At 39.1% G+C, this 64,810-nt stretch overlaps 2 protein-coding genes across 3 annotated transcripts; both read right to left on the reverse strand.

Moving 5' to 3' along the window:
• Positions 1–13,397: 13,397 nt before the first annotated feature.
• Positions 13,398–38,968, reverse strand: LOC137344454 (uro-adherence factor A-like). 2 transcript variants are annotated; one of them, XM_068007432.1, is made up of 9 exons: positions 37,769–38,968; positions 31,039–31,079; positions 29,270–29,345; positions 27,067–27,143; positions 25,173–25,252; positions 22,670–22,815; positions 17,612–17,713; positions 16,580–16,682; positions 13,398–15,639 (listed from the first exon to the last, which is right to left on the reverse strand). In XM_068007432.1, exons 1-9 carry the CDS (start codon positions 38,898–38,900, stop codon positions 15,492–15,494), a joined length of 1,905 nt encoding a protein of 634 aa, XP_067863533.1. In that variant the 5' UTR covers positions 38,901–38,968; the 3' UTR covers positions 13,398–15,491. The 2 variants fall into 2 exon arrangements, with proteins under 2 accessions (XP_067863533.1, XP_067863534.1); XM_068007433.1 differs by lacking the exons at positions 13,398–15,639; positions 16,580–16,682; positions 17,612–17,713 and adding an exon at positions 18,154–18,860.
• Positions 38,969–42,313: 3,345 nt separating this feature from the next.
• On the reverse strand, positions 42,314–46,869 carry LOC137344637 (promotilin-like). Its single transcript, XM_068007762.1, has 4 exons — positions 46,753–46,869; positions 46,402–46,515; positions 43,636–43,744; positions 42,314–42,321 (listed from the first exon to the last, which is right to left on the reverse strand). Exons 1-4 carry the CDS (start codon positions 46,867–46,869, stop codon positions 42,314–42,316), a joined length of 348 nt encoding a protein of 115 aa, XP_067863863.1.
• Between the last annotated feature and the right edge of the window lie 17,941 nt (positions 46,870–64,810).

Genomic DNA, 64,810 nt, shown 5'->3' on the forward strand with positions numbered 1-64,810 from the left:
CTTTCTTACCAACCTCCACCTTTGATGCCCTTATCACAGCAAAACCTTGGTGAGGCCCTCCCATCTCCATTCCTTCAAGTCCACTTGAGTGTATCTGGTGCACAACTGATTTAGTCATCCATCGTCAGATCTGGCTGAAACACATCGAGCTGTACCGGCACTCTTTCTCCTCTGCCGAAACCACCAACTACTCCAGGATCATCCTGGTGAGCCGAGATAGCACCCAATTTCTTTTTTCCACTACTGTCACCTTAAACCCCGTTCCCCTGCCACCTCCGACTTTAGCTCTAACAAAAGTACAAGGAGCTCATGGACTTTTTCATCAAGATAAGGATCATCTGCTTAGCTGCGTCTGCTGTTTCCCACAATTCCCCTTGCCCACCAAGTTAACCCTCTCCCAATCCCTTCTCTGCTCTAGCTCTAAATCCTTGCCTCTCTCTAGTTTATTTCCCATTTACCCCCATGAACTCTCCGACCTACCTCCTGCTCCCTTGACCCATTCCCAATAAATTGCTGACCCACCCAACCTCCCTGTGCTAGCTGAGATTTTAAATGGTTCCCTCTCCTGAGGCACTGTCCCCCTTCCAGTCAAAACTAATCATCACCCCCTCCTCAAAAAACCCTTGACTCCTCCGACCTTGTAAACTACCACCACATTTCCAACTTGCCTTCCCTCTCCAAAGTCCATCAACATGTTGTCGCCTCCCAAATCTGTGCCCATCTCCCTCACAACTCCCTGTTTGAATCTCTTCAATCAGGTTTCTGCCCCTTCCCCAGCACTGAAATGGCCCTAACCAAAGCCATGAATAATATTCTCTGTGACTGTGACCCTGGTGCATTATTCCTCTTTGCCCTCATTGACCTCTCTGCAGCCATTGACCTCTCTGCAGATGAGGAGTTAACCACTCTATTGAGGGTGGCAGCATCATAAAAGAGAGCAATGACACTTCTGGTGACATAAACCAGGATGAAGATGAATATGAGAAACAGAGCAGGGCCAAGCACAAATCGCTGAGGGACTCCTGTGTGGGTGGTGTGATAAGACTTTGATTTTTTAGCCTGTCCTCTTAATGTTTGTTTTTTTTTACTCCATCATCCCTCTTCATTTCTAAAGCAATCACTTTTTTCAACTTAACATCATAAATAGGTTTTTGTAGCTTTCCTGTGTTCAAAATGTTTCTGTATTCCATGCTGAGTGTATCCAGCATTTTCTGTTTTTGTTTCTGTATTCCATTTTATTTCTTATGATCTCTCTTATTGTCTTCTACTTTCCCATCCTTTCCACTTTCTCTCAGGATTAACTGCTCTTTTCAAGTTCTCATTGACGTTAAATTGCAATGTCTAATGTGATGGAAAGCTGTTGATGGACTCAGGATACAATAAATTCAGGCATTTGGAAAATAGGATTCCAGTGAGTTAATTGCTTCAACAACCAATTATTATTTATAGTTCCATTGTTGCAATATTCCTGTTATAAAATCAAGGTATTTTTCCAGGGTGAGATGAATGTTTGGAAAGAACACCAAACGACCACATGCGACTTCAAATATTTTAAATTATGTTGTTAATATTTTCATTCAGAATGCATTCTTATCTTTATTACAGTCTTTAAAATTGATTTTCATTTGACAATGGGTCTTTTGATTGCTTTTGCAACAATTTGGATCAGTTTCCCATAATATCATATATTTTTCTCTGAAACCTACATCACAGATCTATTTCTGGCCTTGTACAATGTATCTGTTTCAGTACTGGGTCTTCCCTCTATTACCTGTTCTGCCAAGACTAAGATGCTGTAAATACCTCTCTTTCCATGCTTTTATGCTAATGTTCTCTGGAAACTCATTCAACTTATGAGCCTCTATAACCATTAGCTCCAGATTTTCACCCTTGGATTTGGACCTATATGTTCCAGAATAAAGCAGGCTGTTTAATAAACTGAGCCATTGAGTCTCTTCCCGATCTTTTTAACCAATATAGGGTCGGACATTTAGGACTGAGATGAGGAGAAATTTCTTCACTCAGAGGGGTGGTGAATCTTTGGAATTCTCCACCCCAGAGGGCTGTGGATGCTCAGTCATTGAGTATATTCAAGACTGAGATCAATAGATTTTTGGACTCTATAGGAATCAAGGGTTATGGGAATTGGGCAGGAAAATGGAGTTGAGGTCAAAGATCAGCCATGATCTTATTGAATGGTGGAGCAGGCTCGAGGGACCATATGGCCTACTCCTGCTCCTACTTCTTATGTTAATATGTAATGGACTACCCTACCAAAGAATTCTCTTCAGATTGAAGGCTGGTGCATAAGGGAGTTGTCTCTTTGGAGTTACCTCTGTAGTGTTTCTTATTTAAATTTTCAATGTGTTGAAAAGCAAAAAAAAGGATACTTTGAACCTTTTGAAGCAACAGAGAAAATGAAGAATTAGGAACATGGGAACAGGCCGTCGAGACTACTCTGCCATTTTGTTAGCCATGAGAGCTCCATCTCTTTAATTCCAATTTCCTGCCCTCACTTCTGTAATATCTTTACTTCCCAGGTAAACTTTACTTCCCAGGTAAGTATCTATCTTCCTTTTAAATCTTTCAAATCTACATCTATAGCTTTCTGGGGCTGTGTATTCTACATTCTCACCACTGTTTGTGTGATGACATTTTTCCTCTATTTACTTTAACCAACTTAGTTCTAATGAACAGAATCAACTTTAGGATGACTTAAGATTTCAATGTACCTTTTAAATGCATTCACCACCAAAGGCTCCATTTGACATACTGTGGGTCCAAGTCCCTGCAAGGTGCCATTTGGCTGTTGCTGGTGTGCAGAGTGGAGGGATGCGAGCTGTAGCAAGTAACATTAGAATGACAATGTGTAGCAAATAAAGTAAATAAACATTTTTCCAGTGTATGAATTTTTTTAGAGTATAATTTACAAATTGTAGTTTACATAGAAAGCTGTATTTGAAGAAACCAAAGTCACAGAAATATAGTTTCGAATCACCATCTTTCGTTTGTCAAATGTAGCAAAAAATAGCATTGATTTTCACTGCACTATATTTTATCAGTAATTAGTAACAGTATCTAATTTTTCCCTTTAATACAACATTTATTATTATACCTAAAGAATAATGAGTATGATAGTTACAAGTGTGCATTTTATACTTCACACTCTGGAACTGTGTAATCATTTGGATCATAGATTTTGATTATTCTGGCAAAGTATCCGATGATCTATTTTGAATGTGGGGCAAGAGCAAATGTAGCTCCTTCTTAGCTCTTTGTTATACAGGTGGACATTCTCTCCCATGCATAATTCACCTAGTTCCATCTTTTATCTTCTGAAAAAATTTCAATGAGATTATTCAGCCCAAAAATATATCTTCTTTCAGGTTCATCACGAGCTTCATAATAATACTGAGAACCCTTGCATGTTGTACGAGCAAAATCTATCATAGGACTGTCAATCTTTGATGAACCACTTAAACAGGCCTGCAGTGAGTGGGTGGAAGAAAAATAGTTACCACAATCTTGGTACCACAATGTTCATACAATCATAGAAAGGTTACAGCAGGAAGGAGGCCATTTGGCCCATCTAGTCCACGCCAGCTCTATGCAAGAGCAATCTAGCTCGTCCCACTCCCCCGCCCTATCCCCGTAGCCCTACAATTTTTTTCCTTTCAAGTACTTATCCAGTTCCCTTTTGAAGGCCATGATTGAATCTGCCTCCACCACCCCCTCGGGCAGTGCATTCCAGATCCTACTACTCGCTGTGTAAAAAAGTTTTTCATCATGTCACCTTTGGTTCTTTTGCCAATCACCTTAAATCTATGTCCTCTGGTTCTTGACCCTTCTGCCAATGGGAACAGTTTCTCTCTATCTACTCTGTCTAGACCCTTCATGATTTCAAATCTCCCCTCAACCTTCCCTGTTCCAAGGAGAACAACCCCAGCTTCTCCAGTCCATCCATGTAACTAAAGTCCCTCATCCTTGGGAATCATTCTAGTAAATCTCTTCTGCACCCCCTCTAAGGACTTCAGATCTTTCCTACAGTGTGGTGCCTAGAACTGGACACAATACACCAGCTATGGCTGAACCAGTGTTTCATAACGGTTCATCATGACTTCCTTGCTTTTGTACTTTATGCCTCTATTTATAAAGCCCAGGATCCCGTATGCTTTTTTAACCACTTTCTCAACCTGCCCTGCCACCTTCAACGATTTGTGCATATATATCCCCAGATCTCTCTGTTCCTGTACCCCTTTTAGAATTGTGCTCTTTAGTTTATATTGCCTCTCCTCATTCTTCCTACCAAATTGTATCACCTCGCATTTTTCTGCATTAAATTTCATCTTCCACGTGTCTGCCCATGCCATCAGCCTGTCTATATCCTCTTGAAGTCTACCACTATCCTCCTCACTATTCACTACACTTCCAAGTTTTGTGCCATCTGCAAATTTGGAAATTGTGCCCTGTACACCCAAGTCCAAGTCATTAACATATATCAAGAAAAGCAGTGGTCCTAGTACCGACCCCTGGGGAACACCACTGTACATCTCCCTCCAGTCTGAAAAACAACCGTTCGCAAATAGTCTCTGTTTCCTGTCCCTCAGCCAATTCTGTATCCAGGCTGCTACTGCCCCTTTTATGCCATGGGCTTCAATCTTTATGACAAGCCTACCATGCAGCACTTTATCAAATGCTTTTTGAAAGTCCATATACATTACATCAACTGCATTGCCCTCATCAACCCTCTCTGTCACCTTATCAAAAAACTCAATCAAGTTAGTAAAACATGATTTGCCTTTAACAAATCCATGCTGGCTTTCCCTAATCAATCCACACTTTTCCAAGTGACTGCTAATTCTGTCTGGATTATCGTTTCTAAAGGTTTCCCCACCACCGAGGTTAAACTGACTGGCCTATAGTTGCTGGGTTTGAACAAGGGTGTAACATTTACAATTCTCCAGTCCTCTGGCACTACCCCCATATCTAAGGATGTTTGGAAGATTTTGGCCAGTACCTCCACAATTTCCACCCTTACTTCCCTCAGCAACCTAGGGTACATCCCATCTGGACCGGGTGACTTCTCTACTTTAAGTACAGCGAGCCTTTCTGGTACCTCCTCTTTATCAATTTTTAGCCCACCCAGTATCTCAACTACATCTTCATTTACTGAGACATTGGCAGCATCTTCTTCCTTGGTAAAGACATGGTAAAGACAGATGCATCTGTCTTTACCAAGGAAGAAGATGCTGCCAATGTCTCAGTAAATGAAGATGTATTCATTTCGGCCATGCCCTCTGCCTCCATGAGTAGATCTCCTTTTTGGTCCCTAATCGGCCCCGCCCCTCCTCTTACTACCCGCTTACTGTTTACATGCCTATGGAAGACTTTTGGATTTCCTTTTAAGTTGGCTGCCAGTCTATTCTCATACTCCCTTTTTGCCCCTCTTATTTCCTTTTTCATTTCCCCTCTGAACTTTCTATATTCAGCCTGGTTCTCACTTGTGTTATCAACCTGACATCTGTCATACGCCCCATTTTTCTGCTTCATCTTACTCTCTACCTCTTTTGTCATCCAGGGAGCTCTGGCTTTAGTTGCCCTACCTTTCTCCCTCGTGGGAATGTATATAGACTGTACCCGAACCATCTCCTCTATAAAGGCCACCCATTCTTCAATTACAGTTCTGCCTGCCAATCTTTGATTCCAATTTACCCGGGCCAGATCTGTTCCCATCCCTCCTCCAATTGAGTATTTTTACTTTAGAGTGGTCCATGTCCTTTTCCATAGCTATTCTAAATCTTGCGATATTATGTTCGCTGTTCCCTAAGTGTTCCCCCACTGACACTTGCTCCACTTGGCCCACCCCATTATCCAGAACCACGTCCAGCAATGCCTTCTTCCTCATTGTTGTTCCTTTTCCGTCCAGCTTTTGGTTCCTTTCTATCATAAATGATGACAAGTGAACTAGAGTAGAATCTGTACGAGCTCTGCTTTCCAATAACTGATTTGAGAGCTTTGACTGAAGCACGGGAGGTTCAATCAAATCCTTCCTGAGGTACTTGTGTAGGAAGTGGTAAAGGGATTCTTTGAAGCCTCAGTGGAAAAGGATCATCTGTAATATTTGTTCCTAAGCAGGAAGTGGCCACTGTCAGCTTGGTAAATCTGGAATAAATAAATAATAATAAAAAATAATATCACTTTTAAAATTATTAATTTGTAAATAACGTACTCTGTTAAATATTGTTTTGTAATAGTTGCACTGGAAAAAAGTTCCTTTAATTCATTTGCCACGCATTGTCATTATAATGTTACTTCCAGAACTCGCATCTCTCCACCCTGAACACAGACTAGGAAGGTTGCAAGTTCAATTGTCCATCTATGCTGAGTTGACTGATCTCACTGGGAGTAAGAGCACTGCCTGGGGACTGGAAGGGGAAAATTGGCCAGGCTTTCCACACCTGATCAGTAAATTTTAGTATTTTTGCCATAAAGTTTGGTGAAAAGGGCTAAAATACAATATAATACATACTTGAGTCATAATTTCATAGTAAGCCATGGCAGTAATGATATCACAAACATGAATCTTATAGAATGAGCCTCCTGTATTAAGCACAAGCAGCATGCTGATAGATAGTGCATGGATGGATGGAGGCTGCCAGTATAGAAAGTGACAACAGTAAAACTGCCATAAAAATCAGGACTGATGAAATTTAAATAATATTACTCAGTCTTCCTCTTTGGCTCAGGGTTACACATATCACCTGGTCATAGTGACCAGGAAGGTCCAAAGTTAGGTCCATGCTGAGTTAACTGATCTCAACTGACACAATGGTGGTGCTCTAACTGATCTCAGCATTCCTGGGCAAGGGAGGTGATAATTAATTCGAACTCACATTCCTGTCTGCAGTGACCCCTGTACTTCTGTGTGGATGCAGGTTGAGGATGTGATGTCTCTGCAATGAAATAACCTGTTGACATTAATCATCTGGGCTCACAAATGAAGAATGCCCAGGTGTACAAGGTACTGAAGAGCTGCTATGACCCGTGGTACTGTATCCCAGCACAAGTCCAAATGTTTACAACAACAACAACTTGCACTTATATAGCGCCTTTAACATAGTAAAACATCTCAAGAGAGGAGCACATCACTTCTAATTCAAAACCTATGAGGGATGGAAATCGCTCCAACAATATATCTTAAAATTACTATTTCTGCTCCAGTTTGGATCTGAATAGTTATATGAAAAGTAGAAGATATTTGCCAATAAAATTGAAACAATTGTAATTATATTTTGAGTAGCAAAGTTTTCACTAACAATGCATGTGATCAAATTATATTGCCCACCCAGAATACCATAAAAATGTTATGTATTGGTCTTGGCTGCGCAGATATTTGTGAACCATTCAAAACAGTGTCCCCAGGTGGTAATATTCTGGTACTGCAGGACACCAACAATAGTGACAAAGTAGAGGGTCAGGCTAGTTATTGAATGGGATTTTTGATTTTGTAGCACAACTTTCCTCACATTTCACTAACTTCATTGATCCCCATATTTTTCATTTTTCTTAATAAAGTGGGATGAAAATTAAACACCATTGTTTATGTTTAATTTTAATTTTAAAGACACAATATCTCCTGGAATTTCTACTAGTGAGAGCAGAGACTCCTCAGGTAAATGTGGAGCTGTGGATCCCTGATGAGGAATTAGATCTCAAAGTGAACAATATTTTGTGAGATCAGCTTACTGGCTAAACAGGAGTCAGCTGCATTCACAAGTCATTGTGATCTCAGTAATAAAATTGATTTAGATAGTTAATTGAAAAATATTTACTCTCCTTTATCCAGTTGATGCTCATAATTTCAACATGTAATGATAAGGCAAAGAACACAACAGTTATTAGATGTTAGTAAAGTTAAACATTTTGATTCCGCTGGTGATACAGTTTAAATAAACAACACTGAAAATTCATTTAACTAGACGTGACTTCAGACCTGATTCTTTTCTTGATAAATTGGTTTAATTTTGAAATTCAGGAAGTGAAAAACAGATTTTTTCAAATTTAAATAAGTTGTAAATTGGATGAATTATTCAGCACCTGTCATCTTTTGTTGGAAGATTGTTTGTTGTCAAGCAAAATGCAGATAAAATGTAATGATGAAAGTTTTCATTTTTGTAACAGTTTAGAATTGTGTAACTATTTCAATGACTTTAAAGGAGCAATGTTGTCCTGCTGAACTGATTTGTGAGGCAATAGCCAGCTGAGCAGCAGAGTGATGAGCTGTGGGGTTATGGCCATGATTTCTTACACGGTGAATTCTTGGCCTTGGTGTAGGAATTCATGGCCATCCACATAGATTGACATAATGTTTAGTTACCAAGCAGAGTGGATAACTGACTGGAAGCACGACTGCCCTCTCAGGCAGCAATGATACATGGCAGATAGCTGTGTAAATAGTGATAAAAATAGTGCATATCTTTATTTCATTTTGCAAGGCAATTTATAGAATCTACTATCTAGTTTACGGGCTGATGTTATTGCATCATCATCTTATAAATCTTTCCAATTCTGATGAAGAATCTACATTTCATTTCAAATGCTGAGGAACCTGCAGTGTATTTCCAACATCTTCTGCTTTTATTTCAGATTTCCAGTGGTTTTAGTAATAATAGTTTAAAAATAGGTTGCCAAAATGATTGCACTTAAATAGATAAAATAGTTCAATGTTAGCAGATTCTACGTTAATGTGTGTAATGAAGGAACATGGAGACTATTGGAACAGGCTGTTCAAGGAAATGTCGTTATCCCCAAAATTTCTGCGCCATTATGTTCATTTTAATGTACAAATATCAAATTTTATTAGATTTGAACAAAGTGTTTTTGAAATTTAGCCAATAAATCTTTCTGTTAAACATCCTTCATATACAATTTATGTAACAAAATGAGATTATTTTTACCTCAGTACAATTCCCACCCCAGCCGTACATTGTAGCACCTTATAAGGAAATGTGTAATTGTTGTAAAGGATACTGTATAACGTCTTCTCCTTGGACTGAACACATATGACTGAGCTGCTCTCTGTGACACTGGAAACTCCAATGGTTGAAGCTGTTCTTCTCTGAGCAGGTGGCCTGGTTCCCATCCATCATCTGAAACAGGGTGTCTGAGTAGATACGCACTGTCGGTCTCAAAATCCTAGATGGACAACACCTGCCATATCATTTCTGTTATATTAAGAATATATTCCTAATTGCAAAACAGGGTCTGGAATAATATCTTGTTATGCAACTGTTTGTTTTTTTTAATTGCTGATACGAAGCAATACATACCATTGCAATTTCAAAACACAAAAACACAGTGTCCGCTTTAAATGAAATCTGCCACCTATTTGATTATTGCACACACTTGCTCCTAATTTCCATCCCATTATCTTGAAAAATATATTACATGGCAAAAATCCCATTTCTAATTCTTTATTGCCCAATATTCAAAAGTTCCAATTAAATAATCAGAAACTTTCTCACTTTTTGAGTGAACAAGGTATTTTATTATGTGGTGTACAAATTTATAATCTATTATATACTAAGCTTGTTATATGCAGAGCGGCATTCTATTTAAAAATGCGTTGAAAAGTCCTATGTCAACCTCTATGGTAAATCTCATTATAAAAGTGTCCACATTTACCTGCAAAACCTATTATGCTTGTAGGTGATGCTGTGGTAGGTGTTTGCGATGTTCAAGATGTCACTCTTGCTATTTTATAGTGAGAGTATATAGAGTTAAAATAACCTGTATTCAATCTGCAAACAGTTTGGTCACTGGATGCTGCTACAGAGCAATTCTTGACTTTTGAAGAACTTTGTCCAGATGATCATATTACATATTAAATATAAATAATCAGAGTTTCTGGCTGTTTCTCTGTGTGCCATGGTGGTGAGGGTGAAAGAAGGAGGAGGATGTTATTTTTACAGCAGTTCAGCTTTAGGCCACAACCCTGGTTCTTGATGTAGCCAATATATTGCATCTGCACACCCATCTTGTCTTTGCCTTCACTGGTTCCAATATCCACTGGAGCTTGGGCTGATTATCATGCACCACATTGCCCCTACTCTGCGCTGCTAATGGTACATTTATTGTCTCCATACAACTAAAAGTGTATTGAAACATTGGAAAAAGTAAAGAAAAGATTTAAAAGGATATTAGCAGAATTGAGAGGATGCAACTATCAGGAAAGATTTAGCAGGCTGGGGCTTTTTTCTCTGGTAAAGATAAAACTAAGAGGAAACCTGATAGAGATCTTTAAAATTATGGAGGGGTTCGATACGGTAGACACGAAGAAAATGTTTCTACTGTAGGTGAGTCCAGAACAATGAGACATAAATATAAGATAGCAACTAATAGATCAAATAAATAAGATAGGAGGAATTTCTTTACACAGAGAGTGGTGAGAATGTGGAACTCGTTGCCACATGGAATGATTGAAGCAGATAGCACTGACACATTGAAAGGGAGACTTGATGCATATATGAGCGAGAAGGGAATAGAGCGATATAGGGGCAGGATGGGAGAAGGTAATTACAGTGGAAGGAAGCTTGTGTGTAGTATAAACACCAGCATAGACGAGTTGGGCTGAATGGCCTGTTTCTGTGCTGTAATTCCGTATAACAACTCAGGAATCAGTTTTGAACATGAATTGAGGAGAGTCATGGGGTTCGATTTTCGGATGGCCGAGCGGGTGCGTTCGTGGCGGCGGGGGCTGCTAAAATTTGGGATTCCCGGGGCGGGTCCGGAGCCCGGCTCCAACCCGCCCACTTCCGAGTTCCCCAGTGACGTGCTTAGATGCGCGCACAGTCCCCGCATGCGGGACTCCCACCGGCAATTAAAGCCGGTGATACCCACTTAAACCAATTAATTACATAGTTCAGGTCGTTTGCAGACCTGTTTGGGAGGATAATTTAGAAGGGGTGGGATTTTCATCTCAACTGAGCGTGTTTCCCGTACTGGGGGAAACACTCCCAGTTGAAACAGACGTGTTGCAGCCACCAGCCTGTGGCAGCTGCAAAGGTGGGGGGGGGGGATGGTGGTGGAGGCCCTCACTCATTGCAGGAGGCCACTCTGTCACTTTGGACAAAGTTTGGCCTGCACTACCCTCCTCCTAACACAAAAATTCACAAACTTGGAACCTTAACTCCGGTGTTCAGACACATTTACCTATCTTGCGGACCCCCTCAAACGTACATCTTCCAGATGTCCGCTGCCATAGCTGCAGTCATGACCTCATCGGAGGACGAACAGCATCACCAGCCTCGCCGGCCACACTGTCCACCTCTGTCATGTGGAGCTCCACAACACAGTGCTGTGACACATCCACCTGCACAGCAGGAGGGAGAACAACCGCAGAGAGAGATGCGTGGCAGAAGGCACTACCCTCAACACAGGGTCTACAGACCGAGGCTCAGCTTCCTGGACCTCTCTGAAGAGCAGTGCCGAGCATTATGTTCTTACCTGTCGCTGTCAAAGTCACCACTGCCCTCAACAACTTCTCCTCCGCATCCTTCCAGGGTGCCACCGGGGACATCGCCGGCGTCTGTCAATCGTCTGCACAAAAGAGCCCTGCAAATTCACCTACACCCACTCTGCAGTGACACAATGGATGGCATCAGGTGTGGGTCTTCATGGTGATCCTCAGGAAAGGGAATTATTGCACAAACCAGACAAGATTTGCAAAGATGTGGCAGTAGTGGTGATAACAAATTTTAATGTGCTTGGCAAAACAAACAAAACTAAATGAAAAACATACTCATTCTGTCATACACCCTTGTGCATCCCCTTTGTGCTCACAAAACCTTAGCCTTATGTTTACGGGAACCCCTATGCGGTGCTACCCTTGTGGCTTCAGCAGAGGTAGTGGCAGGTTGCTCTTGTCCATGCCGACCAATGAGATGGTTTGCGCGGACGCCCTCTGGGTTTCGGTGCCCGTGAGGGCCCCTCTAAAGACTGCTCCACCTGCACCAGTGCAGGGGCAGACTCAGCCACCTGGAGAGGAGGCAACATTGCGGGTACTGGTTTAGAGGGGGGCAATGGGTGAGACGTGGGAGCGCTTTGAGTGGTGTCCCCACTTCCATGTCCCCTTTTCGCCATCATCCCTCTCCTGAGCCTTCTGGCATCTCTTCTCCTATCAAGGCAAAACACAGAGAGGTGTGATTGAGTGATGGTTGCATAGTGACCCGCTGCATGCATTGGTGTGGGTGAGGGTGACCGTGAGGGAGGGTGCTTGTGAGACATAGCCATGAGATTGTATGAGGATTGGGTTGCGTGGTAGTGTTTGAATGGGAACTGAGGCAGTGAGTAAGTGCAGGCAAGGTGAGGATGATGGTTGAGTGGATGTGAGGAGTGATGCGAGAGCGTTGTGGTAGCAGTGCAGGAGTTGTGCGGTGTTGGAGGTGATGTGGAAGACAGAGTGTGGGAGAATGCGTAAGTATGCTCATTTTGGCTGACCTGGTTAGGTCATTAAAGCGTGTCCTGCACTGGACCCAGGTTCGGGAGATGTCACTGCTGCTGCTGACCTCCTCTGCCACCTCGAGCCAGACCTTCTTGGTGGAAGAGGCAGGCCACTTCCTCCCGTCCGCTGGGAAAAATGTTTCCCTCCTCCTCCTGCCCCATCGAGCAGCACCTGGAGTGAGGAGTCTGAGAAACTTGCAGCAGCATTGCCTCTGGGCTGCTCCATGCTGCCAATTTGATTCTTTGCTGCAGGAGGACTGCCCCTTTAAATAGGGCTCCTCCTACTGACAGCCTGTGATGCAGGTGCGCAGTGTGCCCGCTGCGCAGGTCTGCAATGGGAAACCCGGAAGCACACGTAAGTACCTTCAATTAAGCTGTGATCGCGTGCAGAGCACACAGATTTCACACCGTTCACCTGAGGAAGGAGGAAGCCTCCGAAAGCTTGTGGAATTTAAAATAAATTTGTTGGGACTATAACTTGGTGTTGTAAAATTGTTTACAATTGTCAACCCCAGTCCATCACCGGCATCTCCACATCAAAGTATGGTGAGACAGAGAGATAGATAACTATTTTCAAGAAATTCTAAATCCACTATATTATAAAAATAAATGTATTTAGTGTAGGTTACAAATCAATGGCCAGACAATGAACTGCAGGCATGTATGCCACTCATTCACATTCTCGCTGAAAAACATCTTTTAGAATGCTTATCATTTATCCTGCCTTCCATCATTATTCATTTAACATTGTGATTTTTAATCATTAGCTAGTCATATATTCAATAAATTCACAAGCATTGTTTTAATATTTTATTAAACTCTTGAGATTTTCCTTCTCTGAAAAAAATGGGAAATTCAATACAAAAAGGATTAAAAACCGGTGCTCACTCATGAAAAACTGTATTGAATATTTAATCAGTCCTTTAATATTTTAAATATTAATATTTGAAAGCAATACAATGAGTCATTTCTCTCTTTTCCAACTAAAGCCTCCATTCTGATATCAGTAAAGGAAATTGAGCTAAATTGGCCTGTGAAACCAGTAAAAACATGCACATCTAAAAATAATACACTTCAATTACTGTTTTCGATTGCAAGCAGTCTAATTTCTCTACTGTGAGCCTTTTGGCACATTGTGAGCACAATCCTCTAAGTTATACACAAAATATAAACAATGCAAAGGTTCATTTATATACCGATTCAATGAGACATTGTGTAATATGAAATATTTTACTTAATAAGGGATTTGTTTTTAGTTCATGCACTAGTATGTTTTAAGATATGTATCTTCTAATTTAACTACTTATTTCTTCATGCAAAATAAAAAGTGTTATAAAATAAATCTCATTTTCAAAGCAGATTTGTCATTATGAAAAAAACTCACTGCCAGCGTCATTTTAGTTACCAAATAGTTATCCTAAAAACTGCTTCCAAATAGATCTTTAATATGTTATACTTTATATATGCAAGTTAAGAGTTTGTTAATAGGTGTTTCTGTCAAGTCATGAAATCGTAGCTCAGCCATCAGTTTTGATTAGTTATTACATAATTATCCTATTTGCAAAGCTGCTTTTATCTTTTAAAGTAAGAAAGAACTTGCATTTTAAGAATGAAAACCAAACAAAACTGACCTTATGGAAGAAAATGCATTTACAAATATTCTACAGTCTACTTAACTTTTAACTTTAGAGATGTACTTTATATAATTTCTGCTGATAGCTCAAAAACAGAAACAGGGCAGAATGTGGGGTAAAGAAGGGTAGGTTAGATAAGCAGATATAATAGATTTCAACATATCTGGTTCAGTTGAGAAGAATCAACAGTGTTGCAATTTCAATCAAATTTGTACACAGCTTAAAGAGAAAACTTGGGTGGTGGGGGGGGGGGGGGGGGGCGCGCGAAGATATCCTTGGTACATTGTGTACTGAAATTGTTTAAAAAGAATAGGTTTTGTTACATACCACAAAAGGAAATCTATGTAAATCTGTGTAAAATATTTTAAGCAAATGTAGTACCCTATATACAAGAGACAAAGTTTCTGACATAACCAGGTATTTGTTTTTACAAAGTCAGTTATGAAGCAAAATGAAAGACGATATAGTATTAAATCTGAATTTGAACAAGTGTTTAAAAACCATGACAACCATAATTAAAGACCCCTTAAATAGAAGGACTAGTTCAAAGCTATACACCATTTTATTGTCGTCAGTTTTAAAGTCTTCCCCTGCCTCTTTCAGATGTCCTTGTACTATACACATCCCCTTGCTGTGGGAAGAGGCAAATTACCTGCTTCTATATCTCTACCAATTTTAATAAATACAGGTATGGAGACACAGTGGTTATGCTACTGGACTAGTAATCCAGAGGCCTGGACTAATAATCCAAGTCAAATCTCACCATGAGAATTTGAATTCAGTTTAAACTGGAAATAAAAATCTGTTGGATTGTTATTAGTGTCTTTTAGGGAAGGAAACCTGCCAACTTTACCAAGTCTGGCCTATATGTAACTCCAGCACCACAACAGCGTAGTTGACTCTTACCTGCCCTCTGCAGTGGCCTAGCAAGCCACTCCATTGTATTAGGGATGGGCAATAAATGCTGGCCTTGCTACTGATGCCCATGTCCCAAGACTGAATAATAATAATTTAAAAATCTGTAAACAGGCACTACAAGCTGCCCCAGGGTATCCACTGATTTTATTTCCCTTCTCATGGGGTAGCGTTTGTTACTTTCCCCCAAATGAGCCAGTCAAGATCAATTGCTGTGTGGGGAACTCCAAGCACAAACACATATTTGAACACTGCATGGCGCAGAGTGCTGGTACGCCAACACACTGCATCACCAGGTTGGCTCCTAACTTCCCTTCGCACCTTACATCAACTTTCCTGTTTACATACTCCTGAGCCATTCTCTTTCTCTTCATTTTCCAGTCACCTCAATGACTCAGCATTAAACACGGCTGAGGGCAACTGAGGCCATCAAGTTATTTATCACAATGAGTCACAGAGGGCTGAAGGCTGCGTCCACCTCCAAACCAAGAAATCCTCTCCATTTATTCTCTGATTCTCTGTACGAATTCGGGACTCATTTGTTTCAAGAAACCGAACAGCCTTCTGCCAGATCTTCTTCATCTTTTTCCTGAAGCAAAAAAAAGTTAAAAAAGAAAAGTTTTAAAAATCCAATATTAAAATTCCTGTTTCAAAGGAAACACGCTAGAAAAAATAATGAAATGTGTGTCTTGGACAAATCTCGTTCAGGCAAAATTAATTTAGAATTGTAGGGCTTGGCATACTCTCTACTCTTAGACACTGGTTTCAATGAACCACTTCTAGCAAGATTTTTCCTTCTCCTCACTTGGGTAATGCCATGTTACTGCTTTGGTATTTTTATGACTAATTGAATGATGGATATGCAGTCAGTGATCAACTTGAGACAAGTTAAACTATCTCAAAGTGAGAGAGAAATTCCTGTACACAAAACATAGACCTTGAGTGTGATTTTCTAGTCGACAGTAGTAGGCAGCAAATATCACCAGTAGTAGAAAGGAAGGGACAGGGAAGTTTGGTTGCCAAAGTACCAGCAGGTTTTTACTTCCTTGACCAGATAAGGTCAAAGGAAAAGTTGGTCTTTTATCTGCTGCAAAAACAGTAAACTATACAGTAATTAATATTCTACTGTTTTCTAGTGGTAGTTGACAAAAATAGAAAATCTGTAGCATGGAAACTCTGTTTGCAATAATATTAACATAAATTAAATTGTCACTTACTACCAAAAAAATACTTAATTTTTGGACGGTAACATGAGTATTTGTGATAATCTTTTCATTTTGTTGCAGAAATACTGCTGCATTGCTGATGAGGTTAACCAGCTTGAAGCAATGAAAGATAAGACCTTAATGACATTTAGTCGATTTAAATATTGTAAAGCACGTTTAAAATAATAAAAATTTCCTATGAGGAAATAGTACAAGTTGGAGTTGCAAAAGTATTGAGAGCTGTTTGTGTGTGGAGGCTCAGAAAGAAAGGCTCTTCACCAGTCATACAGAACTCTTTCTTGTAACTTTTACACCAGGACATACCTGTCCTTAGGATGAATTAGCGTGTCACGGACATGGGGGACGGGTACATAAGGGAAGAGTTCCAAATCCTTTTCCCAATCTTGATTGTGAGCACGAATGACAGCTGTTTTAAAAAATAAAATAAAAATAGACCATGTTTATTTTTGTGAACCCAACAATCTGATAACCATAGACTGGGATTTATGTGTACATATTCGTAAGACAGAGAGCCCAATTAAATTTATCCTGCTTTATTAGCTGAGAGACACAATTTGTTCTTTTGGCACTGACTATTTGATGGAATAAAGTCCCATGTTTGTTGGTTAACCTTGAATACTGACCTAAGTGGTCATTTTGCAGGTGAAACTCTTGATAGTGGATGTCAGCAAGGTATTCAACTCTGCAGGAATCAAAGCCAAGCCCAATCCTATCCTTATTGGATGTCATAAACCCCTTTGAGGGATCCCTTGGATGGTGATAAGAAGCGGGAACCCTAGCAGATTCTCCTCCATCCCAACTTAGAAGCACAGAATCCAAATGTAGTGCCCCTCCTGCTGCCTGGCTGAGATTGACCTGGTATTGAACCTAGGGCTTTCCTGCTCTGTATGGCTGATTGGATAAGCTCACAGTTATCAGAGCAGCTTTCCATAATGGTTTTAACATGTTAGAAATATCATTTGATTTGAATGTTCAGTTTCACCACTATATTGAGAGGAACATATAACTCAATACCCTAATTTGCTGTCAGCTACTGAACAAATATAAACTTTTCTCTTCCCACTTTAACGCTGTACAATAACCCAGAAGTGTGACATTACTGCTGTAAAAGAGTCTACAGATTTTAAATGAAAGACAAAAAGCATGAGAGAAAGAACATGGGTGCATGTCCACCAGTCATGAAAGTAACACAACGCCTGATAAATTTCATGTTGCATAGCATTTATCTGAACACTTGCACACATGCAATAACTCAAACCCAAACACTGATCATTTTAGCAACATGTCATACAGATTATATCAATAAATAAATAGAACTTGCAACAATCATAATACCTAGGATTTTGTTCACCATTTCATACACAGCTGCTTGTTGTTCTTCCATTTTCCTTGATTGGTACTTTAGAAGTAGCAGCATAATCCACAAAAGGCTTAAAACTATATAAAAACACAGAAAAGTTTATAAGCTCACAAATTATTTTTTTCTGGCTTTTTTGTAATAAATTAATTAAGCAGACCATGTTCTACAATGGGAATGAATTTAAAAGATCCAACTCTGGCTTTCTGTGTCTACTTCCTCTCTCTGCTCCACTGTCCGTATCACAGCCTTCAGCTGTTCTGGCTCTACTTTCCAAAACTCCTTCCCTAAATCTCTCCACCTTGCTTCTTCTCTCTCTTCCTTTAAAAGCCTCCTCAAAACCTATGTCTTTAACCGCTCTTTTGGTCATAGCTCCTAATTCTTCTAATGCTTGAGATTACAGGTGTTATTTAAATACATATTGTTGCATCAGTCCTTGCAACAGAACACAAGGTTTCAGAGTTTTATATAGACCACTACATGCAATAGTTAATCTATGGATAATATAAGCAGCAGTGGTCAAAATCATCAAGGACTTGCATACTTAGAGGACATTCATCTAGAGGTAAATTGTGAAGAGGCTTTTAAAGGTGGAGGGATTTAAGGAAGGAGTTTCGGAGAGTAGAGCCAGCACAACAGGCTGCGATATGGGCAGTGACAGCAGGGTACGACAGTGTAGTGGTTATGTTACTGGCCTAGTAATCGAGAGACTTGGACTAATAATCCAGTTAAAGTGAGTTCAAGTCCCACCAGTTTGAGAATTTAAATTCAGTTTAAACAAAATCCGAAAATAAAAAGCGGATATCAGGAAAAGTGATCATGAAACTGTCAGATTGTTGTTAAAAACCCAACTAGTTCACGAATATTCTTTAGGCAAGCAAACCTGCCATCCTTATCCAGTCTGGCCTATATGTAATGGGTTGGGATTGTTTTTACATTTAAATGCTGTAGTCCACTGGCAGCGGTGGGGCATTGGGGTTTAAGTCTGTGGTTAGCCAGTGAGTGGATGATAGGTGTGCTTTGTTTATACTACAAATGAAGCCTATTTTATTCATTTAAAACACTGAGCAGCCTCAAAAAGATTGAAAGAACGAACTTGCATTTGTATAGTGGTTTTCAAATCTTCAGGACATCCCATAGTGCTTCACAGCTAATGAAATATTTTGAATTATAATGAAACTGTTGTTTTGTTGGTAAATGCAGCAGCCAATGTGCACAAGCAAAATCCTATAAACAACAATGAGATAAATGACTAGTTAATTTGTTTTTGGTGATGTGACCAGGACAGCAGAGAACTCCCCTGCTCTTCTTTGAATGGTGCCATGTGATCATATACATCTACCTGACAATGGGACCTCAGATTAATGCTTTATTCAATACATGGTACCTCCAACAATGCAGTGGTCTCTCAGTACTGTACTGAACTGTCAGCCTATATTATGTGCTCAAATCTTAGAGTTGGACAATCGCACATCTTCTGAATCTGCCAAGAATGCTACCATTGAGCCAAACTGACCCTTTAAAAAGATGAAAGTTATGTAGTGGCAGACCAGGGGAAAAGGCAGAGACAGAAAGTAGAAGAAGATCCCGAGAAAAAGAACAAGAGAATTTTGGCCTACAGTTTATGCGCAAGAGCTCCAAAGTACTTTCAGTGATGGTATCTAGGCTCCATAAACCATCAGTTGTGGGTAACATCATGAGTCAAAAACCTTACTAATTATTCAGATTACCTGCTACTTTGTGCAACAGACTCAGAGTATACTTATTGCCAAAATTCAGTGACTTTACAGAGGTGCGGTATATGACTACATTTTGCCACAATAATCAAATTATATAGGTGAGGTGACATGTTAAATTATAGATTTGTTGTAATGAACACATCATAAGAATATAATCAATTATTTCATTCCATGCATAAAGATATATTTGCAAAGGTGTTTCTAACAATTTGGGCAAGAAGAAATGAAGATAAGGTAACCTTCTGAAAATAAATGAAATGCATAATATAAAGCAACAACACATTTTCCTTCTCATAGAAACATAGAAAATAGGAGCAAGAGTAGGCTATTCGGCCCTTTGGGCCTGCTCCGCCTTTCAAAATGATCATCGCTGATCGTCTAACTCAGTACCCTGTTCCCGCTTTTTCCCCATATCCCTTGATCCCTTTAGCATTAAGAAATATATCTATCTCCTTCTTGAATACATCTAATGACTAGGCCTCCACTGCCTTCTGTGGTAGAGAATTCCACAGGTTCACCACCCTCTGAGTGAAGAAATTTCTCCTCATCTCGGTTCTAAATGGCATCCCGTATCCTGAGACTGTGACCCCTGGTTCTGGACTCCCCAGCTATCAGGAACATCCTCCCTGCATCTCGTGTTTAGTTCTGTTAGAATTTTATGTGTTTCGATGAGATCACCTCTCATTCTTCTAAACTCTAGTGAATATAGGCCTAGTCAACCCAATCTCTTCTCATACGTCAGTCCTGCCATCCCAGGAATCAGTCTGGTAAACCTTTGTTGCACTCCCTCCATGGCAAGGACATCCTTCCTCAGATAAGGAGACCAAAACTGCACACAATACTCCAGATGTGGTCTCACCAAGGACCTGTATAACTGCAGTAAGACATCCCTGCTCCTGTACTCAAATCCTCTTGCAATGAAGGCCAACATACCATTCGCCTTCCTAACTGCTTGCTGCACCTGAATGCTCGCTTTCAGCGACTGGTGTACAAGGACACCCAGGTCTCGTTGCAACTCCCCTTTTCCCAATCTATCACCATTCAGATAATAATCTGCCTTTCTGTTTTTACAACCAAAGTGGATAACCTCACATTTATCCAAGTTATACTGCATCTGCCATGTTCTTGCCCACTCACCCAACTTAACTAAATCACATTGGAGCCTCTTTGCATCCTCCTCACAGCTCACATTCCACCCCAGCTTTGTGTTGTCTACAAACTTGGAAATGTTACATTTAGTTCCCTCTTCCAACTCATTGATATATATTGTGAATAGCTGGAGCCCAAACACTGATCCCTGCGGTACCCCACTAGTCACTGCCTGCCACCCAGAAAAAGACCCTTTTATTCCTACTCTCTGTTTCCTGTCTGTCAACCAATTCTCAATCCATGCCAGTATATTCCCCCCAATCCCATGTGCTTTAATTTTGCACACTAACCTCTTGTGTGGGACCTTATCACAAGCCTTCTGAAAATCCAAATACACCACATCCACTGGTTCTACCCTATCTATTCTACTAGTTACTTACTCAAAAAACTCCAGTAGATTTGTCAAGCATGATTTCCCTTTCATAAACCCATGCTGACTTTGTCCAATCCCATTAATGCCCTCCAAGTGTTCTGTTATCACATCTTTTATAATAGACTCTAGCATTTTCCCCACTACTGATGTTACGCTAACTGGTCTGTAATTCCCTGTTTTTTTTCTCCCTCCTTTTTTAAATAGTGGGGTTACATTTGCCACCCTCCAATCTGTAGGAACTGTTCCAGAGTCTATAGAATTTTGGAAGATGATGACCAATGGGCATCTACTATTTCCAGGGCCACTTCCTTTAGTACTCTGGGATGTAGATTATCAGGCCCTGGGGATGTCAGCCTTTAGCCCCATTAATTTCCCTAGCACTACTTTCTTATTAATACTGGTTTCCTTCAGTTCCTCTCTCTCACTAGACCCTTGGTTCCCTAACATTTCTGGGAGGTTATTTGTTTCTTCCTTTGTGAAGACAGAACCAAGGTATGTGCTTAATTGTTCTTCCATTTCTTTGTTCCCCATTATAATTTCCCCCATTTCTGACTGTATGGGACCTACATTTGTCTTCACTAATCTTTTTCTCTTGACATATTTATAGAAGCTTTTACAGTTAGTTTTATGTTCCCTGCTAGTTTACTCTCATACTCTCTTTTTCCCCTTAATCAATCTCTTTGTCCTCCTTTGCTGAATTCTGAACTGCTCCCAATCCTCAGGCTTGCTGCTTTTTCTGGCAATTTTATATGTCTCCTCTTTGGATCTAATACTATCCTTAATTTCTTTTGTAAGCCACGGTTGAGCCACCTTTCCTGTTTTATTTTTGCGCCAGACAGGAATGAATAGTTGTAATTCCTGCACACGTTCTTTAAATATTAGCCATTGCCTATCCACCGTCATCCCTTTTAGTGGATCTATCATAGCCAACTCGCAACTCATACTTTCGTAATTTCCTTTATTTAGATTCAGGACCCTAGTTTCAGACTCAACTACTTCATTCTCCATCTTAATGAGGAATTCTATCATGTTATGGTCGCTCTTCCCTAAGGGACCCCGCACAACAAGATTGTTAATCAATCCTTTCTCATTGCACAATACCCAGTCTAGGATCGCCTGTTCTCTAGTTGGTTCCTCAACGTATTGGTCTAGAAAACAATCACGTACACACTCCAGGAATTCCTCCCCCATAGTATTATTGCTAATTTGGTTTGACCAATCTATATGTAGATTAAAGTCACCCATGATTATATTTGTACCCTTCTTGCATGCGTCTCTGATTTCCTGTTTAATGCCCTCCCCTACATCTCCACTACTGTTTGGGGGCCTAGAGACACCCCCCACCAACGTTTCCCACATATCATATCTGTAATGCAACAAACGCAAGATTTAGATTCACAGAGTGATTCCTGCTAGTTCCTTGTTAGAGTAGAAACTGCTACTGCAGTGATTCTACTTCAATAGTTCAAATGCAAACTAGAATTTTGCTGTAAAAACTTATTTCAAATAGAGGTAGATACAAATAATCAGTACTGCATCTATGTCCACCAACCATTCTGGATTTGTGTCAACTGGCAGTGAGACAGAAGATACAGTAACCATGAGTGCTCCTCTTATCTTGCAATGTGGCCTTTTTTCAGCGATTATCTTTATAAGGATTATCAAATTTGTCACTGTTCTTGGCCTGAGAAACCTTCAATTACTGTGGGGCTGATAATTTTAAAATCTAAAACAGTATACTACATCTACACAGATTAACATTTCCAACGACTTACCCAAGATAAAGATTAACATTCTGTTAAGAATAATAAACAATGCATGACTGAGGCGACAATATAAATTCATTTGTGGACGAGTAGATTCAAGACAGGTCACCTGATCCACTGAAGTTATTGCTGCTTCAGAGTGTTCACCAACTAACCTGTAACAAGACAAGCAAAAAGATATATACTGATAAATAATGAACTTTCTTCAAGGGCATGGCTGCAAATGGCTGTGTATTTTTTTTAATCACTTACATATCAAAAAAAGTGAATTCAAGGTAGTTATTCAAATTTGACAGTGACAATCTTTATTAAGAATCATTATCAAATGTGTTACTGTACTTTGCTTGAGAGGACCATGGATTATGAGGTCATCTCCGTCAACTCACAGCTTATACCAAATATCAAGTAACTTTGGCATAACTTTAATAGAAGCTTCTGCAACATAGCAATTAGAACATATATAACAGAAACCACAGTAACGATATCTTAAAGTTGCTAATATTTTTTTCCATTCCAACTTCAATCAATTACGATAATTCTTGGGTCAAAATAACCAACTATGCAGTCCTAGCCATCATTTTTGATAGTCTTTTTTGGAACAAAGTTAACACTGAAAAATCTTTAAAATACTCTCCATACTTTGCGACATGGTTTGACTTCTTTCATGAAGCTGTAATCTTTCTGTACACTGTTCCTAATTAAGGGACATCAGTAATTCAAGAAATAAAGAGATTGCATGATAGTTTAAATGACAAATCACCTAATTTTTCACCTTGTTACCTCATCAACCAATGCGGTTTTTGATCCCATCAGCAACTGATACACAAAAGCTGTCGGGGATGATTCACCGATTTCTCTTCCTTTCTATAGAAAAGCATTTTAGTTGGACACAATGACTTCCATGAAGGCTGGGCCTCAAATTGACAATTTGTTATGTGACAAATCACAGGTTTAAACCCACATCCTACCACTTCACTGATCAGTGTTGCTGAGCACCAATACACCTTCATTTAAAAAGTCTGAATGACTTGAAAAAAAGAGAAATGAGTCAGCTTCCTACCAGCAACCTATCTAAATTTACAAAGAGGTGGACTGCAGTTTATGGAGAGGAGTACTGCATTAACATTACTTGTTCAAAAATGTTTGTAAAGATAATAAAAGATAATGGACTGGATTCCGCCATGAGCGGCAAACGAACGGCGCCAGCCATTTGTTAGACTTGCACTTGCCCATAGACTTTCAATGGGCTTTTGCATGTCAAGTTGCTATCAATGGGTCAGTCAAATGGCGTGGCGCCCTCTACAGGGCATTTGGGACCTATGTGAACTGGGCAAGCAACTGTGTATCTCCTAAACCAAGCAGATTGAAGAATCGTTAATGAGCAGCGCGAGGACTGAACCAGGAAGTGTAAGTTAGAAAAGTGAATTCAGTGTCAAATCAGGTACATTAAGCAAAATAAAAAAGGGAAAGAAAGATTGGATTAAGAGACAGAGATAAAAGAGACAGAAAGAAAACGAAAAAAAATTTTAAAAAAATGTCCAACAATAATTAAAACCTGAAGGAATAGACTCCACACTTGCAAAAGTTAATTTTCAGTGCCAGAGAGGTTATTTGACAGTAATTAAGACGTACCACTTTGTTAAAATGGTACTTACACTGGAATAGACAAGCCCTAACTTTTTGTGGCAAGTTTAGTCCGTACATATGAGTTAAGTACAGGAATGTCATGCTGTTCAACACGTCTGAACGAGAAACCAGACTGCAAGATGTCATTTTCGCACAGCTTTTGGAGGAGCAGGGTATCTTGAACAGCAACTTCCGGATTTCCGTGTTTAACTGCGCATGTGCGGACACTGGAAGTTACTGTCCGATTTGCACATAAATAACGGTGAGCGCTGTTAGCCTCACCATTTTTACAGCAAAATCCGGCCCATTGTTGGAACCCTACTAATGTGATACTTAAGGTGGGATGGTTAAACACTGTGCCAACTGTGAACTGCACCGTAGTTGCCAAAATGGATTTAAATTTGGGCTCTTGACATCCAGATTAGACACTTTTATCCCATTTAGTTGTTCTTAATTTGAACCCGCATTCTAATGGTGAAAAATAATGTCCTTCTAAAACACACAGTCATATGGCCATAGCAGAAAGTAGCTTGTCCATCTTGGTGAAATTGTGTTACGGTGACACATCTCTTGTGAAATTTGCATGTGAACTAATTGCAGTTTTCAATAAGCTTCTTTCAAAAGAAATCAAGCATGAGGTAAAAGTAATTTTCCAAATCTGGACCAAAAAAAGAGATTCAAACTTGAATTGTATCCCCACCCCATCCATTATTTTATATACTGTATATATATATATACACTAAGTGTTTAAAAAATTGTTGAAAATGACAGAGTAAGAGGGGTGTAACATAATACTATGCACAATTACAAGAGATTATATTCCATTTTATGGCTTCAAATGCAGTTGATTAGTTTCTGCTAGAACGCGGGAGAAAACACAACTCACCTAATCCCAAAATCCCGCGTACTCTGAATGATCCACTGAAGTGCCTTGTTAAATTTTTCTACATGAGGAACATGTAAAATCTGAAAAAACAAATATAAGTGAGTAAACAAGAACAAATAAGAGCTGATATTTTTTTAAAAATCAAGCTATTCTGGTAGATGGCCCTGTAAAAATCCTATTTTGCCATAGTCAAGATGGTACTGATCACTTTCAAGAGGAAATTTCAGGCTGCATTTAAAAAAATCATGAACTCAAACCTAAATTCAGCATTGGCCCACAGACAGTTTGAGGGTAAGATTGTCCTGCTATCCTAGTTGCCAAGGCCTGCAACATCAACATTTAATAAAAATTAAGAAAAACAGTAGATACAAAATTATACAGGAAATCAGCAGAAACCGGTCTCCTGTGAAATGCAGCGTGTTGGTGGCTGGATGGCTCTACCAGCACATTAAAAGAATATTGCTAGGAAATACCAGGACAATCACTGCAAACTTTGCTTGATAACACCCTAGTTTATAAAATGCCATCAATTAAGTATTTACATCTGCTTCTATACGTGCTTTAGCAGGTTGTTCGTGTTACTGGTTCTCAACATCTGAGTCCTTCGCAATTGCCAGCAACCCCAATGTAAACTTGCCTGATTCATTAAATCAGGCTGCTGGGAAGACCCATTATTAGGTCTTTCTAACAGCAGGATTTAGCAAGACTGGCAAATTTATATTGGGATTGCCGCTGGTTACACACAGCCCACGCATCAGGAAGCAGCAGGGTCAGCACATCTCCAAGGACAGTATAAAAGCAGTTTATAAGAGGATTTAATGCCCAGAATGTTCAGGCTATTAACCTAGAACTAAAGATGTTGATATTTCACTCCTTCGTGTAAGCCAAGAGCATATATTGCAAAGTTGTGCGCCCCTAGCCCACAATTTTCAATCCACTAAAGTTAATTGTCAGAAAACCACTGCCTTCGAGTGCATCATTTCATGATATGCATCCCTAGCACGCAGCAGAGAACAGCAAATCCAAATTTTTACCCCTTAATGCCAGGATTATAAAATCAGACGTACGGAATAGAGAAAACGTAAAAACTGAAATATCATACTCAATCAGATTTATCCAGCTCCAAACTGAAGGTAATCTTGTAAATATACTTGTAACATTTCCCTGAATAACAACACATCGGCAGAATGCTCAGTTTGTTTTAAGTATGTATTCTTTGGATTCTTGGGCCCTTGCCTACATATAGTTCCAATGATAAGAGAAGATCACCTTAGTGCTGGGGTTTGTTTGCTTATCTACCAGCCATCCCTCTAATCTTTTATCTTTTCATCTTTTCTCTTCTGAAGCCAGAGGCTAATTCTGAGGGATGCTTGCAGATTTTTATGACTTGTAAGCCTGGTGATGTGACTAATGCGCTGGTGTAAAAATCATTCTTTATGAATTTTTATAGTAATTAGCTGAGAGTAATTGTGATAACTTTCATTACATATCCCAACAATGGTTTCTTATCACAATTTTATTCTAATGTCACATTTCTTTCCATTAAACCCACATTCATTAAATACTAGTGAAATTGCTATGTACAGTACTTGCATATGACAACAGTAACATGTTTGTATGCCCTCCTTTGTCTGCTATTTTAGAAGACTCATTGACCCATTTTATTTTAAATAAATTAATGTCTCCATTAAGGTGGTGGACAAAGGAATTTCCTATGAATGTATTTACATTTATATGGTAATATTGCACAGCTGAATTTCACCCATGTCCCTTTTATTGATTTCTATTGTCACGTTCTATACCCCAAAACTCCTCACCCTACAAGCTGCAAATAAGCTTTATTTGACTGTGTTTAGCTTGAAACAATGCTTTTAAAATAAAGTGCATCACTTACTACGAAGTGTCTCTCTACTTCAGTGATTGGCACACATTTGCTCTTCAGTGTTGACTCAGCTCCACATTCAAATTCACCTACAAATTCAGAAATTAAACAATTCCTTTTAAATACAGTCATCCATTTCATAACTAAAAATGAACATCAAGTGCATTTTTAAGGGAATGTCAAATATCCCAAATTAAATAACACTTAAGGATGAGCATAAATCCATCAGAATGCAATTTATTAGCACATTCTGATGCAGAGTGTAGCTATTTTAAAATTAGTACGAGAGAATTATTTTTCAGGTAAGCAATACACAGGGAAAGTAACATCACGACCATTTCAAACATATATTTAACAGTATACCACATTGCTGTAGTTAAAGTGATTGCAATTTGGTAAATGCTAACTGATTGACATGAAGACCACTGTAAGATTGAAATATTATGCTTGGCCTGTGCCAGCCACTAAACCCCTTCCCCAATGTTATTATTGACTAGTGTATTATTTTGAGTGGCCAGGTGACAAATATAACAAAGATAAACACCATTCAAAAAGGTTTGGACTAATGAAGAAGATAAGCTAAGGCTTTCACTATCAAAGTAAATATACTCCTTTGGATGAGAATTCATCACTTTGGAGATTCAGTTGCATACACTGTTTTTCTGTCCATTTTCCAGAGGCACACGAATTCAGAGGATGTTTCAAAGGTTCCCAAGATTCAACTAATCCACTACTTTTACATGAATACAAGAACACAGCAACTAATCCATTCAGAGTGTGCCTTAAATAACTTAAAACAATCCCATTTGCTACTTTAAGCAGCAACTTTAACAGAGTATGATAATCGGTATGGTCAAACATGATCACCACCACATGTGTTTCAATGTTAGCTGCATTTAGGTTTGTCAACTCTGGTGGGACATTTTCCTGGAGGTTTCATTACATGAACTCCCACCTCCAACCATCCTGCCTAGTCAAACAGTCTTGCTTCCCCATCTTCAATTTTTACAACTAATAAACAAAAGTGTTCAATGAAAATAAACACTTTTTTTTAATGCCCCTATGATTTTTCTCCTGGATTGCTTACAGCTGTGTCCGAGAGATTAATCTTCAGTTCCTGCAGACTCAGCAACCCTACGTGCATTGCCGCAGGAAGCAGAGGCTTTTTATTCCCACACAGAAAGGTGAGTCATCACTGGGGGACTCTCAAGCTATCTGCAACTGACTAGAAGTGGCACAGCAGGACGTCTCTTTCATACACCTCTTGGCTACAGTTATGGTTGGTGCGTGGGATGCAAAACCGGAGAAAACTAAAGACAGACTAGCTTTAAGAGGAGCAAGTACAAAGAAGTAGGCTTGAATGATGCAAATTAAGAATTTTACACAAAAACATTGTGGTATGCCAGAATCTTTTTAACCCTTTACGTTCATCAAGAATACCCTAAATATCCTATTGAATGAAATTGCTTTCCAGTAAAGCTTTCTTAGGTAGTGAACTGGGCAAAATCCAGTGTAGAAAGAATGGGTTAACAGCTTGATCATCTGAAAAGTGGCTCCATTGATGACTCAGTAAATTAATCCAGTGAGTAGCTCAGCCATACAGACCAGGCAGATCTCAGGTTTGATCCCTGATCTATGTCGAGTTTGCTAAATTTTAGCTGGGGTGACAGTAGTGAGTGCTACACTTGGCCTCATTGCTTCGGAGTGGAAAAAGGGTCCTCCCTCCTGATCACAATGTGTGAATGTCAAGTGACAGGGAATTAGGCTTGCCTGTGAAGTCACCCAGATCAAATGTCTGTTGACAATCACTGTTGGTGAACAGTGGCCAATTGGGCAAGATATTTTGAACTGTACCCAGCAGGAGTTAACAGCTCCAGAAGGAGGGGACAGAAAGAGAGCAATATTACATCTGATAGTTGCTTATCTGTATCATTCTTAAAATTGTACCATTGTAAAATCCTCCGGCCTTGTTAAATTGGATGTAAATAATTTTAACACTAGTTAACTGCATGTCATTTTATCCACATTTTTGATTAAATTAAATAACTTAATTGACAATCCAATCCCTCCCCTTAAACAGTAATATCATGTTAGGTGCTAAATTCAGTTTTGTAGATATTTCATATTTTCCTTAGCATCTTACAACCTTATTTAGTTAGGTATTGTAATTTACAGCAACGGTACTTCCCCATTTTGAGATTATCCTCAAACTTACCTGCTGTTTCTGCCAAATACTCATGCAGTTCAAACAATATGGTCATTATGATTTTGTGTTCTTCAGCTTGGCAAAACTGAAAAAAATAAAACTCACTAAATGAGATTAAAATATTAACATGGATCCAAAAATTAAAAAGGCCAAAGTGCTGCGAAAATTTTTCTATTTTAACAAGTATATATAGGTCCTTAAGAGCCACACATTACTTAGTCTAGCCTATCTTTATTCAGAAACAAATAAAGAAATGTTCAATAGCTCTGTTTGTTTATGCAGTTTTACTTTCGACTGCAAACACCTTTTTGGTGGTTACTGTGTTTCAAGATCTGGACCATTCTACTACAAATATTGCAGTGTACATCTAGTACAGAACAGTGACCTCTAGTGAGCTAATAATGCCATAGACATCAGTACATGGAGGTTCAACATTTTTGAACTACACACATATAGTATATACATAGGCATATCACTGATACCAGTTCAACAATACAGCATCATGGGTCCGAATCAGCTGTGGAAAGGGTAGAATATCCCTTACATTTAGATCGAAGATGATCTGAATTTACCATGAAACATTACAAGTATCCAATGTTAGTAGGGAAGTCATCAGAATTGTAATCAAATTCAATCAAGTGCACTGTTTCATGAAAAAATTCTGTCAGACAATAACACGGGACAACAAGATTCTGCAAGATCTTTCTGCTTCAGCTAATGGTGTATATTCAAATGTTCCTGTTTGAAGTTTCACTGTCCAAAAAGATAGATTATATCAGAGTCAGCATCTTATAGCTTTACTTGCAGAGAGAGAGAGAGAGAGAGAGAGAGAGAGAGAATATTAAAACACATAACTTTTTTTTCCCCTTCTCTCTCTCTCTGTCTTGGGTCTCTTTCTTTCTGTCTGTGCAATTGACACAATGTATATCCAGTGTACTGGGACGTGCTGTTCTCTGTGACTGGCCTGTTTGAACAACAACGACACCTTTTGATTGGTGTGATGCTGTCCCAGCCTAATATAAGATATGCGATTTGAGAATCTTTCACTCATTCACCTGACGAAGGGGATAATCTCCGAAAGCTTGTGATTTTCAAATAAATTTGTTGGACTATAACCTGGTGTTGTAAGATTCCTTACATGAATCATCATGGTAATGATGACCAAATCAGGAGCTCTGCTGCTGGCCAGTGCTGTGATTTGAACTGAACATTTGTAGTAGACTGTTGGCAATGTAGAACTTGTGTACATGTTATAAGTATTCTGAAAATACTTGATGTGCTACACTGATCGCCCTTTGCAAAGGACTAATTGATCCTTTGAGAAATCAGATTGTTGCTGTGCTGAGGGAGAAGACAAAGCTCCACAGGAGTAATTGTTGCACAGTCAACGCAGTTCCAAAATTGATTTGTTATGGGTTACCAATGGGCACTTTTGTAATTACTTCGGCAGCAGTTAGGTCTGGAGAATGAGTCATTCATAAATTCAAACATAAGTTTTAAGTACGATTTTAATATTCTTATTTTGAAACTGTGAAACACATTGTAGTGGATTCATTGGAAACATAATCTTGCTTGAATGCACAGAAATATCTCCATCCATGCATTTCCACTGCGCCGCCTCAGTATTGCCAGAGCCTCCCGATATTGGGGAGGTGTGGAGTGAATAAAAAATTTGGATTTTGGTGTTCAGTTTCATATAACAAACGCCAGATTAAAATCTAACACCATTATCTAACGAAGAGTCAACTGTAACATTGTTTAAAAAAAAAGTTACTCACTGCATCTGTTTTACCACTGCAATCCACTGGTAACATCTTAACTAAAATGAAAGAAAACCATAGATGATATAATTGTATACAAACATGTTTGTGATAGTCAAATACAAGTATCTGATCTGCTATGCAGAGGATTCCTCTACTAGCTTTCAGTTTGTCTAGAAAAACAGGTCTAAAAGCAGGAAGTGCTAATATAGGAATTCATGCCAATATCGTTGTAAACAGTCATATAGACTTCCTTAAAGACATATTCAGAATCAGCTATTAGACAGCATAAATGTTAAAACAGGACTCAGATTTAAGGTTGCAGATGTGCTCAAAAGCAGCTCTAGTAGCTGAGAAATATAACTGGTTTGAATTAAAAAAATAATGCATCAAAAACTAAAAACGTATTAACTGAACCTTATACACAAGCAAAGATTTCTTAAAACAATTGGAGGGACTGCGCCTAAATATAAGAATGAGAGAACAGATTGAGAGCAAATAGCTTTTAAGTTTTATATAGTTTTTTAAAAATTCTACTTTTCTAAAAAAGAGGGGAGGCATCATTATTGAGTAATCCCAGAAGTTATAAGTGATGTTATTAAACATTACTGCGTATCTCAGCTTTTTTTTCTATTCATGTTTTAGGTCTCAGCAAGCTTATCCAGATCAGAAAGGTTCCAGATTCAATCCCCATTTCGTACTGAATTGGCTGATCTCAGCCTGAGCAATGGTGCTACAATTTGCAACAGCAACCTGGTCCAGGAAGGGGGAAATAAAACAGGCAAGGTTTCCACTCCTGACTGCTATCCAGCAGTGCCTGCTGAAAGTGTGTGTGCTTGTGAGCGAGTGCTTGTGAGTGAGAGTATGACAGCGAGAGTATTGGGGAAGCACAAGATAAGAGTTTGGCTGTGATGCCCTCCTTCTACCATGAATAGCCAGCCCCTGCATTCTATCATGAATAGCTTGCCAACACTCACCGTCAAGCTCACACATGAAGAATGGCCACTTGAACAAGTTACAGTTACACAGATGAGGGTAACCTATCAAGGAGTCAATACCTTCAGGACATATGGCAAGGGAAGGGAAAGTAAATTGGTGATTGTCCCCCAATTTAAAAAATCATAAATTGGGAGTACTGCTGTCAAATTTATTGTGTTACTGAAAGCAATTTTGTCATATTACAATGGGAATATTACTCAATAATGATGCCTCCCCTCTTTTTTAGAAAAGTAGAATTTTTTAAAAACTATATAAAACTTAAAAGCTATTTGCTCTCAATCTGTTCTCTCATTCTTATATTTAGGCGCAGTCCCTCCAATTGTTTTAAGAAATCTTTGCTTGTGTATAAGGTTCAGTTAATACGTTTTTAGTTTTTGATGCATTATTTTTTTAATTCAAACCAGTTATATTTCTCAGCTACTAGAGCTGCATTTGAGCACATCTGCAACCTTAAATCTGAGTCCTGTTTGTATCTGACCAGCAGCTTTAAAGTTTTCTCATACAGAAAAAAAAAGAAAATTGCGAGATCAGTAATTGTACAGATATCTGCCTTCAGAACATTTAGGATTACGTGGCAATTCAGATGACTGCAATTCCCTGTGGATTTTAACCTTGGCGTGTAGGACATTTTTTGCAGTAACTGCTACTGCAATTGTGATAATTTTTACTGCACATTACCATTTTTCTATGTTTTACACACTGGACTTGGGTATATAGGGCATAATTTCAAAGTTTGCAGATGACTCAAAACTCAGAAACGTAGTAAACAGTAAGGAAGATAGTAACAGACTTCAGGAGGACATAGGCAGACTGGTGAAATGGCCAGACACATGCAATTTAAAGCAGAGAAATGTAAAGTGATGCATTTTGTGAAGTGATGCATTTTGGCAGGAAGAATGAGAGGCAATATAAACTAAATGGTACAATATTGAAGAGGGTGCATGAACAGAGAGACCTGGGGGTGTATGTACAATCTTTGAAGGTAGCTGGACAAGTTGAGAAGGCAGTTAAAAAAGCATATGGCATCCTTTGCTTTATAAACAGAGGCATAAAGTACAAAATCAGGAAGTTATGCTAAACCTTTATAAATCACTGGAGTATTGTGTCCAATTTCTGGGCACCACCACACTTTAGGAAGGATGCTAAGGCCTTAGCATATGGTGCAGAGGAGATTTATTAGAACGGTACCAGGATGCAGGACTTCAGTTATGTGGAAAGACTAGAGAAGCTAGGGTTGTTCTCCTTAGAGCAGAGAAGGTTACAGGTGTTCAAAATCATGAAAGGTTTTGATAGAGTAAATAAGGAGAAACTGCTTCCAGTGGCAGAAGGGTCGGTAACCAGAGGACAAAGGTTTAAAGTAATTGGCAAAAGAACCAGAGGCAAGACGAGGAGAAATTTTGTTACGCAGCGAGTTGTTATGATATGGAATGCACTGCCTGAAAGGGTGATGGAAGCAGATTCAATAATAACTTTCAAAAGGGAATTGGATAAATACTTGAAGGGGAAAAAATTGCAGGGCTATGGGGAAAGGGCAGGGGAGTGGGACTAACTGGATAGCTCTTTCTAAGAGCCGGCACAGGCACAATAAGCCGAATGGCCTCCTTCTGTGCTGTGTCATTCTATGATTCTGATTTTAAGTTTTAAACTTATTTTGATGTATGTGTAAATTATTTTAAAATCAGAACTTTGAAAATTTCAACTTTATTGAAAACAAACCCAGATTTCCATACTATCCATTTTATGATAGTTACATCTGCTTATATTGTACTGTTTGTATAAATTCCAACTTTAAAAAAAGTGTCTTGTTTAACTATTTCTCCCGAATTAAATATGCTCTGACACAAATCAAATCTGTTTGTTACACAAGGAGCTGTATTTAGCATTATTGGCAGTGTGCCTGGTAATTCTATCCTGAAGTGGGTAAAGTTGTGCACACTGCATGTTTGTCAGACAACACATGGCACAATTCATCACGATCTGACTCAAGGTCAGAATTGTAAACAATTTTACAACACCAAGTTATAGTCCAGCAATTTTATTTTAAATTCACAAGCTTTCGGAGGCTACCTCCTTCCTCAGGTGAACGATGTGGAAAACATTTTCCACATCGTTCACCTGAGGAAGGAGGTAGCCTCCGAAAGCTTGTGAATTTAAAATAAAATTGCTGGACTATAACTTGGTGTTGTAAAATTGTTTACAATTGTCAACCCCAGTCCATCACCGGCATCTCCACATCAAGGTCAGAAGGCAGAGGACTCAATGGGCCAAAAAGTACCTTCAGGACAGATGAAAACATAATAGATACAAAAACAAAATTGAAAAGAATTTCATTACAGTAAGGGTTGAATTTTAAAAAAATATTTACTTGAAATATATAAACAAGTGCTTATTTAAAATCGCTAGGATTATACAAATGTGATGTAGCAGCCCTGTAATTTCATGCTTTTAATTTTTTTATATATAACTAATTTTCATCTACAGTACATAATCATTCCTGAGCTTAGCACAAATTAAAGTACAAGCGTGTTGGTATAACTAGCAGCTATAGGAGTGTTCACAATGGACGGCAATAATTGTGGATGTTAGTTTTACCACCAAGAAGTATGATAACTATTAACATAGGAACATTAGGGACAGGAGTAGGTCATTCTGTCCCTCGAGTCTGCTCTTCTATTCAATTAGATCATGGCTGATCTGTACCTCAACTCTATTTATCCGTGTTTGCTCCATATCCCTTGATAACCTTACCTAACAAAAATATATCTATCTCAGTCTTGAAAACTCCAATTGTCCTAGCATCCATAGCATTTTGGGGGAAGTGTTCCAGATTTCTACTACCCCTCGTGTGAAAAAGTAATTCCTGATTCACTCCTGAATGGCCTAGCTCTAATTTTAAGATTATGCCCCTTGTTCTTTTTTTTGTGTTTTAGGACCCCCTTTTATAAGGGAGGGGTGGGGGGGGGGGGGGGTTAGGGTGTGTTCATGTGCAGTAAACCAAAAAAAATCCCAAAATAAGTGTCAAATTATAATTTTATTACGTCGGTCCAGGATGCACTCCAGTCCCTGTGGTGCCCACCGGTCACGGAAAGCCTCAAGCGTACCGGCAGACACTGCGTGCTCCCACTCCAGGGCCACCCGGGCACGGAGAATGCCACGGAAGAGAGGCAGACAGTCGGAGCGACCACCACCCCCCACCCCGGGCCATGTCTAACCTGGACCTGTGGATAGCCATCTTGGTCAGGCCCAGGAGCAGGCCCACGAGGACGTCCACCGACCTGCCTGCTACCCCCCCTCACCGGGCGGCCAAAGATCAGGAGCATGGGACCCTTGTTCTTGATTTCCCCACCCGAGGAAATAGTTTCTCCATATCTACCCTATCAAATCCTTTTAACATTTTAAACACCTCTATCAGATCACCCTGACTGACCTTTAGACTGACGTTAATCACTCATTACTTATCACTTAAAGTGTCCACTTCAAGACATGGATACATGTACCATCACGCCACAAAGTGAGGGATATTCTTGCACAAAATAGAGTAACCAGTGCACAGTTGATCGCCCTAATGGAAAATGAACACTCCTGCATTTCACAGTTAATCTTAATCTTTAGGAAATCTGTTCATCAGAAAAAACTTGCTGCTTTTGTCTATACTGAAATAGATACATAATGATACAGAAAAATGGGTGCACCACTATTTTAGGCCACATGGTGCATACCATGGGACCTCAGGGCCATATATGGAGTTTAAATTCATATTCTCATTAATTTGCATACATGTCAAGTTGCTAATAATTCAGAATACTAAAATTTGTAGTATGATTTATTAACTAATGAAGTAACAGTGTTAAGAACAGGCCTTTCCAAACCACCAGGCACCCAAATTCAAACAGGACAAACCCATGAATAAGAAATATAAGGATAAACAGAACCGAGTTGCCTGGATTTTGAGAACTTGATTGCCAGGGCTCAGGAGCCCCACATGGGCAATGACTGCAGTTTCCACACTCCTAATGCAGAATAGTAGTCTGTTGTATGTAACAAGCCAGTAACAGTGAGGTCACAAATCACAATATAAAATAGTGGATTATTGTGTTTCACGGTCACGAGAAATGGTGCTAGATGGTGGAGAGGGAATTCGCAAGGCAGAGGTTCATGGAGTAAGTTTCAGGGATCAGGATCAGATGACTGAAAGCTCTGCCACCAAGTGAGAAACACCTGGAAAAGGGGGTGATGCACAGAAGGTGTTCAAAGTCAGAGGATCAAAGGGCTGTGGGTGGTTAGAGGTGGAGTGGGGTGAAGCCATGATGGGCTTTGTAAACAAGGACAAATGTTGAATTTGTTGCATTGGGAGACAGAGAGTCGGTGGAATTCAGTGAGGACAGGGTGGTGACCAAATGAGAGTCAGGATGCAGACAATGGAATTATGGACAAGTTGGAGGTTATGTAGGAAGTTAGTTTGGAAGGCTGGCCTGGAGGTTGTTCAAGATCTACGGTACTGAAAGCATGGACAAGGGTTACAGTAGGGAAAGGAGCCAAGATGGGCTCCATGTTGGGAGGGTAAAAGTTGGCTGTCTTGGTTATATTTGAAACTCAGCTAACATATTTATGATTTTGCTGCAAGTAGCAAATAGAAGACAACTCTTCTCTTCAGGGAACAATACTGAGAGAGAAAAAGACCTAGGTGTATTGTGCACAGATCACTGAAGATCCATGACCAATGTAGAGAAAACGTAGCTAAAGCTAACAGGGTATTGGGTTGTCTTAATAGGACCATTCAGTATAAATCAAAGTCCACCATTTTGTCGCTATGCAGGTTGCTGGTCAGACTGTGTCCTGTTTTGGTCCCCCCACATGGTGGGTAATATAGTGGCCTTTGAAAAGGTCCAGAAGAGAGTTACATGAATGATTCCTAGCTTAAAGAACCTCAGCTACTCAGATAGGCTCAAGGGCCTTGGTCTATTTGCTTTAGAGCAGCGCAGACTTAGAGGTGATCTGACAGAGGCCTATAAAATAATTAAAGGTCTGGATAACGTCCCTATTGACAGATTATTCCAGTTTAACAGATTGGGGAGGACCAGGGGACAGGAGTTCAAACTATGTATGAGTAGGAATAGACTGGATGCTAAGCAGTTCTTTTTTACCCAGAGAGTAGTGAGCCTCTGGAATACATTGCTGGCTGGTGTGGTGGGTTCTGACTCTATGCTTTCAAGAGGGAGCTGGACTGGTTCTTGACTGGGGCAGAGATCACACTATATAGAAGGTAAGTGTCTTTATAAATAACACTTGGTTCATGTGATCTCCTGGACTGGTTTTGATCACCTGAGGGGGTCAGAGAGGAATTTTCCAGAGTATTTTTTTCCCTTACTGGATTTTTTCTCTTTTTTTTGCCTCTCCCAGGAGATTACATGGCTGCAAGGGTGAGGAGGGGGGGGGGGGGGGGAAAGAGGGAAGAAATGTTTAGTCAGGAAGCTCCGGCCAGCAAGGTGTAGGGCAGGCTTGATGGACCAGTTGGTATTTTCCTGCCCGTCATATGTTCCATCAATGGGTGGGAAGCAGTAAGCTCTCAAATTTCTACTTATGTTTGCATTTCAACTATCTGAATCAAATGATTGTTAGTCCCTGTTGTGCATCTACCTGATCCCACTGTATTTCTCACAATATTTTTAATTTTGTACTACCAACAGCTGTGATGAAATCAAGGTTTCAAAATACTCGAGTTACTTCAAAAAGAAATGTGTATACTTACTATTTTCACCTATGTCTTCTTGAGATCCTTCAACTAACCCCAACGTTTTGACACAGACTAACCCCATTAGAACGAGACACAGGACAATTGTGGAGGCAAAGAGAAACCGTGACAGGTAAAATTCGAATTTATCTCGACGACTCTTATCTTTTTGCACTCTCTTAGGAAGTCCAGCAGGAGTTCGGCTTGCGTAGCGTTCATTCTCATACAAACTGTCAGACTTTCCCCTATAATGACCGTCCGAATACAGGCTGCCTGAATTTCTCGTACATCGTTCTGTATACAAGTTGCTAAATCTCCCCGCATTTCGATCTGAATATAGGCTGTCCGATTTCCCTACATATCGATCTGAATACAAGCTGTCCGATTTCTTTGTATATGGATCTGAATTCAGACTCTGATATTTCCCCGTATATCGATCTGAATACAGGCTGTCAGATGTCCCCGGATATCGATCTAAATTCAGACTCTGATATTTCCCCGTATACCGGTCTGAATACAAGTTGTCAGATTTCCCTGTATATCGGTCTGAATACAGGCTGTCAGATTTCCCTGTATATCGGTCTGAATACAGGCTGTCAGATTTCCCCGTATGTCGGTCTGAATTCAGGCTCTGATATGTCCCTGTATATCGATCTGAATACAAGTTGTCAGATTTCCCTGTATATTGATCTGAATACAAGTTATCAGATTTCCCCGTCTTTCGATCTGAATACAGGCTGCCAGATTTCCCCGTATATCCGTCATTCACAGACACGGATTTCCCAGTATGAAGTCTATCTGCAAAATCATCAGCCGTCGTCCCCGTATAATCTGTGAGAGGATCATCCGCAGACACACCATCCGCCTGGTCTTCCGGTGATTGCCAAGCGTGAGTTAAGTAGGCCTTGGTGGCGGAGGCAGCGCTCGGCCTCTTCCGCAGCTGCTCCGAGTACACCGGGGGCAGGGAGTGAACTTCCGGCTGCTTGAGGCTGTGGCGACTCTGCGGTGCTTGGCTGCTCGGTTCTTTCCGACGCTTTTCTTCCCGCAATTGGTTTAATTTCTTGATGTAAAGCGACCTGGTGCTGTCGGTAATCGGCCCCGCGGTGTAGCCCAGCGATAGCAGCTCGCCGCGCAAGTCTTTGTTGTCCATTATGGCCGCTGTTGTGAGTCTTCAGTGAAGCCGTTAACTGCGTCACTGCGAAGCTCGAGCGCGTTTGCTGCTGCAACACGCAGTGCGGAGCATGCGCACTAGACATCATTGAGTGCTCGAAGCGCGTCCACGCGAACACATGGCGCGCAAAGTACGACAGCCGGAGCGCGCGAATTTAAACCGGCTCCCCCTAGGTAGGCAGTATCTGCTGGGTTACTGTGGTATTATCACATGTACACGTTTTCTAAGTTTCAACATTTTTAAAGTTTCGAATTAAAAATGGTTGGTGCCATTATAAAATATTACTGCTAATACACAAAATACCTTGTCGCTGGGACTGGAATGGATAGGGACATTCGTAGTATCATGGTAGGTACAGCACAGGAGGGGGCCAGTCGGCCTGTGCCTGCTCTTAGAAAGAGCTGTCCATTTGGACCCATTCCCCTGTTCTTCCCTCATAGCCCTGTAATTGTTTTCCCTTCAAGTATTTATCCAATTCCACCACCCTTTCAGGGAGTGCATTCCAGATCATAACCACTCACTGTGTATAGAAATGTTTCCTCATATTGCCTCTGGCTCTTTTGCCATGCACCTTAAATCTGTGTCCTCTGGTTACAGACCCTTCAGCCATTGTTTCTCCTGCTGCTGCCGCCTTGTTTACTCTTATCAAAACCATTCATGATTTTGAACACCTCTATCAAATCTTCCGTTAACCTTCTCTGTTCTAAGAAGAACAACCCCAACTTCTCCAGTCTCTCCACATAACTGAAGTCCCTCATCCCTGGCACCATTCTAGTAAATCTCTTCTGCACCCTCTCTAAGGCCTTGATATCCTTCCTAAAGTGCAGTGTCCAGAATTGCACACAATACTCCAGCTGAGGCCTAACCAGTGTTTTATAAAGGTTTAACATAACTTGCCTTGCTTTATCATTTAATTTGATAAGATTCCTTTCTCTTTTTTATGGTTTGGGTGTTTGTTTTTTGAGCCACCTTAAAATAAGGGGGCACTTGTGTTAATTTTTTTAAAACTTGGGTTGATGACACTGGAGCAACCCAGTGTCTCCTTACAAAAAAACCCAATTCTGATAAAGGGTTACATCCAAGCATCTATGTCTTCCCTCAGTGAGATGCTGATTGACCAACTTTGCAAAATAGTGTCACCCTGGTACAGTTGGTAGAACTCCCACCTCAGAGTCAAAGAGATTGTAAATTAAAGGATTTCAGTACGTAAGGACAGACTGACAGTCCAGTGCAATACTGAGAAAGTGCTATATTATCAGAGGTGCCATTTTTGGATGAGATAAGCCAGGGTTCCATCTGCCTGTTTAGGTATATGTTAAGGATCCCATGGCACTACTCAAAGAAGACCATAAGCGTTCCCCCAGTGTCCTGGCCAACATTTCTCCCTCATTCAACATAATTGGAAACAGATTAACTAGTCATTCATCTAATTGCTGTTCATGGGATCTTGCAAAATGGTTGTCACGTTTGCCTATATAAGTGCACTCCAAAAAATAATAATTAATTGAATGTGAAACACTTTGGGATGTTTCTGAGAAATGTGATAAGGTGCTATGTAAATTAAAGTTTTTTTTGCTCACATATTTTGTTAATTTATGATATATATTTCTTTAACTTGTTTATTTACCCTCATGACCAGAGTATACCTGTCACTTAACCTTGGGTGGAGGGGGTGCAGGGTTGGTGGCAGTGAGGGGAAAAGGTCATCATTCTTCTGTTTATGGCATAAAATGAATGTCTGAGTTTTTGGGTTCCTGAAACAACCTGTTTTTTATGTTTAATTCAAACACCATTGCTTTGACTGCCATGGAAAATTTATGCTATTGATATTATTTGGTAGAGGGAGGCACAAAAATAAAAATGGTCTAATCTCAAAAGCGTGGGGCAGATCCACTGGCTTGCTTTAGTTAAATGCATCTACCTCATACATTGCTACAGGTAATAGAGGAGCCCTGTAAATTAAGATAATTACAAAAAAAAATTAAAAGAAGCGGTAGCTCTTCTGATGGATTGGTTAGTGCTTCATTGCTTCATTTGATAATGAGGCATTCAAATCAGGAGGACTCCAGATGCAATACTTGTCTCTGCTGAGTTAGCAGGTCCCTGCTGAGGCAGCGGTAGGGGCGCACAGTTTGCACCTGTGTCTCTTGGCTAGTGAAGGCGAAAAACAAACCGGATTCCGACTCCTGATTGCTGTCCAATGATCCTTGCTGGAAAGTGAGTGTGTTTGGATATTGGGGGAGGGGAGGGATTGGGCTCACCTGTGATGCCCTTCCCCCACATTTGAATACCCTGGCAACACTCACTGTCTGGGCTCACAGGTAGTGGAGAGATATATGGGTGAGACATTGGAGGGCTGCTAGTGCCACTGGAACAATGGCCCAGATTTTCCTGTCAAAATTACGATGAGGCTAATGGCGCTCATTGTTATTTATGCATAAATCGCACTGCAGCTTAAGGCGAGGGCAGATGCAAAGTAAAACGCGAAAATCTGGAAATTGCTGTCTGAGATGCTACGCCGTTAGCTTCGCGTAAAGGGCTTCTCCCTGTCTGAATCACCATTCAAATGCATTGAACGGCGTGAAGTTCCTGTACTTGCATGGTAGATATGAACTAAACTCGCCACAAAAAGTTAGGGCTTGTCCATTTCAGTCCAAGTACCTTTTTTACTAGCATGATAAGTGTTAATTACTGCCAAACAATCTCTCTGGCACTGAAAATTACCTATTACAAGTGTGGAGTCTCATTCCATCAGATTTTAATTATTGTTGAAGATTTTAAAAATGAATTAAATTAATTTTAAAAAACTTTTTCTTTGTTTCTTTTTTGATCTCTCTTAATCCAAGATTTCTTTCCCTCTCTATATTTCTCTTTCTGTATCTGATTTGACTTTGAATTCACTATTATCAGAATCGTAGTAGGTACAGCACAGGAGGAGGCCATTTGGCCCATCATGCCTGTGCCGGCCCTTTGAAAGAGCTACCCAATTTTTTTTATTAGTTCGTAGGATGTGGGCGTCGCTGGCAAGGCCAGCATTTATTGCCCTTCCCTAAATTAGTCCCATTCCCCTACTCTTTCCCCATATCCCTGTAATTTTTTTTCCTTCAAGTATTTATCCAACTCTCTTTTGAAAGTTACTATTGAATCTGTTTCCACCAACCTTTCAGGCAATGCATTCAAGGTCATTACAACTTACTCCAGAATTGTTATAATTAATGCTGCATCAAACATATATAAGTAGAGTAATGGATCAGTACACAGAGTCATAGTTACAGGATAGCTTTATTAATTACTAAATGTCACTATACATACAAGTTTCCCACAACTTTTTATGTACAGACACAGCACTTAAGAATTATACAGGAGCATTTAACCAGTCTGATTTGTTGACATCATTGGTCTGTTTAAAAGAAAAGATTGAAATTACTTTCAGTGTTTACATATGTTTCAACATAATAATGTTATCCTCGTACAATATCAAAGCATTAGAAATAAAGTTCGATTTTAAGATAGTTTTTTTGTGAAAAAAGGACAGGTGACAATTATTACCTTTAATAGATTTCTAATGGTAAAGGTAGCTTTTCTGATAGGATATATTGGTCCTGAAATTACGCCATGGGATACTAGAATCCAAACTTAGATTTCCAGCATCTGCTCTATTTTGCTTTTTACTTCAACTGAAACTATTTTATGGCAGTGTTGATCTGTTTATAATAAGTGAATTAATTCCTTCACCAAAAGCAATTTCAGCTGAATGCATTGAACATTGAGCTTGTATCCAATGATATAATTTTACGGTCATAACTTTTTATGCTTTTTTGTTTTCATTTTATTCATACTCATTTGCTTGAAATAGTCTCATTAATATAATGGGAAAATTCTAAACAATGTTGATAATCACTGAAAAGCTGGCACTCTGACAGGTTTTATTTCCCATGTTAGAGTGTGTCAGCTTTTACATGAACATTATAAATATAGTTTTCCTGTAGTTGGAGAGCACAGTAAGGACCGTTATAGGAGTGGAGATTGCATAAGAGCCAGGTTAAAATTTGACACCCCATTGTTTTCAGATGGCCACTTTTTTTGATTAACTTGTTCAGAGTTTTCCACAAATATTTTTAAATATACATTTATATTTTATTAAATAAATGTTGAGTTTAAAGACAATAGAATAGTTGATTTATCATTTTCTTCAAAAAATTGTTACACCTACTGTAAAAATGGTGAAGTGAACACCAATTGGTCCATAGAGCAAAAAAACACACTAAGAGTTACTATAATTTGTGCAGGTAAGCACAAAGCCGTTGTGAAAGTAATTTCAAGGAACACTCAGAAACCCTCAAAGTTGTAGGTGAGGAGGAGAAGAATGAGGTTGGTTGTGCTCAACTACTGACTTAGACAACCTAAATATATAGTCACAAAGAACCATATAACTTTTTAAAACTTCTTTAGCATTTATGTGATGTTAGTTACTCAACTAAGCTGAAATTCGAAGCCGGATCAGATCAACAATAATTGTGTAAACTGAAATCAAATACATTTATTAAACCAATTTATTTGAAAATAAGTGACTTAAAGTATAACTGTCCAAGACATATATTTAATTCCATTTAATTATGAACTGTATATTATAGCATGATCATTAAAAGGTTTCAAGTTTTATTTTTCTGTACATTCTTGGAGACCAAGTTTCAAAGACTAAAATTTATCTTACCATTTGTGCCTTCTGACAAAATGTCATTCAGGAGCTCACCAAGGAGTACTCCATACTTCTGATATTGTTTGGTATTCATCTTGATTCCAATTTCAAAAGGAACACAGAGCTGTGCAAAATTTATAAAGAAGAAAATTACAAAATGTGGTACAAATGTTTCATGTGAACAAACAAGTAGCCACCACAGCAACTTAAATTTAGATGCAGTAGTGCCTTTAATGTAGAAAAATGTCCCACAGTGCTTCACAGATGTGTAATCAGACAAAAATGGACACCGAGCCAAAGGAGTTATTAGGAGCAGTGACCAAAAGCTTAGTCAAAGTGGATTTTAAAGGAGGAGAGAGAGATGGAAAGGGACAGGGATTTAGGGAGGGAATTCTCGTGTAAGGACTAGGTGGCTGAGCGCACAGTTGTTAATGTTGGGACAAAGAGAGGGGGTTATATAAGAGGCCAGAGTCAGAGGAATGTAGAGTTCAGGTGGGCGGATAGTAGCAGACATAGAGAGAGGCAAGGCCTTGAAGAGAATTAAATGTGAGGATGAGAATTTTAAATTGGAGATGTTAATGGACCAGGTGGCCAATGTAGGTTAGTGAGGAAAGGAGTGATGGGTGAGTGGGATGGTTCAGGATAGGATTGAAGCAGCAGAGTTTTGAATTAACTGAAGTTTATGGAGGATGGAGGATAGGAGGCCAGCCAAGAGAGCATTGGATAGTCAAGACTTGTGGTGACAAATGCATGGATGAGGGTTTCAACAGCAAATGGGCTGAGGTGGTGGGGGGGAGGCAGATGGTGTTGTGGAGGTAGAAGTAGGCAGAATTTGTGACGGAGAGGATATGAAGATGGAAGCACAGCTCTGGGTTGAATAGAATGATTATGAACAGTCTGGTTCAGCCTGAGACAGTTGCCAGAGAGGGTGTTGAATTGGTGGTGAGGGTGTGGAGTTAGTATTGGGAGCTGAAGACAATGGCTTCAGTCTTCCCAATTTTTAACTGGAGGAAATTGTGACTCTTCCAAAATCGGATGTCAGCCAAGCAATTTGACAACACTGAGTGATCGAATTGGGCAATGAGATTGATCTTTTGGATTCTTAGTAATAGGATGAGGCACATACCACCTCTGTCCAAATGTTTAGATGGGTTTGGTGGGTTATTTCTAGTATAGTCTCCTTACTCTTGTGTGAAGGGCAATAGAGTATATTTTTACATATGGATGGTTAAAGTGTCAAATGGTTATGCAATCAACTTCTGTTACACAATCACGTATTTTATTTCTCTTTTCTCAATAAATTCCTACCTTCCATTTTTTTTCTTACTTGAGGGCATTGGTGCAGACCCTGGGCATTGGTCTCCCTCTGGGTACCTCTCCCAAGTAGCCATTAATTATGTGCAAAACTTGTAGTGTCCCTACCTCCCACCCAGCTGATATCAGCACACAACAGGGATTGAACCTGGGACCTATCTGTCTTGTTTAGCTCAGCCAGTTTATCCACTGAGTAGCTAATCTATTGAGGGGGCCATTTTACACTTATTGTGCAGTATATTCAAAAATAATCAACTTGTTAACCGTTAAATTAAAAAAGGTGATTCAAGGTTAGCATGAAGACCTAAGAACTTTTATATGCATTTTTTTAATAGTAATGAATTATTCTGTAGTATCTGCCACTACCTTCACTATCATTTTTATGCTTATGGAATATAATATTTCACACTAGTATAATTGCATAATAGTCATCAATAGAACAACTGTGTAATTGCCAACTACAGTAACTGTTACACAATTTACTCTTCTGAATATTACAGCAGGGATTTTGTTCTATTTGAGTGTTGGTTGATGTATTTTTTAATTTCAATTTTTGAACACTGTTAGGTTTTTGGGTTTTTTCTGCTTCTCCTATTTTGGATGCTTCAGCTTCTATATTTTAGATTACTCTCATGGGTGAGTTTCAGCTCCCTTCAGTTTCGAGTATCTTCACGGGCCCTGATATCATGGTTATCTAGGTAAGTTTCTGATAGCATACTCGGGAGAACAAACAGAAAACTTTTCTGTCAAATAGCTACTAGATCTACCCTGTGCCTCCAGAGAAATGTTCTTCCATCTTTGAAAAGTGGCAGAGATTACAATATCAGACTTCATTTTGAATTTTTGATGATCAGTAAATATTTTACCAACCAACTTATTGAAAAAAAGCAATAAAAAGTCATAATCGATATGCTAAGCTATTCTTTTGTAGATAGCTTTTATTTATTCAGCTTTTTCTTCGAGTACTCTTTTCTAACTGCATGAGCTAGCTAGTCTAACCTACCTCTCTGAAGCTTCCAATCAACTCAACTTAACTCTATTCCAGTTAGCTCAACTTTACTCCATTCAGCTGAATTCAGTTCATTAAATAGTCCTAAAAACAATTGACAGATCATTCTGGATTTGAATAACTGTCAGATATATTCAAAAATAACTGACAGTCACACACAACTGAGTAAATCACAAAGCATTTGATTATTTAAAAGTGGCTTGGTTCCTCCTTCCAGCCTTTCAGCAAGTATACCAATCTAGACTGTCCTCACAACGCTTGTATTGATTTCAGGTGGGAGATGGATTCTGACTGCAGCTGTTTATTAAAATTCCTTATGTCTTGTGAATGAATTAAAAAAACCTCTACAAGCCACAAGAAGATGAAAATGCTTCATTGTCACAGGTGCCCTCGGTAAGTTCTTACCAGTGTAAATGTGTGTTTGAGGAAGCAGTTTGTATAAAGAACTATTTACATACCTTCATTACCTCTTTCATGTCCTCAGCACCCAACACTTCGGATAAGCTACTTTCTTCAGATCTCTGTTGGAGGTTCACTGGCACTTTTCTCCCCATCCTGATTCTGTCATTTTCCTTCAAAACAAGAAGATATTGTCTAGTGGCATTTCGATTAAATAAATCCTAACAAAACCAGATATGAGTTTCTTGGAGCAAGATTGGATTATATCTGGATTGTAATTTATTATAATGTGACCCTTGTTTCTCTAGTAGTTGTGAAGAGCAAACTTGAAAAGAGCAAATGGCACAATCAACCACTTCTTACAACACAAGAGGTAAGTGTTAAAACTGTAAAATAAGTGTTTCCCGTACAAGCTTCTTTTGATAATCACTTGGACTCAGGAAACTCAGGAACCCCTCCGTCTCTTCAGCCAGCATTGCCACAATACAAACCACCAACAGGCTTATCATTATTCGCTTGGAAACCATCCTCGACCTGAAAGCAAAACACATTTTTTTTAAGGAACGAATAAATACTTTAAGCCAGATCAGTCAATCTGTATGAAAAATACAGCACAGCAATAAATAATGTATTCATTCATCCACCCAGACTTACATACAGTGTAGCAGGAATAATTAGTTGGAGATGTTAGGTACTCATTTGAAACCATTAATATACTGTAAAATCAACATTACATTTATTTAAATATCAAATATCGTTGGGTTGAATAATTGCAAATGTTAGAAAGACACAAAACAAACAGGCCTAGGATTTGTTTAAAAAATGACTGTTCAGAAACACAACAACTCATTTATACTAAAGACTTCAATAAGTTATGTTTCAAAATTAACTGAATTTCTGTGTCCACAGTAATACTCAGTCCGCGGCCCTAACAGCAAATTGTTTTTCTTACAAGTACAGGAGCCAATAGCTTCTGACCTGAAAAACAGATCAATCTTTATTCCTCCTGTGAGATTAGTTCCTAATCTTATCCTTAGAAACAACTTTTTACACAGAGGTTTAAAGCTATCATTTTGAAAGGATTTACCTTTCTCTGCATTTACATTCCCTTCCTCCCTCCTTCCATTGCAAGTCGAGTCTACCTTTCCTTTTTTGTTTAAAAATTGCTCAGAGGATCGCTTGGATCTCCAGAGGAAAATTGTACACTCCCAATTAACTTAAAAATGAATGACCAGATGGGGAGCTCTGCACAAGCCTGTAACCTGCACATATAGAGCTCTCTTCTTAGCAGTAGAAATGACTGCAGCTTGGCTAGAACCGATATTTCAGGACTGGTCGCTGCTGTATAAATGCACCCTAAGAAAGAACAGCCACATTTGTGGTTAAAGTAGGCACACATTTATGATTTGATTATAACTCCCCATGAATGCATTCATCAATCAATTTCTAAATCCTTATAAAAATATTGTACTGCTATCTAAGTGCAGCATTTACCGTTGTGATGTGTTCCTGGTTGAGTTCTCTGTTGTTAAATTCTCCTTTTAAGATAGCTAGCTTGCTTGCTGGGCTTTTATATATTTGAGAGGTAATTTTTTCATTGCATGGGTCTTCCTTGTACCGTAGCAATGTAAAGCATTGCCTTCTGAAACAATAAAAGCTTCCATTAAAACATTTAGTTTTCATAGAAACAAAGGTGTTTCCTATTCTCTATAATTACCTCTTATAAACACACATCCTTGAAATGCAATAAATATGAAAAATATTACTTGTTGGTTTTGTTTTCAGAGTTACATAACAATGTGATGACAGTTAATGTGTATTGATTGTTAGATTATTCAGTTGTCCAGTATTATTTTTATGGGTTAAAATTCTTTTTGATAATATTAGCATTAAAGTCACGACCCAAACATCAGGGTTGTTTTCTGTTTTACAATATTTTTATTTATTACAGATAAGGTCAAGTCCCTGTTTCAGATCAATTTTTTAAATGAAAAATAAACAAAAATGATTTTTCTGCCTAATTAGGAGCAACATTATTGTTAAAATATTGGTGAAAAAACGTTATAATTTAAAAATCAAAGTTGTAGATTACAAGTTCTGATACATACTCAACAATGTTTTATTTACATTTAAAAACTGGCTGATCAATGTAGTAACAGCATGCCATTGTGTGCTTTTGATATTCTCCGGATGCATAGTGCAATGCCACAATTTCACTGATGTGTAAAAAAGATACAGAACTCTTTTCATATACCTCCTAGTCTTGATTCAAATGGATATGGGGTATGCAACAATGCAAAACTGGCAGTATAACTCCGATTCCAATATGCAGCTCAAGTGCTCTAAGCCAACTGACGTGAGACTTCCTCCAAGAGGCATTCTCACACTGGTTTGAATTTGCCCCCAATGCAGTATTACTGCAGCACCATGTAGAATTCTATTTTAAAAATGCCCAGGCAATCCATCTGTGAACTTTTATATCTTTGTATGGAATCTTTTTAATATTCTAATATGAGAGAATGAATGCTCCCAGTTTCTCAATTTGTTCACAAATTGTAAACAGCACTTATAATGATGGCACAAGTAAAAGGGGTGCATTGATACAATGGTATGAGAGACTGCAAAAGGCAGCTTGGATTGTTGATGCCAAAGCTGGTTTAAAAATTTGGATTTCCTGGGCATGTTATACACTTACACAGAATTGAATGAAATGTTTAGAGAGTGCAGACATTCCCACTCACACTCTCAAAACATTTAAAATTAATGATCGGAAAGGGAGCTCAGCACATGCCCGTAACCACACACATGCAGTTCTTTCCAGTCTGAGCCAAGAAATACAAATGACAACTGCTTGGCTAGAACATATACTTCAAACTGATAGCTGCTGTGTAAATGCACTCTAAGAGAGATCAGTTACATTTGAGTTAAAGTAGGCACAAGTTTATGATTTGACTATAACTCCCCCAGTAAAATTGTATTTTAAAAGTGCCCAGGCAATTTACCTGGGAATTTTAAAAATGTTCTGCAAAATCTTTTTTTAATATTATGATAGAATGAACATTCCCAGCTGCTCTCTTCTAACATTAAAAGTTAGCTACCCAAGAAACAGATTTTCACACATGTGTCCAAGAGCATAGACCTTTTCTGGCTGACAGTAAAACCAGAATGGGACCCGGACAGATATGCGTCTAGCAGTATAACTCTGGTCGTCCAGCTGTCCATTGCAGTCCGTAGATACCAGTCTAAGACCGGGAGTTGCAGAATAGCGGCAGCCCCAATGACCAGTTACCCTCATTAATTGTAACTCAGGATTTCTGGACTAATGGAGACAGATTGCAATTTATAAAAGAGAGGGTTTCCCCCATTAATACAGGATGCTTTAGAAGTGTGTAACTTTAACATACAGACCAGGAAGGTCGTGAGCTTGATCGCCACTCTGCTGTTAACTGAAATTAATCAGATAGCTGTAGAGACATTACAATTCGTCTCAGTCTTCCTGTGTTAGAGAGGGGGAAATCAGCCAGGAATCCTGCTTGTGGTAGCTATCCAGTGACCCCTGCTGGAAGTTCACTTGTGTCCGCTGAGGACAGGATCAAACTTGTCTATAATAACCACCACAATCAAATAGCCTGGTGACTGTCGAGACTCACGCGTGAAGAATGGTCAAGAAATTCAGAATGACTGGTACCTGTGGAAATATACCTCATCAAGGAGTTAATGCCTCCATAAAGGGAGGAGAGGTGGAATTGGTAGAGAAGAAAATTGGGTGCAACATATTAGGCAGCAAACTATATGAAATGTGTAAGTGGGACAATACAGTGAACAATTGATAAGAATCAACCAGAACAATGCTAGTTAACAGGTTAAGCAACACGGTCAACTTAAGGAATCAATAAAACTAACTTCAGCTGTTTCTTTAAACCTGAAATTAGATATGGAATAGGCATGTGATTATATTGAAATTTCTTATTGATTTGAGGTTATTTGATAAATATTTGAATTGTTGCAAATTTTCACGAATCGAATTACATGTGTAATGCTTGAGGCCATGTTAGTTGCAGAAATTAAGTGCATTTTTGTGTAGACTTTTAATAGTTTTTGAAATACAGCTTGCACAGGTATAATCAAGGAAATACTATACTATCTCTGCAAAGTCCATCCTCTAGTCTAGCTACTCCATGTTGCAGTACATTCCTGTAACTTATATTGAGTTCCATACATCTGCTGTCAAACAGCAGTGGCATGTCTGCTTGTGTCAAGAACTGATGTAAAAATAGTGGTCTCACTGGGGAATCTGGCATTCGATTTTATTACAGCACTAACAAGTATTGCACTGAAGGAAAATGTGAGCCTCACCAAATACTTTAATGCCTTTGTAACAATACACAAAATAATCTTTCTCACAAATAACTGTAATAAATACAAGAAGCACTTGGAGACGACCAAGCTGCCATGGCTTTTATTGGTGTCATTTAAACTAATACAGGTAGAAACACAAACAATATTATGTCCTTGGCATTGTATAGTCACAGTTTGACCTTTCCAACTAACTGAATCATGTATGATAACATGATTCAGGTGGTAACAGTGATATGATGAAAAGAGATTTTCAGTTTTGCATAAACAGGATTTAAAACAATTGTTCAGATTTTTCCATATTAAGTAATCAATCTTGTGACTTCTGTTTTTAATATTTTAATATTTTGGCATGTTTTAGTTTATTATTTTCAATCATACATTGAATAGTATCTCATCTCTTGGTAAGATCACATTTTTACTGAGTTTATTTCAGAGTTGTGTCAGTTGCAGTTGTACGCCAGTAAGTTTTGTACATCTCTTTCCAGTTTTATCTATCCTCCAACTTACATTTTTTTCTTTTCTCTTTCAGTAAAAACATGAGAATATGAAGCTTTTTTTATAAAACAGTCTGGGAATGTTTACAACTATTTTAGTTTGGTATTGTATATATATTTTTTGAATTAGTCAATAATTTAGATTACTATGTAACATTATATCAAATTGCAATAGAACAAGTTGGATTGATTTTAAAGGAAGGTGGCTCAAGATGCAACAGTTATATTAATAAATCAGAAAATGCGCAGAGTATTCATTCAAAGAAAAATGGTTTTACTGAAGGTGATTGGAGTAGGCTCTTTGAGCAAAGAAGGAAAGAATACAGCGGGGGGCATTCATAGTGAAATTTGTATAGTGAGCTATTTCCTGGTATTTCATTGTTCAGAATGAACTCAGCAAACAAAGGGGAGCTATTTTGTAATCTAGGGTAGCTCTAACAAATATATCAAAGAAATCGCAATACTGTTCATAATATGGTCAGCCAAAAATTCTGTAGTCTTAATTAAACATTGCTTTACAATATTAGTTTTAACTCTTAATACAATATAACCTCTTTCCGACAAACTGTATTATTATATGGCTCTTCTATCACAACTTATTCCCTAGTCCTATCTCAGACTATGTTTATACTGGTCTTAGACCAGTAACTACAGAATCTATTTCAGCCTTGCAGTACCTGAATTGTACTGTCTGGCTGCAAATTTTACTCATTGGGCTAGGAAAGAGCCATGTGCACATATACTCATACATATGCAGAGAGCATCGCTTCCAGCTAGTATTTTGAGAGCATTGGCAGGAATTTCCATTTTCTTGATAGATTACAAAATACTCTGGGTAAATGTATAAAGTTCTCAAGAGGGTTTTAAACCAATTTTTCCACTGCAGCATCAAACCCAAGAAGTGTAAGAGTGCCTCCTCACCTGGTCTCATACTATTCCCCTCTAGACTCAGATTGGGATGTGAATCCAGAGTTATACTGTCACTTTTGCACCCACAGCAATGTAAAAGTGGCAGTATAACTGCACTCTCAAAACTCTTAATGGAGATATGTAAACTCTGTCCAAGGTCCTGATCGTTCTTTGTCCTTAATTGATTGAGTAGAGTCTACATGCTTTTAAACAGGGGTTTAATTTGTTCTTATGGCGTTGATTTTTAAAAACTTTTTATTGTTCTTCCAGTTTTGTTAATTCAATCATAGGAACACACAGGTTTATTCATAGAATATTGGAAAAGCTTGGACATGTTAGGATGCATTATAACTAATGCACAACAGAAGAATCAGAATGACTGAAATAATGGTGTCGAATCACACATTAATTCATTTAATAGGCATCTAACTATTATAATCGAGTTGTTTACAAATTGGAGCTCTGATGAAGGGAGAAAGGCTTAATTTACCAATGGGACCCTCCAGATTATGGAGAATTGGACAGGTGACTTATTACTAACCAGACATGGAAGACAAGCACGGAAAAGGCAGTACAGTTTCCACAACTTGCTATCTTTGAAGGGTTGTGCAGAATAAAAGTGCTGCTCAAAGTCCAGGCAATGAAGACCAAAATCCAACCCGAAGAATTAAAAAATGAAATTTAGGAAGCTAGGGTTTTTCTTTTGATGTGTTGATCCTGTTGGAATACCAGTTAATTTGTTTTTGGTGGTGTTGATTAAGGGAAGAATATTGGCCAGGACACAGGGAGAACAGCCTGTCTTCAGCTGTATTGCATTGTATTTTCTTTAAAAGCTAAGCAATTATAAGTGACTGCATTATTTTCTGGTGATCAATTGTTAAATGTCACTATAAATTTGCAGTTATTACATCGATAGCATTCATCCTTCAGTGAAGATATCTTTAGGCATCAACCCCACAAGTGTCCTAATTACTTTCATATAATTTTGTTCAAGGATTCAAAAATAGCAGTTTTGAGCTCCTCTAATAACACAATGAGTACAAACATTTCCTAATGTGTTACTGCAACGTATAGACCAAGACGATCCAAGACTCGACATGTGGCCTGTACAGTTAACTGATCAGCTGGAGCAATTCAGTACCAGATGGTATTATGCATTGATTCGCATTAATAGGATCATGTAGCTCACAGAAAGGCATTACAATCCTTTGTAACTTCTTCACTGAAGATTTCAGTGCCACAAGGCTCACAGAACCATAGCATTAGGCTGTTTAATGGTTATTCACGGTATATTAAAATAAATGTTGGATGAACCTACTTTCACATATATATAGTCAAAACTAGGCAGAAAATTGAAATAAAATTTGCCTCAGTAGATACTTAAAAAAAAAGACAAAGGTCTAACTTAAAGTTAAATAGACAAAAATCTAATTTAAAGAAAAAAAAGATACTTGATAAAACCTACAGAAGAAAAGGTAAACAAAAAAATTCTCTAATTTTTATTTTAACTTAAGCTTGCAATAGAAGGTCATAGTAGCATTTAATTATCCTTCATGATGTGGGCAAATCCAGATAAATACAGAGCATCAGAGGGATTAGAAAATATTCAAGCAAGTATTTTCAAGATACTTAAGAACAGCCTGTTAAAATGTATTTATTTCAGGAACCAATTTCTTAAATCAGTTAAAAAAGAACTCAGTTAAAGTTGCTGTACATTGTATTACAGCGTCCCAATGTTTGCTGCTTCACCTAAGCAGACCAAAGCTACATCAGTAATAAACATTTTAAAAGGGCAATACCTAGTTTATCTGGAGTGTTTCATACTGTGCATTCATATATATATTCATATATATATTGGTTAATGGAGGTGCTTGTTCCAGGAGTTATTAAAAGTGTAGTTACATTTAAAATTTTAGCATGTTTCTTAGTGGGACCTGCCAATGGGATAAATTATGAATGCCAACTATTTAGTAACAATTTTTAAAAAATTTTTTCAAAAAATGTACTTTATTCATAAAATTTGCAGCAATACAGTTGTCATATCACATTCCAAATGTACACAATACAGATTATACAATTTGCAGGTTACATCAAGTACAATTCAATGCTGCCACTTCTAACACAGAGAGTCCGTGGACAATATGTCAATGGACTGGCATCCAGGGTCCAAAATTTCACTTAATGAAAAGCAGGAGAATGTCTGTTTTTCTTTGTAATTAATGATGCACTAATAAAGTTATGGAAATGTTTAGCTTTTCTAAGAATATGATTTTGTTTATAATTGTCAATATGGAGAAATGCAGGCACGCTCTTATATTTTTTTATCAAAAAAGGAATTTTACACACACAATCTTCTAAGTAATTAGAACAATAATTTACATTTACTTAGCACTTCTCATATAGGCAAATGTCTCAGAGCACTTTACAAGAAGGAGAAGTGGCCACAGGAAATGAAGGAACTTAGGGGTGAAAGAACTAAAGCACATTTGAAGAAATAGGCTTTTAGGAATCCTTTGAAGGCAAGGAGAGAGGCTGGTGAGGCATGTGCTGACTCTCTGCATGTCTTCAAGAGGGAGCTGGACTGGTTCTTGGCTGGGGCAGAGATTGCATTATATAGAAGGTAAGTGAATTAATAGATAACATACGTATGGTCAATGTGATCTCCTGGACTAATTTTGATTGCCTGAGGGGGTCGGAGAGGAATTTTCCAGAGTTTTATTTCCCTTATTGGCCATGGTTTTTTTTGGTTTTTTTTGCCTCTTCCATGAGATTACATGGCTGTGGAGGGAGGAGGAGGAAGTGTTTACTTATGATGCTCCAGCCATCATGAGTGTGGGGCAGGCTTGATGGACCAGCTGGTCTTTTCCCGCCCGCCATTTTTGTGTGTTCATAATAAAATAAAGTAATTTTGGAAGAGAATACCAGAAGGCTGAGATATCTGGGTACTGACTAAGGGTTGGATGTTAGATATCTGGGTACTGACTAGGGGATGGATGTAAGATATATGGGCACTAAGTGGCTGAAAGATTGAACTCTGATGGTGGAATAGAGGAAGCGGCATAAAGTTGTAATCTACGGTCAGAGAAATGGAGGCTGTGCACTGAGATGTGGGGCTGAAGAAGATTTTTGAGATATAGTGGAACAAGACTGTGGAAAAATCTGAACATGAGGACAAGGCTCTTGAAATTGATTCACTTGGCGTAGGGAGGCAGTGCAGCTTAGCAAGGATGGGGCTGATGAGTGTACAGGACTTTGTGCCTTGGGCTGGAGAGTTCTAAATTAGCTGAAGCTTGTGATGGGAGGATGTGGGGAGGTTGATGAGAAGACCATTTGAGAAACCAATCCTTGAGGTGATGTTGGCATGAATAAAGCAATGGGATTTAGGCTGGAGCATAACTGTATGGGAACCCTGCCTAATTATATCTTTTCTCTTCCTTAACTTCGAGGCATTGCACTGTAATGACCCGGGTTTGGCGGGGGGAGGGGAGGGGAGGGGAGGAACAGGGGTTGACTGGTGGCAGCTTTTAAAAAACACAGATTAACTGGTCATTTTTGTTATTCACGTTTGTGTTTGCCTACATAATAATCCGTGCACTGAAATAGTGATTACAGTAATTGTGTGAATCATTTTGATATATTTTAATAAGATAAAATACCACTATATAAATTGTAAGTAATCTATTTTACTGTTCGAGTCTTTTATCAAAAAGGCTGTAAGGTTGTTTGTTCCAAAATATTATAGCTTTATTAAGAAGTTATAATAAGTAACAAAGATGTTAAAATACAAGAGTATAATTAAACATGCTAGTAAGATGAATACAACCTGACACAAAGTTGATCACTGTCCAAGGCTTCGAAGTGCACTTTCAAAGGTTGAATAGTTGAGCGGTCCAGCTTCGCTCCCAGAACGTTTTAATCAATACTCCCATCTTTATATGTTTTAGAGACAATTAGCTCTGTATGGGCCTCTCATTAATCATCCTCTCTGTCCCATGGCGCTGCTATCAGTCCTACTCCCTTATACACACATTTGGCTTTACCACCTCCCTTATTATTAGTTGCCTCCAAGATGTCAATAACTCTTATCTCTAAAGCATTTTGCACTACTACCAAAGTATGGATAACTCCCTTTACCCATGTTATGAACAGGAGATGAGTATGACACCAGATGCTCATAGCTCAAAGAGGCCCTCTCTTGCACAAGGTCATAAAAAGCTTTTTTTGGATAGACAGAAAGCCTTTGTTCACAGGGAAAACTGATATAATGCTTTTCCCTACCAAGGTTTACAGTATTATACAGAAAGCTTGTATAATGGTTTTCTTGCAAAATGGAAGCAGTATATATCATATTGTTTACACTAAGTTCCCAATACACTGATTTTGAGGGAACTAGTGGGCAAACACTTGGAAAAGCATTACTTGTTGGACAGTCAGAATGGATACAGAAAAGGAAGGTAATGTTTAACTGACATGGTGGGTAGGAGAAATGTAGTTGATGTACTACTACTACTAAATTCCCGTCCGTCAGCTCAGCAGTGGCGATGGGGCCAAATGAATTGTTGTCGTTTTGAACTAGCCTGGCCTCTTTAATCAGCTGGCTGACAGATTGGATGTGGGATTTAAAGTTTAGCTCAGCATCGAATAGAATGACAAGGTTGTGCACTACTAGCTTCAGCTTGAGTGAGCTGCCAGGGACATTGATGGCATCAGTGCCAGAGACACGAAGGTGCTGGTGAGAGCTGAACAAGATGGCTTCAGTCTTGTCCACATTGAACTGCAGGAAATTTTATCTCACGCAGAACTTGATGTTAATACAGCAACAGGCCTGTTTTATTTTTGATTAGCTGTTTTACTCATTATGGTTATTTTTGTAATGTGAATGAAACGTTCAGAGATTTGGTCATAGAATCCAAGAATGAGACAGCACAGAAGGAGGCCACTCAGCCCATCGTGCCTGTGCCGACACTTTGAAAGAGCTATCCAATTAATCCCACTTCCCTGCTCTTTCCCCATAGCCCTGCAAATGTCCCCCTTCAAGTATTTATCCAATTCTCTTTTGAAAGTTATTATTGAATCTGCTTCCACCACCCTTTCAGGCAATACATTCCAAATCATAACAACTAGCTGTGTAAAAATTTTTTTCATCATTTCTCCTCTGGTTCTTTTGCCAATCACCTTCAATCTATGTCCTCTGGTTACCAACCCTTCTGCCACTGGTACGTTTTTCCTTATTTACTCTATCAAAACCATTCATGATTTTGAACACTTTTATCAAATCTCCTCTTAACCTTCTTCGCTCTAATGAGAACAATCCCTGTTTCTCCAGTCTGTCCACATAATTGAAGTCCCTCATCCCAGGTACCATTCTAGTAAATCTCTTCTGCACCCTCTCTAAGGCCTTGACATCCTTCCTAAAGTGTGGTGCCCAGAATTGAACACAGTACTCCAACTAACCAGTGTTTTAGAAAGGTTTAGCATAACTTCCTTGCTTTTGTACTTTATGCCTCTATTAATAAAGCCAAGGATCCCACATGCTTTTTTACCATCCTTCTCAACTTGCCCTGCCACCTTCACCTTACGTACATCTCCAGGTCTCTTTGTTCCCGCATCCCCTTTAAAATTTAGTCTCCTCATTCTTCCTGCCAAAATGTATCACTTCACACTTCTCTGCTTTAAATGTCATCTGCCACGTGTTTGCCCATTTCACCAGTCTGTCTATGTCCTTCTGAAGTCTGTTACTATCCGTCACATTGTTTACTACATTTCCAAGTTTCGTGTCATCTGCAAACTTTGAAATTATACCCTATATACCCAAGTCCAGATCATAAATATATATCAGAAAGAGTAGTGGGAATTATTTCTCCTTGGTGGCCTTTGGTGATCCAACTATACCTGACCTGTTCCAAATGCATTGAAAGAACAAGCTTGCTTTTTAGTACTAGTCTTAAGAACATGATGATGTATTATACTTAAATATGTACGCCTTATGTATGTTGTAATCCCGATTGTGGTATCAACATGTTTTTGTATTGAACTCTGAAAATTATTGGTTATAAAACTGACCATGCACACTTTAATTTAACAAAGGTTTAAAAGCACAGAAATGACAATACTTATTAAACAACATGTCACTGCCATTTATCAGTAAAGAGAATGCATGTTTATAACATAGCAAACAAACTCTAAACAATATTATCAAACCGTATATACTTTATAGCATTTATGTAGATTCTGTGTACTGGTAGCAACACTGCAGCAAAAATGCTGAAACTGTTTACACATACTTTGCACAGTCCTTTAACATAATGGGCTCAATTTTGAAATGGAGCCGGGATGGGGGCAGGGGGGTCAATTTGAAGTCAGGAAAGCCATTAGTACGGGTTTTCCCGACGTCCTTATGATTTTGACGTAAGGTTGTCTTTTTTTTTGTCGGTTTCCTGTCCGACTGACCAGCTGGTCTCAGTCGGACGGGAGACCAGCCAGGGAGAGGATGTCTGTAGGTAAGTCTTTGTTTGCATGAAATGGGGGGGAGGCGGGGGGCATAAGTGGGCAAGGGGCACAGGTGGGAATTGGTGTGCATGGGTGGGCAAGGGGCAAAGGTGGGCACAAGGGTCGCGAGTCTTGGGGGATGGGACGGGGGTCAGTCACGGGCAGGATCAGGGGTCATCGCGGTGGTCCGCGATCATTGAGGGGGAGGGTCGGAGGATCGGGGTCAGGTGCTTGGGGTCAGATGCTTGGGGTCAGAGGGTCGGGGTCGGAGGGGGAGGATCGGAGTCGGATGATCGGGGTCAGGGTCGGGGGTCCGCAATCGATGGGAGGAAGGGTCCGCGATCAGTGGGAAGAGGGTGTGGTCGGTGCTGGTAGGTTTGTTGGGCCTGGGGGAAGCACTCCTGCTTCTCCGGGCCCACAAGCTCTGCCTTTCTAGGCACTTAGCTGCAGTCTAGGGCCTTCTCGCCTCCTTTCACGAGGCGTAAAACAGAAGGCCCAGGAATCCCGGCCCCGCAGGGTTGAAATCGGGAATTCATTAAAAAGGGAGGCCTGAAGCCTCCTTGAAAGGTTTTAAGGCCCGACCCGCCTCCTGGGAGCGGGTTGGCTGCCCGGTCCTCGTCCCGCCCCGGTGAAAACCGGAAATGGGTGGGTTGGAGGAGGGTTGGGGACGGGTCTGAAATGGTAGCAATTTTCAATGCCCCCTGCCCCTAACGCACCTGTTTTTACTTTTAAAATCAAGCCCAATGTGTTTACAAAATAGTGTATAAGGCTATCCTACTGGTACCACCAGTGAATAATAAAACAGTATATAAAGAACAATGGATAATCAAGTATTGATTTCAAGGCTATTTTCTAATCAAGGAAGCTCAGATGACATAAACTACAAGATTAGATTAAAGGAAACAGCAAGTAGTTTCAAAGGGTGTGAGGCCGCAGCGAGGGAAGGTAATAGGCGGAGTGCTCCAGAAGTCATGCTGGGATCCCGCCTGTTCCGGGTAAACATAAATGACGTGGAGTTGCACTTCAATCCAAGATAGTTAAATTTCCAAATGACACGGAAGTAAGGAAGTCACACTAGTAAAAGGGTAGTCAAGGAAGGGTGGGACCGAATAGGGACAAAAAGATGATCTTGTGGAGGCAGAGGGAATGGCTGAAGTAATAAATGAATACTTTGCATCGGTTTTCACTAGCGAAGAGGATGCTACCAATGTAGCAGTAAAGGAGGTAACAACAATATTTGATAGGATAAAAATAGATAAAGAGGTACTTAAAAGGTTGGCTGTAAAAGCAGAAAAGTCACTCGGTCCAGATAGAATGCATCCTAGGTTACTGAGAGAAGGGTGGAAATTGCAGAGGCTCTGGACACAATCTTCCAATCCTCCTTAGATATGGGAATGGTGCCAGAGGAATGGAGGATTGCAAATGTTCAAAAAAGGGAAGAGGGATAAACCTGGCAATTACAAGCCAGTCAGCCTAACATCAGTGGGAAACTTTTATAGACATTAATCCAGGACAAAATTAATTGTACTTCAAAATGTATGGGCTAATAAATGAAAGTCAGCACGGATTTGTTAAAGGAAAATCGTGTTTGACTAACTTGATTGAGTCCTTTGAAGTAACGAAGAGGGTTGATGAGGATAGCGTGTTTGATGTTGTGTATATGGACTTTCAAAAGGCATTTGATAAAGCACCACTTAATAGACTTGTTAGCAAAATTAAAGGGACAATGGCAGTGTGAATACAAAATTGGCTAAGGGATAGAAAGCAGAGAGTTGTTTTTCAGACTGGAGGGAAGTACACAGTGGTATTCCCCAGAGGTCAGTATAAGGAGCATTACTCTTTCTGATATATATTTACGATCTGGACTTGGGTATATAGGGTATAATTTCAAAGTTTGCAGATGACACGAAACTTGGAAATGTAGTAAACAATGTGAATGATAGTAGCAGACTTCAGGAAGACATAGACAGACTGGTGAAATGGGCAAACACTCGGCAGATGAAATTTAAAGCAGAGAAGTGTGAAGTGATACGCTTTGGCAGGAAGAATGAGGAGAGGCAATGTAAACTAAATGGTACAATTTTAGAAGGTAAGCTGACCCTCCTACATTAGCTCCCATCCTCCAGTCACTTTGTTGTACGGATTCCTTATTGACTGATCGGAATGTCAGGTTTTACCTTTACCTGCCACACTGACTAACACACGAGTGCTGGTATTCAGAAAATGATAGTAAATGAAAGCTGCTAGAGCAGCTAACCCCACCTGAAATTCATGAAGAGTAAAAATAAAATAAAATAAATCAGAAAATATTGAAGTATGATAAGTTGCTTCATTTGGTTATTTCCTGAGAGCTACGCTCCTCCTCTAAATGGAAGTTCTTACCCATTAATAGCCTGTTAACAGCCAAACAGATTTTAAAAACAGACACTTTTGTGACATCATTAGCAATAAACAGCAATTTTTTCCTTGCCATTTTCCTCCTCATTTCTCTTGACTGTACAACTCTTTGCTGGGGTATTGTTCCATGTGAGGCCGTGTGCTTTTCATTACCTTGTCTCAATCAAGGCTCATTACAGTTTCTTATTCTAATTCATAGCTAAAAAAAAGAAAAAGAAGTCACAATAGAGAGAATCGGAGAACAATGGTGAGAGGAATTGCCTATCAGATTATTTTTTCTTGTATCCTGAACAGGAATGTGAGAAAGAAGCCAAAAGACCCTCCCCAGATGTGGGAGCAGTATTCAGGTCTTGGGCAGGCTTGGGAGCTATACTGGGGTGGGGGGGGGGGAGTATTTAACATGAAAGAGGAAACTGAACTTGGAGGCAACTTTAGTAATGAAAATGTGAGGGTTCTATCTGAGGCCAGAGGGGTTAGTGAAACCAAGAATATCAATAGTTGAAGAGGGACTAATGGTGGAGCTGTCAAAGCTAAGAGATGGTAGCTGTTGGTTTGTCCTGTGAGAGTCATGAAGAAATTCTGTCTTTGAAAAATTGATGACTATTTTCATTACCCCACTGAGAGGCAGGAAAAAGACCAAGATGTAACACTGCAATTGGACTCAAAGTTGTAAGCATGTCAGTAGTGAAGAAAGGGAACCAAATCATCCAGGGTACTAGCCTGCGTTATATATTTCTCTATCCTTTTAAGTCCAAACATTAACAAAGGAAAAGGCATCTTTCACAATTGGACAAAACGGTTGGTCAAAGTTGCCTTTAAATATATCATGGTGGTCTCCCAGAAATCTATCTTTAGCCATACACCCAGTTTAGGACAAAGCAGGGTTGAGTGGCTGGTATACGGGATTCCCCTGTTGTGACAATCATGGTTAATGGCTCTTTGAAGGCCTGGTAGCACAATACATGAAATAAACTGTAAATCTGTGCAGATCCCTGCCCAGAGATCCTTATTCATTATTTCTATCATCTGGGTAGGTGGAGTCTATTCATTTGTTGAAGAGTTTACCTAAACAGAGAAGAATCATCTGCATTTGAAGTGACAATGTGGATCCTCTCCAAAAAGAAAAATCAAGTCAGAAGAGAATTTCCCCAAAAATAAAGCTTGAGAAGCCTTGTTAAAGGGGCCACAAAGCCAACATATTATAGATTCTTACTAAAGTGATATTAAAATACAGACTCTCTTCTGAAACAAGATAGGATTGGATGGTGAATGAAGGAAATCATTGATGTGAAAAATGAACAGAATGCAAAAGAGAAAAACACTCTGGGGATCAGAACCCCCTAGTTAATGGGAAGTCAGAGGATGAGCCATCAAGTACAGTGAAGAGGTACAACATTAGGTACCAAGGGCCAGTTGGCAACACTTAGAAGTGAGAGACTGTGTGAGTGCAAAGCTGTAGAGGTTGTTTCTCTGATTTAAGGCGGACTAAATTATGTAGTGCGGCCACACATTAAATATACACACCACAAGTTTCCTTAGAGATGACAAAATACATTGTTTTAATAAAATATGAATAGTTGAAAATCAATAGTTTACTTTCAATAAATAGATGAATTGTGCCTGTAAAAACCAACAGATAGAAAACCTTAATAAATATGCAAATAAAAAAATAACTAAAATAATAACAGAAAATGCTGGAAACACTCAGGCAGCATCTGTGGAGAGAGAAACAGAGTAAATGTTTCAGGTCGATTACCTTATTATCTAAGATCATTACTGAATACCTACAAGATGTAACATGTTCCAGAGCATATATTTAAAGATACCTACATGGAAGTGATTCAGTTTCACTAAGACTCTTTTACTCAAGAATCATAAATCAGTAATCACTCCTACCTGTGACACTTTGAATGAACTCTCATAATGTACTCTCAACAGTATGATTATATAATCTGAAATATGATGTTCAATGTACATTATTATCTGCTCTTTATATAATAAATTAATATTTATTTAAAAATCAAAGTTTCAGAGTTCCATGTTTCTATCATTTCCTTTGTTATTTGTTGAAATGGGTCTTTCACTGACTTCTGAAATATCTCTTTTCACGTAAAAGACTTTTTATTTTATTTTTATACTTGGTCAGTTCACATTTTGTGATCCCAGTCATGCTGTGAAGCGTTTCCAGTTGCTCGTGTAGGAGTTGCATCATCTGCTTCTCAACCTCACTTTACCTTGATGCTCATTTCCAATGTGACGACTCCCTGGAATGTTTCTTTCTGGTTGGGAACACCGTGGGAACATTTATCAGCTCGGTCTTGCGACCACCTTGAAAGACAGCATGTGGACTTTGGGTTTTCATCTGGGGAACTTCTCGGCAGCAAACTTGGCCATGTCCATGATCCAAACCTCTCTCAGTTTAACAGCGTTTTGGGGAAATTACGAAAAGACAGCAAGGAGCGCAGCAGCCGGGTGCCGACGTTGACGTTCACATTAAAAAAACTGACCGTTGTCAAACCAAAGGAACAAAGTCTTTGGTGATGAAAGAACTCCTTACCCATAATGCGCTTCTCTCCTCGCGCATGTGCACTTCAGCCCAAAGAAAGTAGATTCCATAATAAGTCGGAGTTGTAGATTGGACAATATAAGGAGTTCTGAATGTAACGTAGTCCTTGTTGCAGCATAATGCTCAGTTTTTTTTTTGTGAATTTGTTAAGCAAAAGAATCGTTTTTATGTCTCTACTTTAAAATTCGTTCAGTTCTGCTATACTGAAGTGATGGTCTGGACTGGTTTTGCAGGCTGGTGGAATGCATCATTGGGAACTCCCTTCACTCATAACTTAAATGTCAACGGGAGGAATGTAAGGTCCATGCAGTGTCCGTGACACACTGCCAATATTGTAATAGAATGATTCAGTGCCAGCTGTATACTTGAGGATATGCCCTTGGAAAAAAATAATAATGTATATACATGGAGATGGAATGTTTTTTAAAAAGTAAGCACTGGTTACAAAATAATGATTTGGTCAAATCAAATTGTAATTGCCAGAGGATACAAACAGTGATTTTAGAAAAAAACTACAACGAACACTAACATGTTGTAAACGCCAGAAAAAACATTAACTCAGTACCAACCCCTTCTATTTAAAAGTTGCAGAGGAATATAGCCTTTTATGTTGCATTCTTTAAAGGTTGCTGCTCTCCTACAGTCTTGGTGCTGAGGGTGTGAGATATAGTAGTGCGTGATCTCCCTGTAGTTCCATTGTTGATATTATTTAATGATCTGTCCATTCTCTGTAGCCCTAATGTTGATATTATTTAATGATCTGTCATTTCTCTGGAGCCCTATTGTTGATATTATTTAATGATCTGTCCATTCCCTGTAGCCCCAGTGTTGATATTATTTAATAATCTGTCCATTCCCTGTAGCCCCAGTGTTGATATTATTTAATGATCTGTCCATTCTCTGTAGCCCCAGGATTGATATTATTTAATGATCTGTCCATTCCCTGTAGCCCTAATGTTGATATTATTTAATGATCTGTCCATTCTCTGTAGCCCCAGGATTGATATTATTTAATGATCTGTCCATTCTCTGTAGCCCCAATGTTGATATTATTTAATGATCTGTCCATTCCCTGTAGCCCCAGGATTGATATTATTTAATGATCTGTCCATTCCCTGCAGCCCCAGGATTGATATTATTTAATGATCTGTCCATTCCCTGTAGCCCCAATGTTGATATTATTTAATGATCTGTCCATTCCCTGTAGCCCCAGGATTGATATTATTTCATGTCTGAACTGAAAGGAACTGTAAA

The sequence above is a fragment of the Heptranchias perlo genome, chromosome 27 (assembly GCF_035084215.1).
Source record: "Heptranchias perlo isolate sHepPer1 chromosome 27, sHepPer1.hap1, whole genome shotgun sequence".
NCBI lineage: Eukaryota > Metazoa > Chordata > Chondrichthyes > Hexanchiformes > Hexanchidae > Heptranchias > Heptranchias perlo.

Excerpts from the sequence above, each read along its gene's own strand:
- LOC137344454 (XM_068007432.1), bottom strand. The coding sequence starts at position 38,900 with ATGGACAACAAAGACTTGCGCGGCGAGCTGCTATCGCTGGGCTACACC. Across the intron at positions 29,346-31,038 it reads GCAGTGGTAAAACAGATGCA|TTTTGCCAAGCTGAAGAACA; the intron begins GTGAGTAACTTT and ends TATTTTTTTCAG. Across the intron at positions 15,640-16,579 it reads CTAATTCATCCTAAGGACAG|GAAAAAGATGAAGAAGATCT; the intron begins GTATGTCCTGGT and ends TTTTTGCTTCAG.
- LOC137344637 (XM_068007762.1), bottom strand. The coding sequence starts at position 46,869 with ATGGTTTCCAAGCGAATAATGATAAGCCTGTTGGTGGTTTGTATTGTG. Across the intron at positions 46,516-46,752 it reads GTGATTATCAAAAGAAGCTT|GAAAATGACAGAATCAGGAT; the intron begins GTACGGGAAACA and ends CTTGTTTTGAAG. Across the intron at positions 43,745-46,401 it reads ACATGAAAGAGGTAATGAAG|CTCTGTGTTCCTTTTGAAAT; the intron begins GTATGTAAATAG and ends AATTTTGCACAG.